This window comes from Indicator indicator, chromosome 27 (assembly GCF_027791375.1).
Source record: "Indicator indicator isolate 239-I01 chromosome 27, UM_Iind_1.1, whole genome shotgun sequence".
NCBI lineage: Eukaryota > Metazoa > Chordata > Aves > Piciformes > Indicatoridae > Indicator > Indicator indicator.
Window position 1 is genome coordinate 3,956,730 of NC_072036.1, and position 70,828 is coordinate 4,027,557.

The following is a 70,828-nucleotide window of genomic DNA, read 5'->3' on the forward strand; positions in this document are numbered from 1 at the left end:
AGGCAGGTTAACCCAGACAAGGTCAGACAGGAACATGGCCAGGTGGGTTTTGAATGTCTCCAGAGACGGAGACTCCACCACCTCTCTGGGCAGCCTGCTCCACTGCTCTGCCACCTTTAAAGTAAAGAAGTTCCTCCTGGTGTTTAGATGGAACTTCTGAGGTTCAGGTCTGTGCCTGATACCTCTTGCCCTCTCACTGAAAAAAAGACTGGTCCCATCCTTCTGACACCTTTAAGCATTCCATATGGAATAGGCAGTAGGTAGAACAGCCTATAGACTGTCTTAGTGGAAATTCTTTCATAGAGTCATAGAATTCTTAGGATTGGAAGGGACCTCAAGGATCATCCAGTTCCAAACTCCCTGCCCTGGGCAGGGACACCTCACACTACAGCAGGTTGATCAGAGCCTGGCTGCAAAAACCTCCAGGGATGAGGCTTCCACCACCTCCCTGGGCAACCTCTTCCAGTCTCTCATCACCCTCATGGGGAAGAATTTCTTCCTAACATCCAATCTGAATCTACCCATTTCTAGTTTTGCTCCATTCCCCCCAGTCCTGTCACTCCCTGACACCCTCAAAAGTCCCTCCCCAGCTTTCTTGGAGCCCCCTTCAGATATTGGAAAGCCACAAGAAGGTCACCTCAGAGCCTTCTCTTCTCCAGACTGCACAACCCCAACTCTCTCAGTTTGTCTCCAGAGCAGAGCAGCTCCAGCCCTCTGCTCATCCTCATGGCCCTTCTCTGGACACCTTCCAGCACCTCCAGATCCTTCCTGTACTAGAGGCTCCAGAACTGGATGCAGTGCTCCAGGTGTGGTCTCACAGAGCAGAGTAGGAGGGGGAGAATCACCTCCCTGGACCTGCTGGCTGTGCTTCCCTCGATGCAGCCCAGGATATGATTGGCTTTCTGGGCTGCTTTCACCCATCCTCCTCCTCATCATTTGTCTCTCCCAGCAAGCTGCAGGCTGTGGAGTTGATTTCTGGAGGATCTGGTGGCCAGAGGGGGGATTGCTCAGCCGTGCAACAGCTTCAAAGCTGCTAACGCACGGCGCGCAGCCTCTCATCTGCTATAAATCCACACAGGTCGATGACAAACCTAAAATGTGCACTATTAAAACTTCATGTTCAAGAATAATGTTCATTTAAGCATTCAAACGTTCCCCCTCCAGCCATTAAAGGCTTGAGATTTATGCAGAGCAAATGAAGAGGCTCCCTCATGCTTCTGGAGGCACGTATCCCGTTCCTGTCCTGGGGTCAGCCAGCTCTGCAAGGACAAACCAGGCCCCAACGTTCATTTTATTAGCAAATCAGCAGATGAAGCAGCAAAAGCTGCTGATAAACAGAAAATCTAGGCCTTTGGCTCAGCATTTGTCCAAGTATTAAAATCAGTTGCTTTAGATGACATCTGAAATAAACCCATTTCTCCCAATGCACTTCATACACCACTCGGTGAATAAAAGGTCAGATTAAATCTAATTATGCACCCAGACCACCCCCACCCCCCTCCTTTTTTCTGCAGCTGAATTTACAGGGCAAAGCAAAATTGCCCCCCATCACCTTTGGCTCTGTGTCTTGCCTTGAAATATGTAAGTTGAAGATTTCAGTGGTGCAGAACTGTTGGTAACTTGCAAAAGCCAGGAATGTGGCTTAATTCCACCTCCAGTCTGATTTTAATTCCCATGTAGGTTCCCTGTCCATAGAATCATAGAATTGTCAGGGTTGGAAGGGACCTCAAGGATCATCCACTTCCAAACTCCCTGCAGGGACACCTCACACTACAGCAGGTTGCTCACATCCACATCCAGCCTGGCCTTAAATCCTCCAGGGATGAGGCTTCCACCACCTCCCTGGGCAACCTCTTCCAGTGTCTCACCACCCTCATGGGGAAGAATTTCTTCCTAACATCCAATCTCAATCTCCCCATTTCTATTCTTGCTCCATTCCCCCCAGTCCTATCACTCCCTGACACCCTCAAAAGCCCCTTCCCAGCTTTCTTGGAGCCCCCTTCAGATACTGAAAGGCCACAAGAAAATCTCCTTGGAACCTTCTCCTCTCCAGACTGAGCAGCCACAACTCTCTCAGTCTGTCTCCATAGCAGAGCAGCTCCAGCCCTCTGCTCATCCTGGTGGCCCTTCTCTGGACACCTTCCAGCACCTCCAGATCCTTCCTGTACTAGAGGCTCCAGAACTGGACACAGTACTCCAGGTGGGGTCTCAGCAGAGTGGAGCAGAGGGGGAGAATCACTTCCCTTGACCTGCTGGCTATGCTTCTCTTGCTGCAGCCCAGGATGTGGTTGGCTTTCTGGGCTGCAAGTGCACACTGGTGACTGTTGTCACCACCATTATCAGCACATGAAATCTGCTGACTGCTGAAGTTTGGGGAATTCCAATAAGAAAGGAATGTCTGTACCCTTCCATCTGACACGTTTGCTGAAGCAGATGCTCAGCAAAATGCCCTCTGCAAAGCTCCCCTGGCTGTTCCAGTGCTACCTTACAGTAGCAGGAGCTCCAGCATATGAATACAGGGCCACACTCTGATAGAACCATAGAACTGATTTGGCTGGAAAAGACCTCTAAGATCATCAAGTCCAACAGTCAACCTAACCCCATGATCTCCACTAGACCATGTTCCAGATGCCATGTCTACATGAACACCTCCAGGGATGAGGATTCAACCACCTCCTTGGGCATCCTGTTTCCATGCCTGACCGCTCTTGCAGCAAAGAAATTTTTCCTAATATCCAACCTAAACCTTCCCTGGTGCAACTTGAGGCCATTTCCTCTCATCCTATCACTTGTTAATAGGGAGAAGAGACCAACACCCACCTGGCTCCAACATTTTTTTGGGGAGTTGTGGAGAGCAATGAGGTCTCCCCTCAGACTCCTCTTCTCCAGACTAAACCCCAGTTCCCTCAGTCACTCCTGATAAAACCTGTTCTGCAGGCCTCTCTGGGAGATGCCTGTGGCTCCACTTCCTCCTGGGGACACTCCTGATGCCACCCAAGTGGGGCCCCAAGACTCACCTTCCTTTAGGATGCTATGGTTGGCCCCAGGTGCAGCAATTACAGCACACACACAGACCAGAAATTTGGCAGCTGTGCAGCCAGAGAAGATGGGGAGGAAGAAAAAGAAACTGGGAAGGAAGAGAAGGAGAGCTGTAGTCAGGAATCATCTGAGGCAATGCTGTTACTATGTCATGCACAACATCCCTGATGACAGCCCAGGGCTCAGCCCAGGCCAGGGAGCTGTCAGGCAGCAATAAGGAAGTGGTTACACAGGTTGATACTATTAATAGTGGCAGTGCTCAGTAAATCTTACCTTGAGTGCTGTAAACAAGTTTTTATTCCTGGGACTCAGGACAAGTCCTTCCAAAGGCTGAATTTATCTGTCTCCCAGATCCAGAGCAGTGGCTCAGCTTCACAGGCAGAACTGAGACACTGCAGCACGGAGCACTGCACTGCTTGCACACATTTTAGCACAAGCAGGTAGGGCTCACCTGCCTCTTGCACGACGTTGGAGCCTCTTGGCTCAATTTCTCCTCCCCTTCCAACATCCTTCCTCTGCAGAGTCTTCCTCCATTCTGCAGGGCTCTCCCCTTCATGCAAACTCTTCTGCTTGATGTGAAGCAAAGAAGGATCTCTGACATTCCCCTGGGAGAGTGAGAAGTGAGTTCCTGCTTCTGTCTGAAAGATTTGGTGCAGTGGGAGGGTGGAATCCAGATCTCCATGGTCTCTGGAAAGGTCTCACAGCCTGGCACAACAGCCTTGCCTCTTCAGGTGTTTCTTCTGAATTGGATAATTAAATCTTTGACCCCAAAGGTGGCAGCTTCAGTGGGGAGACTCAAGTCTCCAATCATAAAGCTTTCTAAGCCTTTGCTCTGGGGTGCATTGAGTGTCCAGCAGATTGAGGTTCTCCTCCCCCTCTACTCTGCCCTGGTGAGACCTCACCTGGAATATTGCATCCAGTTCTGGGCTCCCCAGTTCAAGAGGGACAGGGATCTGCTGCAGAGAGTCCAAGGGAAGGCTATGAGGATGTTGAAAGGACTGGAAAACTGCCTGATGAGGAGAGGCTGAGAGCCCTGGGGCTGGTTAGTCTGGAGAACAGAAGACTAAGAGGGGATCTGATCAATGTCTATCAATATCAGAGGGCTGGGGGTCAAGGGAGTGGACAGGCTCTGCTCAGTTGCACCCTGGGATAGGACAAGGGGCAATGGATATCAACTCCAGCACAGGAGGTTCCACCTCAACATGAGGAGGAACAACTTCACTGTGAGGGTCATAGAGGCTGCCCAGAGAGGTTGTGGAGTCTCCTTCTCTGGAGATTTTCAAGCCCCATCTGGATGTGTTCCTGTGTGACCTGTGCTGGATTCTATGCTCCTGCTCTGGCAGGGGGGTTGGACTTGATGATCTCTGGAGGTTCCTTCCAATCTCTAACATCCTGTGAGCCTGCTTCTAGAAGGTGGGTTAAACAGCCCTGGTTCCTGGCAAAGGAAGGGCTTCAGACTGGGTGTCCCACAGACTGGGCAAGCAGATAGAGCTGGAACTGCCTAAATTCCTTCCCTTTGGGATCTGCCTTACCTGACTATTGGACGTAAGCAATGAGCCAGCCAGTCTGTGAACACTGAGTCTCTGTGCAGCAGAGGACTGAAGACCTTCAAGCCAGGGTGCAATGCTCCCACTCCAGGGTTTCAATAGTACCAAGAAATTTCTAGTTTCTAGTACCAAGAAATCCTGATTATGAACAGTGATTTTCTGGTATATGCAGGCATAGAAGGCTGATGAAAGCTTTCCAGAGCTATGTGTCAGGAATCTGGGGAGAATATCAGTGATTCACTCTCATATTTCTGCAGAAAAACTTGTTCAGTGCTGACCATCACTGCTGTTATAGGGGACAGAGAAATCAAATAAGAGTAGAAGGCACACACCCTCCATGCCCCACTGAAAAATACCCTTAGGACTAAGCACTGCAACTTATTTTTGTTGCTTTCTGCATTTAAACATAAAGCTCTTCCCATCCCTGCCATGCTGTGGTTGTTCCAAAGGTTGCCTTTGAGTGCCAGTTGTGGGCAAGACACTTTCCTCTTCTTCAGGGAAAAAAAAATCCCCACAACAAAACCAACAAAACTTCTCTCCCCTAAAAAGCCTGGAGAGGAATAGACACAGTCTACCTGGCAATTAAATCAAATTTCCAAGTATCAATGCTCACAAATTTGCTTCAGCATTGGACTTGTTCTTCAGTGGAGAAAAAAATGTTGACTACATTTACCTTTGATTTCCAGATATGATGTCTGGGCTGCTCCCTGAGCAGCTGTGCATGCACAAGGATACTTCATACCTCCATCTATGTACTTCTGAGTGTTTCATGGATTACTCTGCCTTCTCAGAGAGAAGTCCTCTCTTGACACCAGCTTAGCATTGCTGGTAGTGAGCTGTGGGCTCATGATGTGGGGAAAAGGCAGAGCAAATACTTCTTGGATTCGTAAAGAAAGGACTCTGGAGCAGTCAGTAAATGGGAGAAGTGAAGATGACTAATATCATACTGACTGAAGAGTCCCTTCCTAGCTCTTTATAAGGCCAAAAAGACCAGGGCTGGGCATGAGAAGTCATCCAGCCCAGAGGACCAGGATGAAAAGTCCATCTGTGCAAATGAGCTGGTCCAGCTCCCACCACAAAACAGCAGAAGCTGGAGGGCTAAGCCCTCTTAACTTTAACCAACTTTTGCTAATGTAGGACCTTAAACCACACATTTTGGGGGGGAGAGGAATCAAGAAACGAGAGTGCTACTGGCTGCATTACAATGAACCAAACGAGCAGCAAAGTGCCTGCATGTGGGTAATAAAAATAACAGCGGGTGGGAAACATCAGGAACCATTTAAATGATGCAAGAGAAACGATACACATCTGAGTGTGTTTTTCTTAGGCAAACAGATGAAAATGGGTCCTCCAGCAAAGCTGGGGTACAGCCAAGGGATTTAGATGTTGCAATGTTTTAATTTGCAGATTTCCTGTTGCCTAGCAGACCCCTCAGTCAGGAATTAGGCAGTCAAGATACAACTCCCAGAGAGAGTTAGGTGCCTTACAAGAGTATTCCTAGAAATCAGCACGCTGAGCGTGAGGTTATTTACACTGGCCTGGAGAAACCACAGAACTGAGCAGGACCACAGTCAGAGACAGCCAAAACCCCCTCTCTGCTCAGTATTGAATCTCCTCCTGAAGGTAGGCATTCAAGCCCAGTCAACTCTTTGCCACAAAAAGAGACTTTCCCCCTCTCCCCACACTGCATTCAGTATCTCCACAGCTAGGCAAGAAACCTGCTTCAAATGTCCCTTCTGCTTGATCTGGGGCCAGGATTTGGTCCTGACTGCTGCACATCACATGCAAGCACCCACATCAGATCAGGTTCACCTCCTCCCCCATTGACTATGCAAAGTGAAGTGGATTCAACAGGAGAAACTGAGCAAGGTCCACCTTAGGACACCAGGCACAGCAGCAAGCTGAATGACAGCAGAGGATGGCAGACCATGGCATGCAAAATTTCTCTCCAAGGCAGCTGGAGAGTGGCAGTTTGCAAAAATACTCCACTTCCCAGGTCAGCCTTTTGCCTGGGTGACATCTGCCCAACACATCCTGAGAAGCCACCTTTGTGACTGACTGCAAGAGCAAACAGCAGGTCTGAGCAGGGGAAGTTTAGGCTCGAGGTGAGGAGGAAGTTCTTCACAGAAAGAGTAATTGGCCATGGGATGTGGTGCCCAAGGAGGTGGTGGAGTCACCATCCCTGGAGGTGTTCAACAAAAGCTTGAATGTGGCACTTGGAGCCAGGGTTTACTTGTCAGGAGGTGTTAAGTTGCACTTGATGATCTCTGAGGTCTTTTCCAACCTGGCTGATTCTGTGATTCTGTGAGGGTACATGCAAAGGCCAACCTACAGCTGGCATGGGGGAAGCCATGCTCCACTTGAGAAGTTGTTCTGCAAGAACTTGGAGGTACCTGGGGCTCTGGAAGGACTGGCCACACCGAGACTGAAGCTGAGGTAAGCAGGACAAGAGAGATGTAGGTGGTCAGCATGGTCTTTCAGCTGGGCCTAGGAATCAGGATTTAGGTGCTGTGAGAAATCTGCCTTCCTGATCCTAACACAACAACCCCACAGCTCTCTACAGGGCTCACAATAATGTCAATCACAGAGTGGCTTTGGTTGGAAGGGACCTCAGAGCTCATCTGCTCCAGCAGCCACCTTGTTTTCTGCTGAGAGAATATTCCAGGCTGAAAGGATTGAGCTAAATCCCCAGATAAGGACTCAAACAGTGCTGTTGATGTCGATTTTTCTCTGACCACTTAATGAAAAGTGCTGCAGATAAACCTCCTGAATTTGACCTGAGGAAGAAGTCACAAACCAGATAATTTTTCTGACCACACAAGACCATCTTCTACATCTCAACAATACCCCCAGCCTACCCCTCGTTGTAATTAAGGTTCTGTGGGGTATTATTGGTGGCAAAACTCTGTGGAACAAACAGGACCTGGTTAGCAATTGGCATGGACAAAACAATAGCAAATAGACCATGAAAGCAATAATCCTGTGCTGGCAGAGATGGCCACTGGATGATCTAACTGACCTTCTGTGCTTGAACTTTGCCATCTATCTCTGGCTGCAGAAGAATGGGAAATGTGTAAGATGAAAATAGCAAATTCAGAACACGATACAATTGCTCAAGATGCAAATTATAACCAGACCCAGGGACAGATGAAGAAATGATGAATGTGCTCTGAGTGCCAGACTCCAAATAGTAGGTTACTGCAATGCCTCCTCTCCAACCCCACTTAGCCAGCAGTAAACCTCCTTTGCAGGATTTGGATCTCCTCGTCCTCAGGACACAGTAGAAATGCTCCAGTTTTGCTTGTAGGTTGATGGTGCATTAGAGACAACAACCTAGACTCCATTTGACAACTGGAAGAGTCAAAAGTAGCTCATCTCATCTGAGGCAGACGAAGGCTGGATAAAACCTGTGGAAGGTGGTACAAGTCACACATCACCTCTGAATACAGCTCTAGAGACTCCTGTTTCCCAGAACTCCTACTACAGGCCATGGTAATGGTAGAGCTGCAGCTAGCTGAAAAACCTCCTTGGATTTCTACTACAACCAGTCTCAAGCACCAGGTTGACAGCTGGACCTGATGGTCTTAGAGGTCTCTTCTAACCAACCCAATCCTCTGTTTCTAGGCAAATCTCTGGTTGGCAGAACATCTTCGTTGCTTCCATTTCTGATTTGCTGTTGCTGTGTGCAGATCCTGCAGCCAGCTCCATTAGGCTACCCCCAGCCTAAGGACAAGAACGTGCCAGGTGGTACTCAACACTCTCACTCCTTCAAGATGTAAGGATTCTCCATCCTTTCCCCCAGGATTAGGACCATCACCCCACCAGGCAAAATATAGGAAAAGAGATGTTTTTTTTTTTCCTGCTCTAGAACTGCTCTCACAGAATGGCAGAATGATAGGGGGGTGTAAGGGACCTCTGATGACCATCAAGTCCAACCACCACTCTCCTAGATCAGGTTGCACAAGATTGCAGCATCCAGGTGGGTTTGGAAAGTCTTCAGAGATGGAAACTCCACCACCTCTCTAGGCAGCTTGTTCCAGAGCTCTGTCACCCTCAAAGTGAAGAAGATCCTCCTCAGGTTTATATGAGACTTCCAATGTTCAGGTTTGTGCCTGTTACCTCTTGTTCTGTAACTGGACACCACTGATCCCATCCTCCTGACACCTTTTCCTTCCTTAGTTAGTAATGGAAAAAACAGGAATGGCCTCAGGCTGCTCCAGGGGAGCTTTAGGCTGAACATGAGGAATTTTCTTTCACTGGAAGGGATGTTAGATACTGCAACAGGTTACCCAGAGAGGTGGTGGAGTCACCACCCCTGGAGATGTTTAAAAGCTGTGTAGATGTGGTGCTTGAGGATATGGCTTAGCAGTAGAGTTGGTAGAGTAGGGTTAATGGTTGGATTCAATGATCTTGAAGCTCCTTTCCAACCTAAATGATTCTATGATTCAGGAAACATTGGATTTGTTTCCCAGTTCCTGGTAAGGAAACAACTTGAACTCATCCCTGCTTTATCCAGCTGAAGCTCAGAAGAAGAAATTTCATGAAGGAGACAGAAGGTGGTAAAGTGCTTGTGAGGGGTCACAGCTCTGCTCTCTCATCTCTGCTGCTCAGCTTGAGGTCCACAGAGCACTAGAGCTTCGACAGCATCAAGAGGTGGCTGATCAGATGATCACACCTTGATTCAAACACACTCATGGCTTCCAAAAGGGGTTGCTGACTGCTGCAGACAAGAGTGGGAGCCAGTCATGCAGCCACCAGTTTTTTACTGGTTGGCAGCACCTCCTGGCAGGCAGAAAGACATTTTTATTATCAACACTTCTAATCAAATTGTTTGATTACAAAATTAAGCTCTGCTCTGGTGAGACCTCACCTGGAGAGCCTCGTCCAGGTCTGAAGCCCTCAATATACGAAGGACAGGGACCTGATGGAGGAGGGCCATGAAAATGATCAAGGGGTTGGAGCAGCTCTGCTACAAGGACAGGCTGAGGGAGCTGGGGGTGTTCAGCCTGGAGAAGAGAAGGCTCCAGGGAGACCTAATAGCAGCCTGCCAGTACCTGAAGGGGGCTACAGGAAAGATGGAGAGAGACTGATTACAAAGGCCTGCAGTGACAAGACGAGGGACAATGGCTTCAAACTAGAGCAGAGCAGGTTTAGACTGGGTGTGAGGAACAAGTTCTGCACCATGAGGGTGGTGGAACACTGCAACAGGTTGCTCAGGGAGGTGGTTGAGGTCCCATCCCTGGAGATATTCAAGGTGAGGCTCAGCAGGGCTCTGGGCAGTCAGATCTAGCTGGGGATGTCCCTGCTGACTGCAGAGAGGGTTGGACTGGATGAGCTTTGGAGGTCCCTTCCAGCCCAGACCATTCTATGATTCTATGAGTCTACGATTTTTCAAAGTGATCAGCTCAGTTGCCAAAGATGTCCTCACTTATTGCTCACTCTTCTACCCGACAAAGAGTGGGACAGAAATTGTTCAGAGACTTTTATAACCTTACATCATTCTTGAATTAAGAAAGGGTGAGAAATGCTACCCATATTCAGAGTATTCAAAGAAGTTATCAATCTCCCTGCTCTCTGCCACATGGCTTTCAAAGCCAGATTAAGAAAGGGGAAAAAAATAACCTCAAAATAGGCAGATCAACCTCTCCCAAGATCTTAGCTACCCCAGAAATGGACCTGGAACTACATGATTGAGCCCTTATTTTGCATCCTTCCAATTTCTTCTCCTGCAAGTAGAATTAATAATAAATTTTGGTTCATTCTATTCCTCAGACCCTTTAATAAGAGTGATTCCTGTCTCCCATCTCTTAACAAAAGGTCCCCACAGCATTACCCCAACAGCTCTAATAAACAGTTATTGGTCTCCACTGAAGAATTTCTCTGCAAATCAGATTGACACAGAACAATCTCCTTGGCCAAGAAAACCAAGAATATAGCCAAAAAAAAAAGGGGGAAGGGGGAAGAAAAAAGCAAAAACCCACCCCAAAACCAACACCCCACCTTTCCCCTCAGTTTTCAGGCAAACACACAACTGTAATAATATTTGAGGATATTTTATCATCAAAATCAACTACTTCACTCTCAAACAACTCACCCTCTTGAGCCAACCATCCAAGCAGACTGCTGGGTCTGTCCAAACAATTAGTCATATTTCAGACCAATGATAACAGGCAAGGTGGTGGTTTCCATAATAAATAAAGTGATCATTTTTAGCAGAAAGCAGACTTTGTATCTGTTTCTCCAATATGTGAGGTTATTGCACGGGGATCGATGTAGTTAATACTTGGATGACAACCCATGAAGAAAAGAAATGGAGGCTGGCATAGATCCTTCCTCATCCTGAGTTTCTGCTTCTGGGACAGGAGTCAGGAAAATGAAAGGTCTCAGTAAGCTTCATTCTGTCATAAGTAATGAGCAGGAAAAGAGGAAGGTGAACCCACAAAGAAACCAGAACAAGATGGGACCTTGGGATTTTGAATTCTCTTCCAACTCATATAAACAGAGGCTATTTCCTTTGGGTTTCAAACCCTACCCCACCTCATTGCTCTGTTGCACAGAGGTCTCAGCTCTTTACCTGACTGAAATACCACAGGCTCACAGCATGTTAGGGGCTGGAAGGGACTTCCTGAGATGGAGTCTAACCCCCCTGCCAGAGCAGGACCATAGAATCCAGCACAGGTCACACAGGAACACATCCAGATGGGGTTTGGAAGTCTCCAGAGAAGGAGACTCCACAACCTCTCTGGGCAGCCTGCTCCAGTGCTCTGTGACCCTCAGAGTGAAGAAGTTCCTCCTCACATTGAGGTGGAACCTCCTGTGTTGTAGTTTATTTCCATTGCCCCTTGTCCTATCACGATATGTTCCCAGAACTGCTGGCACCAGAACTCAGCTCATCAGTGCCCAGCCCAAGAGATTGGTCTCTCTCCCACCTGCAGAGGTGGTTGAACTGCCATGAAGCACACACATTTGGAACCAGGCATATAGCACAATTTGGTCCTTCCAAGCCCTGTACCTCAGGGCACAATGTCCTGCTTCAACAGAAAAGGTTCCAACAGCACAGCATAAAGAAGCTCAACACACCAGTGCTGGCTTCCCACCACGGTCTTTCTTGGCCTGTGACACCTGGGAACAGATCCCTTTCCCCTCCAACTGCCAGCCTAGGCAGGAGCTAAGAGGGAACTCATCACTGGCTGCTGGAGCCAGTCTCAGCAAGGACCTCTTTTCTCACAAGGCCCAGCTGAAACAAAGACTTGGGACCTGCAAAACACAACCCCAGAGCTGGGTTTTTTCAAGCTGGGTTTTGTTGTTTGCACCTTTTTTTTTTCCCCCAGGCACATATTTATGTAACAGGGAGCACCTGAACTAACTGAAACCTGAGGAATGATGTGGAGAAGGGAGAGGGGAAGGAGTGGAAAAGCTTGGTCATCAGTAATTCCTTACCTATAATAATTTCTCAAGCTGGCTAAGCACCTAAGCATGTGCAAAACTGCACAGACTGAAGCCTCCCTCTGGATCCCCTCCAAGACATTAATTGGAGCATTCAGAATTTTCAGATGTGCATCTACAATTACAATTACTGAGATTATGGATGTTGTGAGATCCCATCGTTTCCAGCTCAGAACCATCGGTTGGGAGTTGTCCTTTCTTACTCCGAGGCCTCTCGCCAATGTAGAATTAGTAAGTGGGAGGAGAATTAAAGCATGTCACTGGAAACTGGACAGTCTGAGTCTCTGGAGATATACATCTGGTTTTATAGTTCATTCTTTGATATTTTTCCCCCCTTTAAAAGCCTGAACAAAAAAAAGAAATGCACAAGCAATTGAATCCCAATTAAACCCTTGGTGTCTGGAGAGCTTTTTCTCCATTCCAGGTTCAATAACCTAACTGAGGTATTTTAGTCACTTCTAAAGGGTCCAGATTTACAAAAGCATCCCCTCCACACACCCCCACAGCCACTGCTAAACCCCCTGCTTTATTAAATCACAGATGGAGATCAGTTCTGAACAAACTCCTAAGCAGCTCTGCAGTTCTGTACCTGACAGGACAGCCAGCAGAGAGAGAGCGTTTTGAAGCAAGGCTCTCCTTTGACCCCCTCAGAACAGCTCTGGCCTTGGCAGCAAGTCAAAGTGAAGTCCATTCAGGCATTGTAGCCACAAAGGCATCCTCCAGCAAGGGCAGGGACTGCTGGAAGTTACTGCACTTGTGCTTTGAGCTGTAAATAAAGCAACCTGTGGGACTGGGTGCTCAGTGGCCATGGTAGTATTAGGTTGATGGTTGGACTCAATGATCCTAGAGGTCTTTTCCAACTCAAACAGTTCTTTGATTCAACAGACACTCTCTACCCTCTTTTTGCAGAGCTTAGTTATTAACACAGCAGATTAGTTGGAGACTTTAAAAAACAGCCCTAACCAGCTTCCCAGATGCTCCAAATCTGCAAAGCAAAAGCCACCTGGTACCAAAAGGGAGGCTTTGGGTACCAAGCTTAGAGACTGGCAAAACCTTAAGCCAAGAAGTGGTTAGACTTCCAGCTCTCTGCCCAGACTATAAAGAGGATGTAATACTTCATGGGAAAAGATTGCCATGGAGGTTATTTGCAGGCTGTTTGGCAGCTCTAAAGGGAATGGACCATTAGGTATTTTTCCACCTCTGGCATCTATTATTCTGCTTTCATCTAGGAAGAGCTGTCCAGGATCCATCGGTGGCAGCGAAGGTTAGAAAGGTGGAGTTAAGCACAGACATAAAATCACAGGCTGATGGGACAGCCAACATGATTAGTTCTCCATATCTGGTAGCCAGTAATCTGATAGTCAAGCTTCTTACCTTTAGGACTGAAAATATCCATCATCAGAGAGTGGGAATTCATTTCTAGAAGAACAAACAGCAAACTTTGAAAATAATCTTCCAGGCATGTGCTGGAGGTCACCTCACCACCCTGTCCTCTCTCTTTGTGCTGATGTCTTGCATCCTGTGAAGAAGGCTAAGACAGACTCTCTGAAATGTTGTGATGGTTTTCTCTTCACCTTGTCACAGCTCTGCTGAGTGATGGAGGAGGATCTGAATGCTCCATTCTCTCCGGAGTGAGAGAATAGTGTCAACACTGCTCTAGATTTCAGATCTGGCAAAACATGCCTGAAGGTGACATGGAAGAACAGTAAGTTTTAAATGACATCTCCGTTCTCAGATGACTCCTGTGAAGGTCTGCCATGAATAAGATAAAGCTTTCTGCAAAATTAAATGTTGGGCTTGTGTCTCTGAGTATCTCAGCACACCAGTGAGTTAAATAAGGCAGGCACTTCGATGTGGAGCGATAAGCACCAACTACTTAACCAGTTTTAATGAAATTCTGGGAGTCTATTTTAGTCCCAGCACCACTGGTGCTCAAGGACTAGCAATGCTGCCCAGACAAATTTGTTTTGCTTGACATTACCAATCACATGCATTCAGTTGTGCTTTGGAAACCCTGACACAGTTGGATGTTTTGTGGAAGAAATCTTTTAGAGGAGCTTTGAAGATAACTGCTGCACTAAGGGATTGATTCTCTTAGTCTCCCAGGTCTGTTTGCTGGTAGCATGGTATGAAATAAAGAAACCTTCCTCACAAATGACAAACTAGAGTGGATGAAACCAACTGTGCAGATTACAACCTCTGAAGTTTTACTTGAAGGTCACACTAATTAGAATCACAGAATTGTCAGGGTTGGAAGGGACCTCAAGGATCATCCAGTTCCAACCCCCTGCCATGGGCATGGACACCTCACACAAGATCAGGCTGCCCAGAGCCACATCCAACCTGGCCTTAAAAACCTCCAGGAATTGGGCTTCCACCACCTCCCTGGGCAACCTGTTCCAGATATTGCCCAGGAAAATTAAACAATCATTGACGAATCCATTTTCAGTGCTGCTCCTGGTACCAAGCATCTCACACAGTTTATAGCAAGTGAGAAGATGAGAGAAAATGGCCTCAGGCTGCACCAGGGAAGGTTTGGGTTGGTCAAACACTGGAACAGGCTGCCCAGGAAGGTGGTGGAGTCCCCATCTCTGGAGGTGTTCAAGAAATGTGTGGCCATGGCACTTTGGGACATGGTTTAAAGGTGTTGGGTTGATGGTTGAACCTGATGATCTAAGAGGTTTTTCCAACCTTAATGACTCTGGGAGTAGAAAAAAACCTGCTTGCTGCTAGAGAACTCAAAATGCATTTGCAAAGGTGGCAAGGAAGTACTTCTTGCTCACAGACTGTGCACATTTGGTATGGAAATATGGAAGATGATGGCTGAAAACAAACCCCTGCCTCTCCTGACTGAAATAGGCTGCACTTGACTTGCTTCCTTGAGACTACCTTCATCCCTACCTCTACTTCCTGAGAAGGAAAGAGCAGCTCAGTCACTGTGCAATTCCCCCATTCCTTCAAAGCAGCTGGGAGGCAAGTTGTGGCAGCCTGGCAAGCTCACAGCTGCTGGACACCCAGGCCAGCACCTCCAGGCAGGTAAGCAAGGCACTCAGAGCTTATGCAGCAAGATGCTCCTGCCATACCCTTTGGTAAGTGCTGGCATCTAAGCCAATGTGCTCACAAGTAGCTTTGGGATGCCCTCTGAGCTGCAGCCTGACACCTGGAGAGGCTGTGCTGGTGGAGAGGGCACCATCTGGCAAGGCCATGGAAAGAGGTGCCAGGGTGCCATGGCACAGCCTGTGTTGGGAGCACTGCCTTTGTCTCAGTGTGGATGTGAAGAGAGGAAGGTCTTAGTAAGCTCACAAGCTTCCAGAAGACTCTCCTGGTGAGAGGGAGGAGGGGAAGGAACACAGGCCACTTGCCAGGGATCGATCTGTCCAATTTAGAGAAATTAATGTAATTGTTTGTGGCAGTAGGAGAGCTGCAGCTGCTGGCTCCAGGAAGCCTGGGCCATAAGAAAACACAGAACCAGCACTGCTAGGATCAAGCAAGCAAGATGAGCACCAGCAGCTGGCACTCAGGAAGCTTGGGGGCTTCCCTCCCTGCACAATAGGCTTGCAGAGCCACCTCTGAACAGATCCAGCCCAGCCTGGCAACTCTCCCTAAAATCCACACTGGCTGTTTACATGTCCTTGGTACGAGCCAGCACTTAGCAACTCCCCACCCTGCACTCAAATCCTCACCCTGCAAAAGCCAGAGGTCCATCCCACGAAGGGGAGCTCCAGTAGGTTCCTCAGGCTGGTGGGAGCCACTGGCTGTGTGCTCCATGCCCTGCACTCAGACACCTACTGCCCCAGCCCAGGAAGGGCACAGGCAGGCAGAGTGCAAACAACTGTGTAATTACAAAATTATCTTTGCTTGGGTTTTTGCCTTTTTTTTTGTTTTGTTTGTTTGTTTTTTTCCTAAGAAGATAAGAACAGTTGGAGAAGTAAATGCTGTGGGGCCTCAGTGAATCTACTGCCAGGATTTGCTGTTTGAGGCTTTCATCCATCCAGTTTTAATCCAAATTAGTAGGAGCTTCAGAAAGGGATTCTGGCAAAGTCTCAGCTGGAGAGATTTCCATCATTAATTCTGCCAAGCATATAAAAATACAATTACAAAAAGAGAAAGGAGGGTGGTACATAACAGCTCTTGGAGCAAGCATGTTTTGGTTTGCTTTTCTGGTAGAATAAAACAAACCAAAGGACAAATCTATATTTAATTAAGAAACAGGCTTTGTCTTCTTTGACATCTTTACATAAGGCTGAAAACGCTACTCCATGCTTATTATAAAATTAATTTCTTACTGAGGTGGAAATTTTCCTTGCTTTCAAAAGAGGCCAGGCAGCTGGGGAAGAGAGGAGAGGTCCTGCTCCCCTGGCCCCAGCAGCACAGGGCCTGAGCAGTTTGTTGGCAGGTCATTCCCCACAGCAAAGCAAAGCCTGCAGCTTGTCAGGTCTCTCTGGGGAACACCAGAAGGGGAGGCAGAAGAGCCCAGGCAGTGCTGGGGTGCTTGTGCACACTCACCCAGCATGCACAGGCAGATTCACCACTGGCCACATCAGCTGCTTCTCAGCTACAGGTCTGAGCAGAACCACCACCTTTAGGACTGAAAAGATCCATCATCAGAGAGTGGGAATTCACTTCTAGAAGAACAAACAGCAAATTTTTAATATAATCTTCCAGGCATGTGCTGGAGGTCACCTCACCACCCTGTCCTCTCTCTTTGTGCTGATGTCTTGCATCCTGTGAAGAAGGCTAAGACAGACTCTCTGAAATGTTGTGATGGTTTCCTCTTCACCTTGTCACAGGTGCTGAGGAAGCTGTGTGCCAGTAACCACTAGTGAAGAAGCACCCAGAGGTGCACACACCTCTGCCTCAGTTGCTGGTGCAAGCCATGGAGACTAGAACACAGCATGAGATCAGCAGGTCAGGACCTCACCTGGAGTACTGTGTCTGGCACTGGAGTCCTCAACACAAGAAGGACTTGCTGAAGTGGGTTGAGAGGAGGCCACAAAGATGATCAGAGGGCTGGAACACCTCCCCTTGCAAGGACAGGCTGGGAGAGTGGAGGCTGTTCAGCCTAGAGAAGGCTCCAGGGAGACCTTAGAGCAGCCTTGCAGTACCTGAAGGGGGCCTAGAAGAAAGCTGGGGAGGGAGTGTGTAGAAGGGTTTGTAGCAACAGGAAAAGAGGCAATGGCTTCAGAGGGGGTCAAATGCCTTACTGAAATCAAAGTAAACCACATCCACGCTCTGCCGTCACCCCTCCGCCACTCTGTCACAGCCACATCCAGCCTGGCTGCAAAAACCTCCAGGGATGAGGCTTCCACCACCTCCCTGGGCAACCTCTGCCAGTGTCTCACCACCCTCATGGGGAAGAATTTCTTCCTAACATCCAATCTGAATCTATCCATTTCTATATTTTGTTCCATTCCCCCCAGTCCTATCACTCCCTGACATCCTAAAAAGTCCCTCCCCAGCTTTCATGTAGCCTCCTTAAGATACTGGAAGGCCACAATAAGGTCTCCTGGGAGCCTTCTCTTCTCCTGACTGAATAAAACAAAACAGTGATAAAATAAAATTTAAGTAGTGATTAAAACAGTGGTTTGACATCTTTAGAAGGCAACACTATTTTATTTTAACCAATGTTAAGTAAAGCAGCAGAAATTTTGGATCATCATTGGCAATCACTGTGGGTTTTGTACAAAATTTTCAGCACTTGAAAACTGAATTTAAATAAATTAATGTTTTGGGAATTTTAAATGAAGATAAAATATCCTGTTCCCACCCAGCTGTACTTGAAATACTCCTTGTCAAACCTGAGATGCAGGGTCAAAGCCTCCTGTGCCTGCTGTGGAATTTGAGTGTGTGGGGTCCGTAGTGCATCTCCTGGGCACCTCACTGAGTCTGCAGGTCATAGAATCACTTTGGCTGGAAAAGACTTTTAGGATCATTCAGTCCAACCATCCTCTAACTCTACCAAGCCTGGTGCCAAACCAGGTCCCTCAGCACCACATCTCTGCCTCTTTGAAACACCTCCAAGGATGGGGCTTTAACCATGCCCCAGGGCAGCAAGTTCCAGTCTCTGAAAGCCCTTTCAGGGAAGAAGTTTCTTCTCCAATCCAAACTAAACCTCCCCTGGCACAACTGGAGGCCTAGTTGCCCAAGTTTGCAACAGTGGCAGTAAAGACAGCAAGATCTCCCTCCTAGCTATGGATTTCAGTTGCCCACCTTATGTTAAGTAACATAGACTCATGGAATTCTCAGGGTTGGAAGGGACCTCAAGGATCATCCAGTTCCAACCCTCCTGCCATGGGCAGGGACACCTCACATTAGATCAGGTTGCTCAGAGCCACATCCAGCCTGGCCTTAAAAACCTCCAGGGATACAAGAATTTGAAAAGATTTGGGTCTCTGTGTTTTAAAGAGAAGATCAAGAAGGAGCAGGACCAGCAGTGAGTGTCACAGCAGTAACAGAAAACACTTGTTAGTCTTTAGCTGGAGCAGTTGATTCCTCATGGGTTCTCTGATGTTTTATCAGTTCAACTTATATCATAATATAATAACCTTCACAGGATGTTAAGGGTTGGAAGGGATCTCCAGAGATCATTGAGTCCAACCCCCCTGCCAGAGCAGGACCACGTAACCACAGAATCTAGTGCAGGTCACACAGAAACACATCCAGAGAGGTCTTGAAAGTCTCCAGAGAAGGAGACTCCAGAACCTCTCTGGGGAACCTTCCCCATAGAAGAGATGAATGCAGCCTTTTCTTCTACACCTCTGCCTCTTTCAACAACACTGGTAGCTCCCTGTCACCTGCAAGACCTCCTCAAACCTTGTCCCTCTGTCAAGCTTGTCCAAATTGGTGACTAATTAAAAGAAGTTTTAGAGAGAGAGCAGGAAGAGCAGACAATTAAAGCAGAGCAAATCCATTTCCACTACTTTTCCACTTCCTCTTCCCAAAGATCTGTGGGAAGCCTGGCAGCCAGGAAGAGGGATTCTGTGGAAAGAGAGGGCTGTCCCTTTGTTGCCTCAACAAAACTGCCTCCACCCAGATGACCTCGCAGCCGTTCTCTGCTCCTCCCTCCACCCCACTTGCTGCAGCGCAACAAAGCGCTCCAAAAACAACGTTGGAAAATGGCACAAACCACCCCAAAGGAGAGAATGACAACAGCATGAGTTCAGCATGGGCCTGGGAACTGACCCTCCCGGCCAGGGAGGGGAAACTGGAACCTCACAGACAAGAGACTGAGTGGAACCGGATCGGAAGGACGCGCCAGAAACCGCGGCCACCCGTCGCCAAACCCTGCCCAAAGGAGACCTCGCCCAGCTCCCAGCCCTTTGCTGGAGCCAGGGCAAGGACCATGCCACAGCTCCATGGCTCAGAGCTCTATGGCTGAAAACACCTCCTCTTTGCAAGCCTGCATCTAAGGGAGGCTGGAGCATGCACGTTAGGAGAAGGCAAAGATCAGAAATATTTCCAAGTGACAGCTTTAAAGTTGGGGATCAGCAGAGCCTGAACATCTGACTTCAATTCTAAGCTGTTCTTGATGAGCGGGAGTGGATGCAGTACCCCAAACACACGGAGAGTTTCTGCTCAGAGTGGTGCTCTCCAGTAATGTTATGGATGAACTGCTAAACATAGGCCACACCACCACTGCTGAACGGACTGAAAGTTGGACCAGGCAGAGGAGAAATAAACTAAATCATTCTCTTTGAAGAGACAGAGCCAGATTTGCCACTACCTTACATCTTGTAGAACCATTTAGATCATGCCTATGTAAGGCAACCCTTACGAAAATGAACTTATAAATGCATAATAAATCCATCTAGAAACATTCCTTGCCTCTGAGGAACAGCAAGCAATTTTAATTTGCAAAGAAATAAAAGCTGAATGCCAAACTGTGAGGCTACAAGCTGAAGTCAGGAGTTACATGAAGACAGGTTTTCAGAAGCAATAATTTTTTGATGTAGTATTTGAAAGCGATCAATTCAGATTCTGCTTTTGAAAAATGTTCTCAGCTTTGATCTCGCTCCAAGTTTAGCCCAGAACAACTATTATAGGGCTGACATTAAAAGTCTCAAAACAAAGTGATTTATACTGGAAACACAGAAAATAAATCACCATTTCAGAACTTCCTAACACACCACAGATGAGATCCAGAAGGTCAGGCAAAGTTGTCACCGAGTATGTGAGCTCTCCCTGCTGCAGCCGAGGACCACAACACACAGAAGAGCAAATTCAGCTAATGAAGCCCATCAGATAAGCACAAGGACTCATGCCTTCCTAGCCATCACTGATTTTCTGGAGAGCACTTGAAGATTCTCATCTACAAAGGCTACAACACGACCACAGCAAGCTGAGAAGCCAGGCTTGTCTGGCTGGGGCAAGCAGACACACATTCACCAACGCCCTGCTGAAGAGTATTTGACCACCAAACTCAGCAGAGCTGTTAACATCTTGAATTAATGGACTTAGTGGTTTTCCAAGGAGGTATTGTCATGATGGACATGGTGTGGATTCAGCAAAGTTTGCCCTTTAAGAAACACAGCTTCAATATCAAAGATTTGATTAGACTCAATACCATTAGGGAACCACGACTGATTTTCTGCTGTTGTTCTTACCCCTCTGACTATCGGTTTCTGAACCAAAAACTGCAGACAGTTGGCTTGACCAAAAGTCAAGGTTTAGGAATGCAAAAGCAAATCCAAGGTACAGATGAGCTTCAGATGTGGACAGGCTTCACAGGGTTTAACAGAGGCTTCCCCCTTCCCCGCTGGTGTCTGTGCACACGCGCCTTCAGCCCTGGGTGTTTTTGTTTGTTTTAAACACTTCTGGCCTCAGCCACAGCAACTGGAACTCAGCCAAGCAATTAGTGCACACAACAATTTAAAACAAACAAACAAACACACAACAAAAAAACCAAACCAAAAAAAAAGCCCCCAACCCAACCCTCACAACAATCTTCTGGTTTATTGTATGCCTTTTACAAAAACAAATGAAAATGATCTCCCTAATAAGTGCTCCCTGATCCCCACCACGTGTTGCTAAACCAGCCAGACGTTCACAGTTTAAGGAGCCAAATAATACCAAACATTAAATGGTGAAAGAACAACAATAATGTTTGGTGGGTTGGTTTTTTTTTTTTGTTTGTTTGGGTTTTTTTTGAGTCAATCACCATTAGGGCTTGAAAGGACAAATATAAATTAAATAAGACTCCCCCTCCCCCCCAAAAAAACCCAAACTTGTACCATAAAATCTGCTCTAAACAAAGCTAATTGAAAAGAACTGCTCTCAACCTGGGGTTGTGTGGCCTTCATCTGGGTTCCAAATTAAAAGCAGTTATTTGTTTTCCTGAAGTGTCCAAAATGAATGTTTGTATCCAGATGTCCTTATAAAAGCAACACCATCTTCATTCTTCTTTTTCTTTATATATATATATATATTTTTTTTTTTTTTTTTTCACTTCTGATTGTCTCTCTCTTCCTTGGCAATCCTCTTTGTCACGCCGCTGAAATACTTCTCGCGGAAAGAATTGTGTCCCCTGTATGGCAAATATTGACCATCCAACGAGGAAGAATTCTGGTCCTGATCCTGCAGGGCATCAAAACACAAGCATTAGATTGTACACAGCAGCTCTTGCCATTGGTTTTCCTCCAGCCTTTTTTCAAAGAAACTACAAGCAGGAGTGCAGTTGTTGTTTCAGTTTGGTTTTTTTCACAGTTCAAACTGCAAACAGACATTGGATCGACTGAAGAACTTCAAAAGTAGAACGCTGAGGTTTCCATCAGATTAATAATTCACATCCTACTGCAAAGCCTCAGCAGTGAACAGAAAGGAAAATCGTTGTGCAATGCATTCTCATTTGACATTGATCAGACAGAAGCTGTAAGCAGACAAGGAAGATTTCTTGGGGTCTGGGGTTTTCTTGATTGTGTTTTGGGGTTTTTTTTCAATGCACTAATTGAAATTTTCATTATCCTGCTCTGTTCTGCAAACTGATGCAAGTTGTCACTACCAGACATCTGAAGTTTTAACAGCCCTGTGTCACTTCCAGCACCTGCAGGGGGCTACAGGAGAGCTGGGGAAGGGCCTTTGACAAGGGCTGGGAGTGACAAGATGAGGGGCAATGGCTTTGAGATGGAGGAGGGGAGATTTAGATTAGACATTAGGAAGAAATTCTTTCCAGTGAGGGTGGTGAGATCCTGGAACAGGTTGCCCAGGGAGGTTGTGGATGCCCCCTCCCTGGAGGGGTTCAAGGCCAGGCTAGTGGGAGGTTGGAACTAGATGATCTTCAAGATCCCTTCCATCCAAAACCATTCTGTGATTCCATGAAATATCCCAGCTAACACCACCAGAACCCAAGCTTCACATGAATGAATGGGAGCACAGGTCCTATGCCACACAGGTTAGTGTCCAGAAAAAAAACATCATCAGGAGAATTCAATCACTCAGAAGCTTCTGAAAACAGACACAAAGAGAACACAAATGACAGGTTGGACTTGATGATCCTTGAGGGCTTTTCCAACCTTATTGATTCTGCGATTCTGTGACTAAAATGGGGTCCAACAGTTAACTGAAGTGCAGTTGGAGGATATTTTGTGCGTGCAGCAATCAGGTTCTTCTGCAAGTTAAAGCTGACATCCTGCACGTAACACCTACTTGATGCCAGGTAAACACAGCCTAGGAAACTGTCACAGCCTATACACCAAGGTTTAGCTCACCATGTGGTGTGGATTTACACCCCTGAGGTACTCCTCAGCTTGTTAGCAGTAGTGTAAGATCAACAGCAAACCAAACTTCAGTCTGAGTGCTAAAGAAAACTGATGGCAACTTTTAGAAACAGTTTTACACATCACAGAATCACAGACTTGTTTTGGTTGGAAAAGATCATCCAGTCCAACCTTTCTCTAACTACCAAGTCTGGTGCTAAAGCATCCTCAGCACATCTCTGCAGCTTTGAGACACCTCCAGGGATGGGGATTCAATTACCTCCCTCGGCAGCCTGTTCCAGTCTTGGAGAACCCTTTCAGTCAAGGAGTTTCTTCTCATATTCAACCTAAATCCCCCCAGGAGCAACTCAAGACCATTTTCTTTTGTCCTATCACTTGTAACTAGGGAGAAGAGACCAACACCCAGCTCTCTGCAGCCTCCTTTCAGGGAGTTGTGGAGAGCACTGAGGTCTCCCCCCAGCCTCCTCTTCTCCAGACTAAACAACTGCAGTTCCTTCAAGCTGCTCCTCACTAGCCCTGTTCTCCAGACCCTTCACCAGCTTTGTTGCCCTTCTCTGGCTGATGCCAGTTTGCTGTGCTCAGTAGCAAGGTGGAACTAAGCTGAGCAGCCTCACACAGAACCAGTGAACTGTGCTAAGAGAACATAAACCCAAGAGCTTTTGTGTAACTGCACTAAACCTCTGCTCCACTCAATGTTTCTTCTCAAGGGATCCTCGCTGCTATACTTTTTTTTAAGCAATGCAGTGAGAGGGATTGGTCCATCACTTCCTTTCACAGTTCAGATTTATTTGTTCATATTTGACAATAAAGTTTCTGTGCAATGCTTTAGCATAGACAGCAGGCACATGGAAGGAGATTTCAGGCAGTATCTTCATACTACAAAAGCATTATGCTGCAAGGATGTGGACCACCTCCCCCTTCAGCTATCCTGGTGTCTTTCCAGGCTTTCATCTAATAAAATCAACACCTCACCTTGCTCTGGATGTCTCTATCTGCTTTCCAAAGGAGTGAAACAAAAGGATTTTCAGCAGCACGATGTTTGTCTGCAGGTCCAAGTGCCCTCTTCTGGGCACAGGGAGAATCCCTATGCAGTAGTTCTCTGCAGTCCCAAGGCAATGTCAGTGGCTTCAATTAACTTGCTAAACATGAGGTGCCCTGTGGATGTCTAACGTGGAGGGCATGCAGCCCAGCAGCACCAAAGGAGCTCTGTTTAGATACTGAACTATTGGAAAACAGCAGAAGAAAATGACCTGGGTAAACCCACTGCAGACATGGCACAGCTCTTGCCTTTCAGTCCCCTGGAGGGGAATGTCATCTCCAAGAGGATTCTAGGCTGATAACCAGCAGGGCTTCAGCATGGCCATGGAAAAAATAAATAAATCACTATAGGCAAGCAGGAAAGAAGGAGGATTTAAGATGTGCTCCTCTCACAGCCAGTCTGTACCCCTCTCTACACCTCTTTCACAGGACCAATTTGCAGGTCAGAAATCCTCTTCTGACCAAAGCACAGAATACATTTTCATGCCTCTGGGATGAGTTTAAACCATAATTCTAGGTGATTTGCTTGTTTGGAGAAATGGATGGGATGATATATGGGTCAACAGCATTTTAACATAAGAATTAATCCCCACAACCTCCAAGAGGTCACACATCTGTATGCCATTGATCTTGAGTCCTTAAGTAACAAAATGCTGATTCAGGATGAAGGGAGGAAGGAAGAAAGGAACTACCCCCCTCTGGTAGCACCCCCAAGCTGGTTAGGGCAAAGAGAGGATATGACATGTAAGAGACCAAACTTCAAGCTAAACACAGCTGTAAGAGCAGCATCTGCACTCATCAAATGGAAGCAGGTTTAGTGCTTCACTCCACAGCAGAATCCACTTTGTAGATGAAGGCTTTGTCAAGAGCTATGCAAATCATTGCTAGCTAGATGGGAAGAGATCTCCAGTCAGGCACAGATTTCTTGGAGGAGTTTACAAAAGAAAGCTCTTGGCCCACATCACAATAATTCCAGCCTAAGAGCTTCCATTCCCCTACCTCTCACCTGTAAACACAATAACTGCCCAATAAAGATGGAAATTGCTTGAAAGAAAAAACACAGATTGGGAATTGCTTCTTTTAAAAAGGGGAAATAAAATAAGGAATCCTGAACTAAGCAGTGCTGCTACTCACTGTCGACATTTACTGGTCAAAACAGTTTTATGGGCAACATGAGAAGTGATCAAAGTAAAAGGAATTCTTGGATTCCAGAGGCTAATGATTTCTGGACAAATTCCAGCTTAGAATATTTTCTATCTAAATGGAGAGTTGACTTGGTACAGTTTGAACACTAAGGACAGGCTGCATTTAAAGCTACAGAGATAAGAATTTGTCAAAAATGCTCTTCATGAAACAATTTGTGGTGGCTGTTTACACTGGGAGCAGGTAGAAGCCTGTTTAAGCACCCTCAGCAAGTCTGCCAACAACACCAAGCTGTGGTGCAGCTGACAGGCTGGAGGGAAGGGATCCATCCAGAGGGACCTTGACAGGCTGCAGAAAGTGAGCCCAAGCCAGCCTCATGAAGTTCAACAAGGCCAAGTGCAAGGTCCTGCAGCTGGGTTGGGGCAAGCCCAAACACCAACACAAATCCAGGCTGGGCAGGGACTGGCTGGAGAGCAGATCTGAAGAAAAGGACTTGGGGGTGCTGGGGGATGAGAAGCTCACCAGGAGCTGTCAATGTGCACTTGCAGCCCAGAGAGCCAAGCAGAGCCTGGGCTGCAGCAAGAGAAGTGTGGCCAGCAGGGCCAGGGAGGTGATTCTCCCCCTCTGCTCAGCTCTGGTGAGACCCCACCTGGAGTACTGCATCCAGTTCTGGAGCCTCTATTACAGGAAGGATCTGGAGGTGCTGGAAGGTGTCCAGAGAAGGGCCACCAGGATGAGCAGAGGGCTGGAGCTGCTCTGCTATGAGGACAGACTGAGAGAGTTGTGGCTGTTCAGTCTGGAGAAGAGAAGGTTCCGAGGAGACCTTCTTGTGGCCTTCCAGTATGTGAAGGGGGCTGCAAGAAAGCTGGGGAGGGACTTCTGAGGGTGTCAGGGAGTGATAGGACTGAGGGGAATGAAAAAAAAAAATAGAAATGTATGGATTCAGATTGCATATTAGAAAGAAGTTCTTCCCCATGAGGGTGGTGAGAGACTGGCACAGGTTGCCCAAGGAGGTGGTGGAAGCCTCATCCCTGGAGGCTTTTGCAGCCAGGCTGGATGTGGCTGTGAGCAACCTGCTGTAGTGTGAGGTGTCCCTGCCCATGGCAGGGGTTTGGAACTGGCTGAGCCTTGGGGACCCTTCCAACCCTGACAATTCCATGATTCAGGAGGGCAGCCAGTCAAATATCCCCAGCTAAGCTCTACCTTGAGTAGCATAAATTGGTAGAACATGCACTCTGAAGTATCTGACAGCAACGTGCTGTCTTGTGCAGGGTGGCAGTGGCAGGGTCAGTTCTGTCTCAAGTGCATTAGCTGTCCAGTGAAGAACAAATGGCTAGTTTTACTTTCTCTTTTTTTAGAAATTGATCAAATTCAGGGAATGCAATTCACAGAATCAGAGAATCAACCAGATTGGAAAAGACCTCAGAGATCATCAAATCCAACCTATTACCTAATACCTAACACCTCCTGACAACTAAACCATGGCTGCAAGTGCCACATCCAAGCTTTTGTTGAACACCTCCAGGGATGGTGACTCCACCACCTCCCTGGGCAGCACATCCCATGGCCAATTCCTCTGTGAAGAACTTTCTCCTCACCTCAAGCCTAAACTTCCCCTGGCACAGCTTGAGACTCTGTCCTCTTGTTCTGGTGCTGGTTGCCTGGGAGAAGAGACCAACCCCCACCTGGCTACAACCTCCTTTCAGGTAGTTGTAGACAGCAATGAGGTCTCCTCTGAGCCTCTTCTTCTCCAGGCTAAACACCCCCAGCTCCTTCAACCTCTCACAGTGATAGTCTCTACCCTCTTCTTAACATGACACACTGGAAGAGGACTATGGGGTTCTGCCACAGCTGCACCTAGGGAAGAGTATTTTTTGTCACTCACTTCCTCTGAAAGAATTGCAGTTTTCCAGGCATAAAGCTTCTAACTGCTTATTCACCACAAAACAGTGAGACTGCTCATGAGATCATTTCCACTGATCAGCAATGATCAGCCTGGCACTAAGGCAGCTCTTGTCAAAGTGCTTGCTACCAGATTGAGTTTTGCATCTCAACACTTGTTTGTTCTAAAGACAAAGAAAAAAAAATAAAAAGAAAAAGTGTTACAGATCTCCAATAAATAATGAAAGAGGTGGAATTACAGAATCATTTTGGTTGGAAAAGCCCTTTAAGATCACTGAGTCCAACCATTCTCTAACCACCTTCCTGGGCAGCCTGTTCCAGTCTTTGAGAACCCTTTGAGTCATGAAGATTCTTCTAACATCCAACCTAAACTTCCCCTGGTGCAACTTGAGGCCATTTCCCTCTCATCCTATCACTTGTTGCTAGGGAGAAGAGAGAGACCAACCCTCACCTGGCTTCAGCCTCCTTTCAGGGAGCTGTAGAGAGCCATGAGGTCTCCCCTCAGCCTCCTCTTCTCCAGACTAAACACATCCCCAGTTCCCTCAGCTGCTCCTCACCAGCCCTGTTCTCCAGACCCTTCACTATCTTCATTGCCCTTCTCTGGACACACTCCAGCACCTCAATGTCCTTCTTGAAGTGAGGAAGAAAGATGAAGAAGCTTAAAGATTTGAGTGGAGGGGGGTTACTAATGACCACCATGGCTGTTCAAAAAGCCCCTTAAATGTTAAAACCCAAACAACTCTCCTGCTGCTCTTGTGCACGTGCTGGAAAAGCCTTCTCATATCAAATCTGTTTCCAGTTGGCACAATTTCCTCATAAACTGCAACAGCACAGACTGGATGCTCACCAGACAGTGAGTTCCACACCACCTTTTGTGAGGGTTTTCATCCAGTATTTATGATCTTCATGCCTATGACTAGTTATGACAGAGCAAGACTTCCACTAGACACTTCTGACATTCACTCTGGTCTCCTGGTTGTTATCACACCACCAATTTCATGTTCACTAGCTGGACTGAACTCATCTCCCACTCAGAGTTTAGAGTTAACAGTGAAATGGAATTTGCTCTGAAATCTGCAAGTCATTACCAGTGGCAAGCACTGGGGAAACAAAGGACTGCATAATGACACTACATGACTTGTAAATCTTCTTAGCTGCTTGTGAGCACTACACCAAGCTGAATTAAAAGCCATTTGTGAGTGCCTGTTCCAAAGCAGTTCAGGAAAGCAGACAGGGACTGTCTGGACACAGGAATGTTTGTGCAGTCACAAAAATCCACCCTTTCATTCAAGGAAAACATAAATGGTCAAAGCTCCCACTACTGCATTTTAACACCATACCTGGCCAGGCTGAAGTATCCAATTCAAAGCTTATTTAACATATTCACAGAGCTTGGAATGGAAGAGACCCCAAGGATCATCTGGCCCAACCTTTCTAGGTGATAGTGGAGCTGAAAGGAGCTGGCACAGCAGCCTGGCAAACTGAGTCTTAACACTGACCACTGTAGGGGACTCCACTGCTTCCCTTGGGAGATGATTCCAGTGTCTGACTGTGCTCATGGGGAAACATTTTCTTCTACAGTCCAATGGGAATCTCCCCAGCAGTGACTTGTCCCCATCACCTCTTGTCTTTTCCATGGGACTCTTTGCAAAAAGGGAGTCTCCATCCTCCTGGTATCCACCCTTTATGTACTGGTGCATGGCAATAAGGTCTCCCCTAAATCTTAGGTAGTTAGATGCCAAAGAACAAGAGACTAAACCAAGCAGGCTAATGAGCTAATGAGCTAATGAGTCAGTATGTTGTTATTTGGACATGTTCAGTTTCATCAGACACAGCACATGGGTTCTGGTATCTTTAAATTATCTAAAGGCCATCTGGAGTCCTGAGTGCAAGCACCTGCACCACTTTATCTAAGCAGTAAGCCTGCCAAGGAGACTCAGGTGCTTGGAGTTAAGCATTTCCAGACAGGAGCCTGTCAAAGCATGTCCTGAAGAACAGGTGGTGCCCAAAGCCAGGGTAACAAATGATGCAAGGCTATTCACAGAAGGGCAGGTGTGGTGTTTTTTAAGTCAGCACATGTTACCCTACAGCACTGGCAGTAATAAAACTCCTGTAAAAAAACCTCCATGAATACCCTGAGACACACATGTCAAAAACCTTCACAATGTAGCCTCTTGGTTCACTGCTGGTGAAGTTGGCAGCTCTGGCTATTGGCCTTTAAAAAAAACAAAAACAAATTCAGCTGTTGCTTGAGAATCTGAGTCACCTTCAGCAGTATGAATGCAGGACTGAACCCCTGCTGTGACATTAGAGCAAGCACCACACAGGCACAGCAGCCTGACTGCATCTCCTGTCACCTAAAATAGCTCTTTCCAACTGACAAGGAACATAGTAAAACCACTTGCTCACTGTTTACTTGTGTTTTCAGTAAGAATTTGCTCCACATTTGTTTAGCATCTAACACCACTAGGCAGGAACAGCAGCAAGAACAGAAGGGAGACCTGAATGCAACCTTCCCTGCTCTCACTGCCTCGTGTCCCAAAACAACAACAACAAAGCAGCCAATGTGCTTTGCTGTCCTCATGGCAGAGCTACAATATTATTTCAAAAGGATCACAGGATGTTAGGGGTTAGAAGGGGTCTCTGGAGACCTTTGAGTGCAACCCTCCTGCCAGAGCAGGACCATAGAATTCAGCACAGGTCACATAGGAATGCATCCAGATGGGTCTTGAAAGTCCCCAGAGAAGGAGACTAAAAGCTAAAAGAATACCTCTCTGGAAATGAACTGACAGAACTGAATTTGGTTTATCTGTACTGCAAGACTCACAAAGGCCTTTGGTATTGACTTGGGCACTAAATGGCACTTTGGGATCCATGGGGACTTAGGCACTGCTGTGGAAGGGATTCACAGCATTCAGTTCTCCAAGGAAAGCACAGTCAGCTGCCACAGGTAACCAGAAGTTCAAAGATCTCTTTCACACTATTGAGCAGCTTGCTCAGGATTAAGAGTTTATCAAAAACTAAGGAGAAAAAGGAAAAGACCAAAAGCAAAGCAGTCCCTTAAATCACTGCCCAATTTGTTTTAAAGAAATGTGTGGCAATTTTACAAAAGCTCCAACTCTCAACATAAAAATCTGAAGTGTGGCAGAAACAAGCATCCAGCTGGCAGAAGCCGGGATCAAGCTGGCAGAAGCCGGGATCCAGCTGGCAGAAGCAAGGATCCAGCTGGCAGAAGCAAGGATCCAGCTGGCAGAAGCAGGGATCCAGCTGGCAGAAGCCGGGATCCAGCTGGCAGAAGCCGGGATCCAGCTGGCAGAAGCAGGGATCCAGCTGGCAGAAGCAGGGATCCAGCTGGCAGAAGCAAGGATCCAGCTGGCAGAAGCAGGGATCCAGCTGGCAGAAGCCGGGATCCAGCTGGCAGAAGCAGGGATCAAGCTGGCAGAAGCAGGGATCAAGCTGGCAGAAGCAAGGATCCAGCTGGCAGAAGCAGGGATCCAGCTGGCAGAAGCAAGGATCCAGCTGGCAGAAGCCGGGATCCAGCTGGCAGAAGCCGGGATCCAGCTGGCAGAAGCCGGGATCAAGCTGGCAGAAGCAGGGATCAAGCTGGCAGAAGCAGGGATCCAGCTGGCAGAAGCAAGGATCCAGCTGGCAGAAGCCAGGATCCAGCTGGCAGAAGCCAGGATCCAGCTGGCAGAAGCCGGGATCAAGCTGGCAGAAGCCGGGATCCAGCTGGCAGAAGCAGGGATCCAGCTGGCAGAAGCCAGGATCCAGCTGGCAGAAGCCAGGATCCAGCTGGCAGAAGCAAGGATCCAGCTGGCAGAAGCCGGGATCCAGCTGGCAGAAGCCGGGATCCAGCTGGCAGAAGCAGGGATCAAGCTGGCAGAAGCAGGGATCCAGCTGGCAGAAGCAAGGATCAAGCTGGCAGAATCCGGGATCCAGCTGGCAGAAGCCGGGATCCAGCTGGCAGAAGCCAGGATCCAGCTGGCAGAAGCCGGGATCCAGCTGGCAGAAGCAGGGATCAAGCTGGCAGAAGCCGGGATCAAGCTGGCAGAAACAGGGATCAAGCTGGCAGAAGCAGGGATCAAGCTGGCAGAAGCAGGGATCAAGCTGGCAGAAACCGGGATCAAGCTGGCAGAAGCCGGGATCAAAAGCTGAGCAGCACAAACTGTTCATGAATGCAATAGCTACCATTGTACACCAGATAATGGAGAACTGAAGCTTACCTTGAATTCCTTCACCTTCTCCATGGTTATCAGGCGCCTTGATGTGTGGCTGGAAAGCATCTGCTCACAGTTGCTGATAAGTTTCAGGCAGGGGTGGCAGGGAATGATGTCTTCTGTGTATCTGGAAGAAATAAACATTCATAGAGCTGTAAGCTCATGAAGTGAAAGACTTGCACCTGAAACAAAATTCATCCAGGTGCTTCACAAAATGGCTTACACCAAGAATCACAGAATCATAGAACTGTTAAGGTTGGAAGGGACCTCAAGGCTCACCCAGTTCCAACCCCCCTGCCATGGGCAGGGACACCTCACACTACAGCAGGTTGCTCACAGCCACATCCAGCCTGGCTGCAAAAACCTCCAGGGATGAGGCTTCCACCACCCCCCTGGGCAACCTGTGCCAGTCTCTCACCACCTAACATGTTCTTCCTAACATCCAATCTGAATCTACCCATTTCTAGCTTTGTTCCTTTTCCCCTAGTCCTATCCCTACCTGACACCCTAAAAAGTCCCTCACCAGCTGAAGCTGCTCTGCACTTAAATCTGATTAAAGGCACTCAAGTTATTGGTGCTCTGGAGTTTTTACATCACCACATATTCCAAATCGTCTTGTGACATAAAACGTGTAGGATGAAAATGCCACAGTAAAGAGACAACCCCACATGTTTTCTACATGCATTCATATGATGTTGATGTGTGCACACAGCCCTGCCTGCCTGCCTGCCTTAATAGTTTCAAGCAGAAAACATCTCAGTCAATCAGGTGTAGCATAGAATGATCTGGGCTGGAAGGGACCTCAGAAGCTCATCCAGTCCAACCCCCTCTGCAGTCAGCAGGGGCATCCCCAACTAGACCAGGTTGCCCAGAGCCCTGTCCAGCCTCACTTTCACTATCTGCAGGGATGGAGCCCCAACCACCTCCTTGAACAACCTGTTCCAAGTATTCCACCACCCTCACAATAAAGAACCTGTTCCTAACATCCAATCTAAACCTGCTCTGCTCTAGTTTGAAGCCATTGCCCCTCGTCCTGTCACTTAACTAAGTACTGCCTCTTTACATTGCTCCAAAACTTCACAGAATGCCAAGTTGGAAGGGACCCCAGAGATCATCTGGTCCAAGCTTTCTAGGTGATGTTGAAATTAACTGGCCCAGCAGCCTGGCAAGATGAGGTTTAAAACTGACCAGTGTAGAGGAATCCACTGCTTCCCTTGGGAGATGATTCCAGTGTCTGACTGTGCTCATGGGGAAACATTTTCTACTGCAGTCCAACGGGAATCTCCCCAGCAGTGACTTGTCCCCATACCCTTGTCTTTTCCATGAAACTCCTTGTGAAAAGGGAGTTTTCATCCTTCTGGTAGCCACCCTTTATGGACTGCTCCATGGCAATAAGATCTCCCCTCAGCTCTCTCTTCTCCAGGCTGAACACCCCCAGCTCTCTCAGCATTGCCTAACAAAGCTCCTTGGAGCTCAGATGTTCCTGGTGGCATCCCTTCCATCTGCTTCTCTTCTCTTGCTCCTCCCAGATCACAAACTCACCTTTCAGTCACTTCTCATGCCAAACAAGTCACTAATTCTGACAGATGAAATAAGAACATGCTTTTGGCAAAGGGGAATCAAATTAATTTTCAACTGTTTGGTTCATTTTGTTTTGTTTTCATTTACACAAGATTTTTGATCCATCCAGTACCAAACTGCCTCTTTCTCTTACAAGGGTAGGCACTCAGCCACACCATCCTCAAAGTTTCTCTTCATAACCATATAAAAGCCTAGCTGCAAAGGAATTAAAAGAATTCAGACTCAACAATGATTTCAATGTCAGATTGAAAGAGTAAACTTTGGAGTGAGATGCTATCTTGCAGGGGGAGAGATCATTATCACTGTTGGAAGTCCTGTCTGTTAGCATTAATGCAAATATTTCTGCATTCTTTCAGGTAAAGCTCAAGTCAGAGATACAGCAGCAGTGGTTTCCACAGACATCCACTTCAGGCTTCTTTTGTCTTAAGGTAATACACAAGGATCTCAAATAACACACCAGCCTGATGGCAGGTGTTGCCAAGGGGTATTTAGTGACACAGCACAGAATCACAGGCTTGTTTTGCTTGCAAAAGACCTTGAAGATCATTGAGTCCAACCATTCTCTAGCTCTACCAAGGCTGCTGCTAAACCATGGCCCTCAGCACCACATCTCTGCCTCTGAAACACCTCCAGGGACTGGGATTCAACCACCTCTTCCTTGGGCAGCCTGTTCCAGTCTTTCAGAGCCCTTTAAAGGGAAGAAATTTCTTCTAACATGCAGCCTAAAGCTCCCCTGGTGCAGCTTGAGGCCACTTCCTCTCACCCTGTCACTTGTTACTAGGGAGAAGAGACCAACCCCCACCTGGCTCCAAGCTTTCAGGTAGATGTAGAGAGCAATAAGGTCTCCCCTCAGCCTCCTTTTCTCCAGAATAAACAACCCAGTCCCCTCAGCTTCTCCTCACCAGACCTGCTCTGCAGACCGTTCACCACTTCCATTGCCCTTCTCTGGACCTGCTCCAGCACCTCAATGTCTCCTTTGGGTGGTGCCCACTGATAGGACAAGGAACAGGTACAAGACAGAACCCAGGAGGTTCCACCTCAACATGAGGAGACTCCTTTATAGTGAGGATGCTGGGGCCCTGGGGCAGGCTGCCCAGAGAGGTTGTGGAGTTTCCTTCTCTGGAGGCTTTCAAACCCACCTGGATACATTCCTGTGTGACCTGCTCTAGGTGATCCTGCTCTGGCAATGGGGTTGGACTCGACAATCTTGGGAGGTCCCTTCCAATCCCTAATTTTGTGATTCTGTGACCAGTGTAGCTTGAGGGTACAGAGAAACACTGCAGAAGTTACCTTCAGAGCACATCCACAGCTGGAAGGTACTTGACAACAGCTACTGTACATCAACTTCCCTCTGTACTGTGGAACAGTTTTGGAGAAAACCAAAACCCAAAGCAAAATAAAGCCACCAAAAAAAGCCAAACAGAGCCAGGCAGAGCCACCAAAAAGAGCCAGGCAGAGCCACCAAAAAGAGCCAGGCAGAGCCACCAAAAAAAGCCAGGCAGAGCCACCAAAAAAAGCCAGGCAGAGCCACCAAAAAAAGCCAGGCAGAACCACCAAAAAAAGCCAGACAGAGCCACCAAAAAAAGCCAGACAGAGCCACCAAAAAAAGCCAGACAGAGCCACCAAAAAAAAGCCAGACAGAGCCACCAAAAAAAGCCAGACAGAGCCACCAAAAAAAGCCAGACAGAGCCACCAAAAAAAGCCAAACAGAGCCACCAAAAAGCCCATCTCAAAACCTTACCTAAGAGATGCTGAAGTAAGGTATGCAAACAGATGTCTTTCCTATCAAACCCAGGTCTAATTCCAGGCTGCACTACTGAGCAGAGAGCATCCTGCAGTCTCTGCTGGCCTCTCTGGTCCTTAAGAGGACTGCTCCCCTACACTTCTTGCCTCTCACTGCCATCTCTTGGTCACTTGATTTTTGATTCCTCAGGAAAAAAGCTACCTCAGTAGTGCCAAAGAGCCAAACAGGACCTTGCCATGCCTCTCTATCAGCTGCTCTGGCAGAAACACATTAATAAGAGGCTTGCTGCTACTACCTTACAAATCTGTCTTGCACTTTGGAAGTCTCATTTTTTAGGCTTAAACCTCAACCCTTTTACAAGGCCAGGTGAAGGCTTTTTCTTTTTGGAATTACCTCCATCCATAAACTTTATCTGAAAACTCCATTTTTCCTCACACGAGGTCTTAAATTATGAAGCCTGAGCATTACTCTTAAGTGCCTTACTCTTAGGGCAGTTGCAGCTCTTCCCATTAAGAAAAAGCACATCAGAAAGTGCCATCCTGACACACTTCCCACCAGGAAATCAAGGATACATACTCAGGCCTGTAGATTGGAAGCCAGTAAACCAATCTTCCTCCCATCACCAGGTATTCTGCTGCAAACTTCAACAGGTCAAAAAAGATGTCACTTAGATGATAACTGGATGAAACAAAGATGTGATTTTCTGTGCTAAACAAACAAACAAACAAATTTACAAGTGTATAGATAAACAGAAAGGAACAGGGTGACCAAGCACGGGGGAAAGCTGCAGTTGTAACCAAATAAAAAAGCCCACACCACAAAATGGCACCATCTGAGGCTTGCTAAATTACCCAGGACAATTCAGAAGGACATCAGAGGTGACTCTGTCACTCTGCTTTGCTCAGAACTCACCTGGAGTGCTGTGCCCAGCTATGGGACCCCTGTCTCAAGAGAGATATGGACCTGATGGAGCTAAACCAGAGAAAGGCCACCAAGATGATCAGAAATCTGGAGCACTTCTCCTGTAAGGACAGGCTGAGAGAGTTGGGGCTGTTCAGCCTGGAGAAAGAAGACTCCAGGGAGACCTTAGAGCTGTATTTCAGTATCTGAAGGGGACCAACAGGAAGGCTGGAGAAGGACTTGTTAGAAGAGCTTGGAGTGATAGGAAGAGGGGCAATGGTTTGAAACTGGAGCAGGGCAGATTTAGGTTGGACATCAAGAGGAAGATCTTCCCAATGAAGGTAGTGAAATACTGGGAGAGGCTGCCCAGGGATGTGGTTGAGGCCTCATCCCTGGAGACACTCAAGATGTGACTTGATGCAGCCCTGGGCAGCCTGATCTAGTTGCAGATGTCCCTGCTGACTGCAGGGGGGGTTGGACAAGATGACCTTTGAGGGTCTCTCCATACCCAATGCAATCTGTGAAATCTTGTAATCTGAAGAATCTGCCTTCCCAAATTCCCCTGCTGGCTCTTTAGGCTGCCACCTTTAGCACTCGTGGAAGTCAAAGAATCACAAGCATGCTGGGAATGGTTCTTTTGCACAGCATCTTCCTTAAGAGCGACTTAAAAGGGAGAAGAAAAGGAAGACTGAGGAGTGGAGCAGCCAAGTGTTATCACTGGAGAAAAAGGAGCAGTGGGAATCCACGAGATGGTTAAGGTAAAATAGAGGCATTCCACTTTAGACTCATTTTGCAGCTTGCAGGGACTGAAGTGAACTTTCTGAGAATAGCAAACACAAGGTAGTGGTGGCTCATAGAGACAAAAAACAGGATTTGAAATCTGAACACGTGCAAATGAGCAAGGAGAAGAAAACCAAAAGGATTTCAGGAAGGGACATACTAGTTTTGCAAACAAAAAGGGCTTTTCTTCTTTAATTGTTATTCCTATCTTCTTTTTTTTATTATTAACTGCTGACAGCCAACCAAGAAATAATAAAGATTATCACAGAATCATAGAATGATCTGGGCTAGAAGAAACCTCCTCCAGCAGGGACATCCCCAACTAGATCAGGTTGCCCAGGGCCTTGTTGAGCCTCACCTTGAAGATCTCCAGGGAAGGAGGCTCAACCACCTCCCTGGGCAACCTGTTCCAGTGTTCCACCACCCTCAGAGTAAAGAACTTGCTCCTAACATCCAATCTAAATCTGCTTTTCTCCAGCTTAAAGCCATTGTCCCTCATCCTGTCACTGCAGGCCTTTGCAAACAGTCTCTCCCCATCCTTCTTGTAGCCTCCTTCAGGTACAGGCAGGCTGCTGTTAGGTCTCCCTGGAGTGTCCTCCTCTCCAGGCTGAACACCCCCAGCTCCCTCAGCCTGTCCTCATTGCAGAGCTGCTCCAACCCCCTGAGCATTTTCGTGGCCCTCCTCTGGACCCTCTCCATCAGCTCCATGTCCTTCCTAAATTAAGGGCTCCAGACCTGCACACAGCACTCCAGGTAAGGTCTCAGCAGAGCAAAGTGGCAGAATCACCTCTCTGGATCTGCTGCTTTGGATGCAGCCCAGGATGTGATTTGCCTTCTGTGCTGCTATCTACCCCCTCAGCCCCTAGTCTGCATTGACAGTGAGGATTGCTATGACTGGGTTTCCATGAAGACAGGGGCACTCTACAAGAGAGAAGGCAGCTCACCCACCTTCTTTCAGCTGACTTCACTGCTTCCTTTTGTGAGCCTGTTCTGCGAGTGGCTTCTCTGATGCCATACGGTGCTGCACAAAGCAAAGGCAAAAGGCACAGGTGAGAACCTTGTCTGCTGCCCCAACAGCACACCATTACTTCATGCATTCACAACAGTGCACAAACTGTGGCTTGAAGTGAACATAATGAAAAGCTTTTACACCACCAAAGCTGGAAGAGGTAAGTTCTTCGAGATCTGTAAGAAGTTGCTTGCTCCAAAATGTTCCTCTAGAAGTGTTTCAAAGAAAGGCCTTCAGCTGTCAGAGGGTTCTAGCAGCCTAGGTGTTTGCTACACAAAGGACCATGCTGTTCTGTTTGCACAAGAAAAGGCACTGGAATGGGTTGCCCAGAGAAGAGGTGAGGGCTCTGACCCTGGAAGTGTTCAAAGCTAGGTTGGATGGGACCTTGAGCAGCCTGTTCTAGTAGGAGGTGTCCCCTCCATGGCAGTGGACTTAGAATTAGATGACCTTTAAGGTCCCTTCCAATCCAAACCATTTGGGGTGGGTTGAAAATTCCCCCTCCAACATTAAATTTCCAGCCCAGCCCAGCTGGAAGCAAACGAAGCTGTGTTTACAAACAAAACTACAACCTACAATGAAATGCAATGAATATGTACAAAATACACAGCACAAGAAACCCCCTAGCCAAAAAATCAGGGGAGCTAATAGCTTTCCCTTCCCTGCTCCCCTCCTTACCCCCATGGACACAAAGAGACAAGAGAAAAGAGCAAAAAGCCAAAACAACACAGCCAAGGTGAACAAAGCCAAGCAGAAGCAAGTTAGTGTCTCCCAGAGCAAGGAAACCAAAAAGAGAAAAAAAGTTTACATACCTAAGTTTTCTGTCTGTTATCTGTCCAATGGCATTGTTTAGAACTTATCATTAGTTTCCTTTTTACACCCAAGAATGTTTTATTTACATTCTGCCTCTTCCTGTTCAAGATCTGGGGAACATTTTAAAGGAACTGCCTAAAACTACACCATTCTATGAGACCATTCTAAGATGTGTGACAAACCAACCTTCCTTCTCTTGTCTGACACACCAACATCTCCCCTAGAGCACTTAGCCAACCTTCTTCAAAAGGAAATTGAATGCATTGCACATGTGGAACTCTCACACAGACAGAAGAGACAGAGATTCACAGACTGAATTGGGTTGGCAGGGACCCTCAAAGGTTATCTTGTCCAACCCCCCTGCAGTCAGCAGGGACATCTCCAGCTAGATCAGGCTGCCCAGGGCCACATCGAGTCTGATCTGGAATTGTCTCCAAGGATGGGGCCACAACCACATCCCTGAGCAAACTGTTTCAGTATTTCACCTCCCTCATTGTGAAGAACTTCCTCCTGATGTCCAACCTCAATCTGCCCTGCTCCAGTTTCAAACCATTGCCCCTCATCCTGTCACCATAAGCCCTTCTGAACAGTCCCTTCCCAGCCCTCCTGTACATCCTCTACAGATACTGAAATGTAGCTATGAGGTCACCCTGGAGTCTTCTCTTCTCCAGGCTGAGCAGCCCCAATTCTTTCAGCTTGTCCTCACAGGAGAGGTGCTCCAGCCCTCTGTTTCAGTTTCCAGTCTTCATCTGGTGGTCCTCCTCTGAACCTGCTGCACCAGGCCCATGTCCTTCTTCAGCTGGGGGCCCCAGAGCTGTACACAGCACTCCAGGTGAGGTCTCCCCAGAGCAGAGAGGCAGAATCACCTCTCTCGACCTGCAGGCTTGTTCTCAGACATTTTCACACGTTTCTAACAGCCTAACATACTTCATGCCCAACACATGTGCTTTTGTGTGACTTGTTTCAGCATCAGGGCAGCACTGATATCACCATTTTGTCAATGCAGGAGTTGTGACACAATTTGCAAACTCAGTTCTCAGTCATTTTCCTGTCATACTTTGTTTTATTGCCAGGCAGGCCAAATAAAAACAAGCAGGCAACCCACAAATAAAAGTCACACTCCCTATTCCTAATTCATCCCAATGTCTCACTGCAAAAGCCAGCACTAGAGATCAGAAATTCCTGTAGCAAGGTCTTTAACTTATTCCCTTGGCTTCTACTCCCTCTAGTGCATGAGAGGTGGTGTTAAGCACACAAGTTTCTACAAAGGTAGAGGATCCTCTCAAACCCCTGCTGCTTCTAGTAAAGTGCATCAGAAATGAGTTCAAATCTCTTTTTGGAGGCATTCCAATAAGCACTTCTCCAGAAGTCCATCAGAGGTGCCTGGCCAAGTCCAGTGTTTTGCAGATCAAGTCCTAACAGCAGCATGAAGCATTCTGCTAGGAAGTCTCTGTGCATCAATCAAGTGATGCTTTCACTGAATGAGGCTTCTCTGAGGGAGGATTTTCAACCATATTTCTTTCTAGTGGAAGAAAGTATTGCCACCAGCTTTGTTACACAGTTATAATACCATAGAATCATTGAATTGTTTTGGTTGGAAAAGACCTCTAAGATCATCCAAGTCCAACCACCAACCTAAGATCACCATGGCCATTAAACCTTGTCCCAACAGTGCCATGGCCACACATTTCTTGAACACCTCCAGGGATGGTGACTGCAGCACCTCCCTGGGCAGCCTGTTCCAGTGCCTGACCACTCTTGCAGCAATCTTTCCCAATATCCAACCTAAGCCTTCCCTGGTACAATTTGAAGCCATTTCCTCTTGTTCTATGACCTGATACTAGGGAGAAGAGACCAAGCCCCACCTCACCCTTTCAGGGAGCTGTAGAGAGCAATGAGGTCTCCCCTCAGCCTCCTTTTCTCCAGACTAGACAATCCCAGTTCCCTTGGCTGCTCCTCCCCAGCCCTGTTCTCCAGAGCCTTTCATCAGCTTTGCTGCCCTTCTCTGGACCTGTTCCAGCCACTCAATGTCCTTCTTGGAGAGAGGAGCCCAAAACTGAACTCAGTACTCAAGGTGTGGCCTCCCCAGTGCTGAGCGTGGGGGACAATCACTTCTCTACTCGTGCTGGCTACACTATTACTGATCCAAGCTAGGATGCTGGTGGCCTTCTTGACCACCTGGGCACACCCTGGCTTATCTTCAACTGGCTGGCAACCAGCACCCCCGTGTCCTTTTCTGCTGGGCAGTTTCCAGCTACTCTGCCCCAAGGCTGGAGCATTCATGGTCCTGTTGTGACCCAACGACTGCCCTGAAACTAAACACAGAGACGTCAAATGCTGACACAATTTCCACAGCACTGCCTTCAGCTGTCACTTTCTGCAGTATGGAAGCTCTGCAGATGTGAGCTCTCATCAAGAGATGATATCAAAGTTCCCAGGCATTAACCTTTTTGGTCACTGATATTAGGCAACCAAAAGCATTGATGAACTTACGATCTGTGATGATGGCATCAAACAGCATCCCTTTCCTCCAGACTGGCCTTGAAGAATCAGACACCAGTGCATCAAGGTAGTATTTCTCTAACCCATACTGCCTGAGATTAGCTCTGATGTTTTCATCTGGCCCTCTCCATTTCTGGTTCTTTCTGCTTGCCTTGCCTGGGAGGAGGAGCATGGAATGGGGAAAGGAAAAAAAAAAAAATAAAAGCAGCACAGTCAGCAACTGTTGTAAAAAAGCTTCCATATACACTGTCACCTAAAGAAAAACAACTCCATGTCACACACAAAAGCTGAGTTTACCTCCTGCCTTCTACTCTCTGTCACAAGAACCTGCAATAAAGCTTCAGAAGTATCAAGGAATAATAAAAGTACACGAGAAAAGTTCTGCTGCACCATCTACATGGAGGGGGGTGTCACAGAACACATTCCAAAAACTCACAGAAAACCTGGTTGGAAGGGACCCCAGAGATCATCTGGTCCAACCTTTCTAGGTGATAGTGGAGCTGAAAGGAGCTGGCCCAGCAGCCTGGCAGGATGAGTCTTAACACTGACCACTGTAGGGGAATCCACTGCTTCCCTTGGGAGATGATTCCAGTGTCTGTCTGTGCTCATGGGGAAACATTTTCTTCTGCAGTCCAATGGGAATCTCCCCAGCAGTACCTTGTCCCCATCACCCCTTGTCTTTTCCATGGGACTCCTTGTAAAAAGGGAGTCTCCATCCTCCTGGTAGCCACCCTTTATGTACTGGTGCATGGCAATAAGGTCTCCCCTCAACCTTCTCTCTCAGCCTTTCCTCCTATGGCAGGGCTGCCAGGCCTCTGATCATTCTTGTGGCCCTTCTCTGGACACTTTCCAACCTGTCTGAATGTTTTTTGTATAGCAAGAATCAAAAATTAATGTAATTTATGGTTTATGAGAAGTTCTCACTTTCCTCAGGTGTAATCCTGTTCAGTAAGTCAGATATAATTTGCACTGTGGTTGATCAGAGAAGTAAGACTTGGATTAGACTTCCTGGGATAGGTTACAAGGAGCTTCCTACATCACAGGCTAGGAAAGCACACAGCTGTTGTAGTTCTAATTTGGAACTTTCTTTTGGTTTTGATTATTTCCTTTATTATTTTGAGGAAGGAAATAATTAGTAAGAGAATACCCTAGCTAGGATAAATATAAATTGGTGAACAAAAATAAACATGATCAAAAGGAATCCTGTGAGGAGTAGTATTGCTTTAAAATCCACTGAGTGCCACCTACTACCATGGGTATTCTTAAAGTCCAGAGAATAACATTTCAGTGGCTTAGAAACCATAACATACCTAATCCATGGATTGTGTTGTAATCTATATCAGCACCACACACATATGCTCCAAAGTGTGCTGAGGAGATCAGAAGGCCACCTATAAAGGGGAGAAAAGGGGGAAAAATGTAAACTGCTGTCATAAATGCTAGATGTTAGGGTCTGTGTTAGGATTTTTTGCTCAAGAACTTGAGGAGTTTGCATCAGTAGCATATTAAACCAAAGAAATGGAGAGGGGGAAGGGGGGCGGAAAAGAAGCGAGGAGGAAGGGGGGAGAACAGAAGAGAGGAGGAAGGGGGGAGAACAGAAGAGAGGAGGAAGGGGGGAGAACAGAAGAGAGGAGGAAGGGGGGAGGAACAGAAGAGAGGAGGAAGGGGGGAGGAACAGAAGCGAGGAGGAAGGGGGGAGGAACAGAAGCGAGGAGGAAGGGGGGAGAAAAGAAGAGAGGAGGAAGGGGGGAGGAAAAGAAGCGAGGAGGAAGGGGGGAGGAAAAGAAGCGAGGAGGAAGGGGGGAGGAAAAGAAGCGAGGAGGAAGGGGGGAGGAAAAGAAGAGAGGAGGAAGGGGGGAGGAAAAGAAGAGAGGAGGAAGGGGGGAGGAACAGAAGCGAGGAGGAAGGGGGGAGGAACAGAAGCGAGGAGGAAGGGGGGAGGAACAGAAGAGAGGAGGAAGGGGGGAGAAAAGAAGAGAGGAGGAAGGGGGGAGGAACAGAAGAGAGGAGGAAGGGGGGAGGAACAGAAGAGAGGAGGAAGGGGGGAGAACAGAAGAGAGGAGGAAGGGGGAGAACAGAAGAGAGGAGGAAGGGGGGAGAACAGAAGAGAGGAGGAAGGGGGGAGAACAGAAGAGAGGAGGAAGGGGGGAGAACAGAAGAGAGGAGGAAGGGGGAGAACAGAAGAGAGGAGGAAGGGGGGAGAACAGAAGAGAGGAGGAAGGGGGGAGAACAGAAGAGAGGAGGAAGGGGGGAGAACAGAAGAGAGGAGGAAGGGGGAGAACAGAAGAGAGGAGGAAGGGGGAGAACAGAAGAGAGGAGGAAGGGGGAGAACAGAAGAGAGGAGGAAGGGGGAGAACAGAAGAGAGGAGGAAGGGGGAGAACAGAAGAGAGGAGGAAGGGGGAGAACAGAAGAGAGGAGGAAGGGGGAGAACAGAAGAGAGGAGGAAGTGGGAGAACAGAAGAGAGGAGGAAGGGGGAGAACAGAAGAGAGGAGGAAGGGGGAGAACAGAAGAGAGGAGGAAGGGGGGAGAACAGAAGAGGGGAGGAAGGGGGAGAACAGAAGAGAGGAGGAAGGGGGAGAAAAGAAGAGAGGAGGAAGGGGGAGAAAAGCAGAGAGAAGGAAGGGGGAGAAAAGAAGAGAGAAGGAAGGGGGAGAAAAGAAGAGAGAAGGAAGGGGAAAAAAGAAGAGAGAAGGAAGGGGGAAAAAAAGAAGAGAGAAGGAAGGGGAAAAAAGAGAAGAAATAAGGAAAGGAAAAAAAGAGGAGACAAGGAAGAAAAGGAAAGGAAGGAAAAAGGAAATAAAAAAAAGGAGAAAAAAAAAAGAAAGAAAATAAAAAAGAAGGATTAAAAACTCCCAGGCAGTTGGAATCACTACACAATTGTAACCAGGGATAGTAACATCAAGTCCCTTCTCTCCTTATCTTGCTGTTCCCTGTTGCTCCTTATCCCTGGAGATTGTTTGGAGGAGTCAGTTTGTGGTTCTCAGTATTTCAAAGCAGTAAGATCCTTTAATCATCACTGGAATCAAAACTTTTAAATCTGGCTTTGCAAGGAGCAGAATTTCATAGTGTGGGCAAACAACTGGGAAAAGCGTCACCAAAAAAAGGCAATTCTGCTGTGTCTGTTCTCAGCCTGCTTAACTGTGTCTAGAATCATGGAATGGTCCATGCCAGAAGGGATCTCCAGAGCTCATCCAGTCCAGCCTCCCTCAGTCAGCAGTGACATCCCCACCTAGATCAGGTTGTCCAGGGCCTCGTTGAGCATCACCTTGAAGATCTCCAGGGAAGGAGCCTGGGCACCTCCCTGGGCAACCTGTTCCAGTGTTCCACCACTCTCATAGTAAAGAACTTGTTCCTAACATCCAACATCTCCACTCAAAGCTGTTGAATACCACAGCCACTTCCTGAGCACGAAGCAATGGTCAGGAACCTTGTACAGGTAAATATCTTCAACAAACAGCAACATCCAAAGCTTCTGGAACTGTTTTTCAGTGTGAATGCTACATACCAATGTATTTTTTTTCTGTATGCTGCCTATTTTGTTAGTTCATTTACTATTAACATACTCGTCCTGCAACAAAACTGATTCTTTTTAATCACTACTATTGTGATCTGCTGTCATAACTTTAAAGCAAACTACCAGGAAAGCATTTGGGATTTCCCCTTCAAACTGGCAAAGGACATCTGCTCAGCAGCTTCCAACTGAAAGAAAAGCAGGAGAGCAGCAGGTTACCAAAGAGCTGTGCTGTTGAGCAGGTGATAAGGAGAGATGGAGCCAGCAGAATGGTTTCAAACAGAACCAGGGAGGCTGTGAACCTCACACTACAGATGCCAACAGCTTATGGCTGACACAAAAAGTCCTGCTGTAATAAAAGGGGGAGGTGGCTGCAGGAGCAAGAGTTGCCCAGCACAGGGGACAGCAATAGGTTGTGTGGGTGACACCAGTTCTCCCAGTCACCAGCAGCAAGCAGAGGAGCATCTCAGGTGGCTGCACTGCCCCACATCTCCCACTGGGCCCCAACAAGTCCCTACCACTGTGTGCCCAGGCTGAAGATCCCATCTCAGAGCACCAGCAGTCTCCTAGATCATGTACTAATGAGATCAACCAAAACTGAAGGTAAAAGAAAAAACAAACAAAAAAACCTAACACAAAAATACATTCCTCTGCTTTTTCTGGTGAAATGGATGAGGGAAAAGCAAGGTTACTCACCCCAGAGGAGTCACCCTTCTTGCCTTCAATCCCTCAGAACAGATGGGCAGTACCTCCAGAGGGCCAAGACAAATTTAGCTAGCCCTGACCCCAAGTGTGGCATACCACCCAGTCCTATAAAAAAAGTGAGAACAAAGTCCTTTGCCCACCTAAGAATGCTTTTAACATGAACTTAGAGCTTTTAATACATCTCAGCTGGTTCCAGTTCAACTGTGTTCACACAGGTGCATGCAGATTTAGGTGCTCTACCACAGCCATTCCTTTGAACTACTGCATCAGAGGCATGCAAAAGGTTAATCAGAGAATCAGTGTCCCCTGATGTCTATTAGCAGAGTGCTGATGGCACAGAACTTCATGCTTCTCTACCCTACACTATTTCCCTCATCTCTTCAGCAGAGATGAGGGTCTGCCCATAACAGTGTCCTCCAGGATCTCCAAGACAAAATTCCTGTCACTTGCAATTATGCAGTATCAGGAACTGGCAAAGGGAAAGCAGTGCCAAACACCTTCCAAAGGCACAAACAAGCAGCTTGCTGGGATAGGCTGAACACATTGTCCAGGAAGTATCAAGTGTTCAGGTAAAAGGCTTGACTGATTCTTACAGGAACCTCCAGGCTTCCTTCTGCCTAACACTGAGGAAATAATATCTAAACAGTTAATGGAAGCTCACCTCAAACCCAATCCTGGCCATTCCAATTCTGCTTTACAACAACAAAAAAAAGGACACTCAAGTCTTCTAAACCAGCCTGCTCAAAAGCACTGTTTAGTCCAAGGACAGGCTGAGGCCCCATCCCTGGAGATACTCAAGATCAGACTTGATGTAGCCCTGGGCAGCCTGATCTAGTTGGAGGTGACCCTGCTGACTGCAGGGGGAGTGGACAAGATGAATTTTGAGGATCCCTTCCAACCCAATGCAGTCTGTGAATTCCCAGTGTCCACTCTTACAGGAAATGTGCAAGACTTGTGACACGATCCCTTCAGGCAGAACAGGTTTTTTTTTTTTTTCCAACAAGGAAGCTCCATTTTGCAAGGCTGTCCTAATTTGGCAGTGTCTTTCCCTGTGCAGTGTCAAAAGCAGGAAGAAACCAAGGCAGGTATTAAAGCTGCCCCAATAAATAAATCTGAATTTTAATTGTATGTCTCTGACATATGCTCTCCTTGACCAAAAGGTGAGCAAAATCCAAGCCAGGACACAACCTTTGTTATGCTTTTGAAGAAACCACAATAGGTAGCTTAACACAACAGACTCCTGGGTGCTCAAACAGCACAAGCTGACACAACAGACTTTCTAGTTCACCTACTACAGCCAAGTTTTCCTTAAGTAAAAGTACTTCTAGGTTACACACAGCAATAGGTGGAATAAAAGCTCCCCCTCCTGGCTTAACTAAGAGACAAAGACACAGTGGTGTGAATATTACCCTGAGGGCCAGATGTGATGGTACAAGGAACTGATCACTGTTGAATGCTAGAACCCAACTACTGCTGTGCCCTGAAGTGCTCCTCAGCACTCCTCCAAAAACACTGCTGCTTGGAAAAAACTCTGAAAGTGGCTGCAAGGAAGGCTCTAGCCAAATTCTTGGTCAGCTTCAGCTCTTAAGCAGTCCATGACACACATGAACTGCTGTTTGAATCATGCCATGTAACATAAGGCTTGTCAGAAGTGTAAAATACATTGTTTACATCTTCTGAAGTTAGTCTTCTTCCCCCCCAAATCCTTTTCAAGTGCACAAAATCTTCATTATGAGGGTGGCAGAACCCTGGAGCAGGCTGCCCAGAGAGGATGTGGAGTGTCCATCTCTGGAGGCATTCCAAACCCACCTGGCTGTGTTCCTGTTTAATTTACTCTGGGTAACCCTGCCGTAGCAGGAGGGGTTGGACTAGATGATCTTCAGAGGTCACTTCCAGTCCCCCCAATTCTGTCATTCTGTGTGATTCGGTGAAAAATACTCACTCTACATAATCACCATTTTGCTTTTGGTATCATCCCAAAAATCAGTTGAGCACCAGAAGCCACTGTGCAGGTACAAATGTAGTGTGAGCACTAACACAAGCTTCCTGTTTACCCCACCAGGAGGAAAAAACATATATATATACACCTGTTCCAACAAATGGATCATATACAACATCATTGGGCTTTACTCTCCCATGGTTGGCCATAATGAAAGACAGGCAGGCATCCATGCTTGTATTTCCAATGAAGTGTCTCTTTTTCACACTGTAGGACTCAATAAGTTCTCTTTGGCCATCTGCAATCTGTTGAAACATGTAAAAAAAAAAAAAAAATCACTGAGAGGTCTTAGACAGGAGATAGCAGCAGGCAAGCTAACAGACACCATCCAACAAAGAGGTAACTTCATTTCATAACATTTTCTTAGGATCACAGAATGGCAGGGGTTGGAAGTGACCTCTGGAGATCACTGAGTCCAACCCCCCTGCCAAAGCAGGATCACCTAGGGCAGGGCACACAGGAACACATCCAGATGAGTCTTGAAAGTCTCCAGACCAGGAGACTCCACAACTTCTCTTGGCAGCCTGCTCCAGGGCTCCAGCACCCCCAAAGTGAAGAATTTTCTCCTCATGTTGAGATGGAACTTCCTATGTTCCAGCTTATACCTGTTGTTGTCTTATCACTGGGCACCACCCAAAAGAGCCTGGCACCTTCATCTTGACACCCACCCCTCAGCTATTGATAGACATTGATGAGATCCCTCTCAGCCTTCTCTTCTCCAGACTAAACAGCCCCAGGGCTCTCAGTCTCTCTTCACAGGAGAGATGTTCAAGTCCCTTCATCCTTGTAACCTCTGCTAGACTCTCTCCAGTAGATCCCTGTCCCTCTTGAATCAAGGAGCCCAAAACTGGACACAGTTTCAACCTCACTTTGCTTTCTGCCATCTAAAATATGACAGGCTTCTTTTCAAGCAACAGATATCTTTGTTCAACACTGAGAAACTCTTCAAGACAGAGAGCAAAAACGTACAACCAGTGCAAAGGGGAAACTCTTATGAAGTTGTAACAATCAGAGCAAAAAAAGAAAAAAACAAAAACCGTCCAATTCCTGGGAATTCAGACTTAAAATAACTTCCAAATTCTGAGAAGTAGAAATGGAAGCTAACAGGAGTGAACCCAGGCACATGCACATGACTGAGGTCACACAGAAATTCCATCCTCACTGGCTTTTCTCTCACACTCAGAATGTAAATTTAGGACAGTGCTGACAGATCAGAATTTACTGGGGAAAAAAAAAAAAAAACAAACAAAGCCCAAATGCTAACATTTTTACATCAGACTTCCAAAATATGTCAAAGAGAACCAAAGCAGCCTGGAAGAAAACGTGCAAAAGCTCTTCCAATGCTATCCCCCAGCTCTAGCCAACACCAGCCTTACTGGGTAAACAAAACATACTCAGCCTACTGGGCTCAGGTTGGTTTACTCATTTTTAAACACTGCAGGAATCCAGCACAGATGGAACAACAGCTGCAAGAGAATTGCAGAATGGTTTGGGTTGAAAGGGACCTCCAAAGGTCATCCATTCCAACCCCCCTGCAGTCAGCAGGGACCTCCTCCACTAGATCAGGTTGCTCAGAGCTTTGTTGAGCCTGACCTTGAAATATCTCCAGAGATGAGGCCTCAAACACCTCCCTGAGTAACCTGTTCCAGTCTTCCACCACCCTCATGGTGCAGAACTCGTTCCTAGAATCCAATCTAAATCTGCTCTTTTCTCATTTCAAACCATTGCTCCTCATCCTATCACTGCAGGCCTTTGCAAACAGTCCCCCTGCAGCCTTCTTGTAGCCCCCTTCAGGTGCTGGCAGGCTGCTATTAGGTCTCCCTGGAGCCTTCTCTTCTCCATGCTGAACACCCCCAGCTCCCTCAGCCTGGCCTCATAGCAGAGGTGCTGCACTCCCCTGATCATTTTTGCGGCCCTGCTCTGAACCCACTCCTTTGGGTCCAGTATTGCAGTACTGCCACAACCCAGGGAGCTTTCACCTAAACCACAGGCATGGAGAACACTCACACATCACTTGGATCTCTTACCTCCTCTGTGCACAAGCCCCTGACCATAGCTACACAGCCTCAGCAGTGATTGTCCCTCCACCCAGCTGCCCATGACCCAGGACATTACAAGCACAAAGTGTCTGGTGTCATTCTGGAAGAAGCCCTTTGAGGAGCTATTTTTTTTTTCCTCACAAAAAATAAATGAAGAAGAGGAAATCAGGATAGCCTCAAGAGATGCTAATAATGCAGCATGTTTGGAGTGCTTGAATTCCAAATGCCAATTTCAGCTTGTTTTTGAACGTGGCTCTGCTGTGGAGCACTGCACTGCCAGTGGCCCCCCAGATAAGCACTGCCTGGGGGCTGAACCCACTGACACCCAAAGCCTCAGGGATCAGCCCTGTGCTTTTCTGGAGATGTACTGGAGATGTCAGGACCACTCCAGGATGCTACAGCGGGGCTGATGCAGCTCAGTGTGGCCAAAAGCCACCTGCAGTTCCTGTAAATCTTCACATGCTGCTGGTGCTTTGAGCTCCACCCGGGCCCACAAGAGATTAATGCAGCACCAGAGTCTCACTGCTGTGTTGAATTCATATGCACAGAATGGTTTGGGGTGGAAGTGACCTTAAAGATCATTCAGTTCCAACCCCCCTGCCACAGCCAGGAACACTTTGCACTAAGCCAGGTTGCTCAAGGCCTCATCCAACCTGGCCTACAACATCCCCAGGGAGAGGGCATCCAAAACCTCCCCGGGCAACCTGTTCCAGTGTCTCACCAGCCTCACTGTCAAGAATTTTTTCTTAACAGCCAGTCTAAATCTCTCCTCTTCCAGCTTCAATCCATTTCCCCTTGTCCTATCACTACAAGCCCTTGTAAGAAGTTCCTTCCCTCAGTGAAAATTCCTTCACTGGAAGCCAAGAGAGAATGTGTTCCAGATAAAACTTCATTGTTTTCCCCACCTCTAAGTTTCTCAATTCAGTTGCTTCTTCCAAGTCACAAGAAGTGACTTTCCAAGTGACTTTCTTCTTCCAAGACTTGCATCAGTGACAGATTCAACCATCACTGTATTGTCTGCTTCCATTAAAAGTCAACACAATTCTCTACACTGAAATTGAAGAACAATTTCCTAAATGTAAAAGCTGACAAGAACTGAAGCAAGCATACTCACGCACCCATCTACCAAAATACAGCTGAAAAGGCTCTTCTGGAACTTTATTAGGGTCCATTCCATAATCTTCCAAAATCCAGAAGATGTGCTCTGGATTCTTTAAATTTACTTTTCCTTTGAATGGCAGAAATTCAAGGGCCTATATAATAAACAGTGAGGAAAAAAAAAAACGACAGGGTCAAAGTTTTGAAATATGCACCCCATCGAAAAAAACAAAATGAAAAGAAGAAAACTGAAAAAAAAACAAAACAACACAAAAAAACCCAAACCAACCAAACAAAAAAACCCCAAATCCAAACCTAAAATACCTAAACCCCACAATTCCACTTGTGAGGAATGGCAAATTAGCACTGAAAGTACACTCTCAGTTTTCTCTGGATTTTCACAGACTCATAGAATGGTTTAGGTTGGAAAGGACATTAAAAAAATCATCCAGTTCCAATCCCCTGCCATGGGCAGGGACACCTCCCACTAGGTTGCTCAAGGCCCCATCCAGCCTGGTCTTCAACACTTCCAGGGAAAGGGCATCCAGGACCTGCCTAGGCAAGCTGTTCCAGTGTCTCACCACACTCACTGCAAAGAACTTCTTCCTAATCTCCAGTCTAAATCTCCCCTCCTCAAGCTTCAATCCATTCCTTCTCATCCTATCACTGCAAGCCCTTCTAAAAAGTCTCTCCCCTGCTCTCCTGTAGCCCCTTCAAGTACTGCTCTAAGGTCTCCCTGGAGCCTTCTCATCTCCAGAATGAATAACCCCAACTCTCTCAGCCTGTCCCCATGGGACGGGAGAGCTGCTCCAGCCCTCTGATCATCTTTGAGGTCTCCTCTAGAACCCATGGTCTGTTAAACAAAAAAAGAAAAAAAAAAAAAAGTCAAGGTTATGAATTTTGAGGGAATATTCCTTCAGACACAAAGATTTCATGCAGAGTTGAGAAGATGCAGGGCAGGAACTGCCTTCAGGAAACCCACACTGAAATACACTGATAGCACAGAATAATGTGAACAGATTAAATACATGTCAAAGGTTTCTTGAACACCTACTTACATCTATCTTTTGTATTTTCTGTGCCTGGGTCAGTGTTTTATTAAAGGAATGGATACGAACTTTGTAAGTGGAGTCCGACTGTAGATATGGAAGCTGCAAAACAGGCAAAGAGACTTCCCTCAGCACAGCTGCAGTGCTACTTGAGTGTGAGACAGGAACCAGGTTAGGCAGATTCTTTACATGCATACCATCCTCTCCATTGGATAGCTCTTCAAAGCTGCATAGAGCTCCCCTGCAGATCTTCCATGACCCCACAGTTCAAATATAGACCTGAAATTACAAAGTGTGTGAGAGGGCAATCACCCCAAATTTAATACAGGCAGTGAACCATTCTACAGCTGTGCTGCTCATCCACACCTCCAAGGTACCCCTCAAGCCTCGTGACCCAGAGGTGTCATGTTAGGCAGACACCTCAGAAAAAGACCAAAGGCCACTGGAAGAACCACTCTGGCTCTTGAATTTTCTAGAAGAACCTCTGCTGCAGCTGAGCTGAGGCTCAGACATCAGAACTAGGAGTTCTACCACTACCTTTCTGTTCCAAACTTGATTTCCAGTTTTTATGCATCACTGGTGTTACCTTTTAATTCCATATGATTTCAAAGCAAGCTACGAACTAAATATTATTCAAATGATGTTACAACTCCTGGCTCTGCACCATTTCAAGCCCCTGCATTGATCACACACTAAGTAGAGAACATGGGCACACTACAGGCTCCAGTAACACCTCCTCACAAGAGGCTGTTTAAGACTCCAAGATAAAATCATTATTTTATATACACAATACAGAACAATTTTCCACCACCTACACTAACATTTACATTGTACAGTTAAAGAATGATTGGCCTCAATGCTCTTAAAGGTCTTTTAAACAGTTGGCCTCAATGCTCTTAAAGGTCTTTTAAACAGTTGGCCTCAATGCTCTTAAAGGTCTTTTAAACAGTTGGCCTCAATGCTCTTAAAGGTCTTTTAAACAGTTGGCCTCAATGCTCTTAAAGGTCTTTTAAACAGTTGGCCTCAATGCTCTTAAAGGTCTTTTAAGAATGGTTGGTCTTAAAGGTCTTTTAAAGAATAGTTGGACTCAATGATCTTAAAGGTCTTTTCCAACCAAAATGATGCTAAGATTCTCTTCTGTAACTCTCTAAGATCTTTCACCTCTTACTTTGCACACACTGTCCTCTTCATTAGTCCCCTTGCCATCTCTTCTGAAGGAATATTGAGAATCCAGAAGGGAGACTGAAATAAAGAGAACATAAAGTGATGCAAATACCTAGCTGGAGGATGTCACACAAATTACACAGCTACATAATTCTGTTCTATAAAAAACAAACCATGCCTGCTGAAGATGGAAAACAAACAGAAGTCTGTTAACTGCCCAGAGAACATTTAATTTGAGGCATACTTAGCTTGAATGTCTGCAACAATTCACCAGGCATTTCATTTTCCCAGCATGTTTTTGACTTAGTAAAATATTATTATTTATGCTTCTCTAGATTATTAACCTTCTAAAGAGTCAAATCTCCTTGTTACATGCAAGTAGTAACTTAAACCCAGAAACTTTCTCTGACTGCACACCCAATACAACACTGAAGCCAGGCTCAGACAGCTTCCTGGCTTCACTCTTCCAGATGGGCTGCCTCTGATTTAAGAGGCAAGCACCAAATTCCAGCTGCTGGTTTGGCTGTTCTGAAAAAGGAGGAGATTCTCCCAGCAGATGGCACTGCTTCTTTTCACACTGTTGAAGATATCCTGAGGTGTGTTTTGTGCATCTTTTACTCCCTTCTGAATCTGGACTGAAATTGAGAATTGCTCAGGTTTGGAAGATCTCTCATTTTCCTAAGAAAAAAATCAGAATTTACCAGCTCCTCACATTTAATAATCATAAACACACTATAAAGGACACTCTTGCATACCATATTCCAGGAAAATATTTTGGTCCTCACTTACATTGACACGAATTTCCTGCTCACTGCTGAACTGTCCACCATAAAGTGAGAGCAGAGATGTTACTTCCTAAGTGAAAATACAAAGGTCAGGCTTTAAGAGCAGTAACTTCTATTTAAAAGACAGAAAAAAGGAAAAAAAAACCAACAACAACCAAACAACAGCATATCATAAATTCTAATGCAGGTGGTGACCTCTGGGGTTTATAAGCAAAACATTAGAGAGCAGCAGAAGGCAGAATGGTCTTTGTGATTGACTTTCCATGGGGACTGACAGTGAAGCACTCTTAAGAGTGGTTGTAAGGATAGGGCAGAGGTTCACAATTAAACTCAGCTTGTATGCACTGCTCATGAACTGAAGAATTAGACCCTCCTGCTATAAAGCAGCTTTCTTGGAGTTCAGGTGCAAAAGAAGGAGGTATGGTAAGGTTAAGGCAAGTTGTAGTCTACAACACAGTAAGATGACACAGTAAAATTCTTTACAGTGAGGGTGACAGAGCACTGGAACAGGCTGCCCAGGGGGGTTGTGGAGTCTCCTTCTCTGGTCCAAACCCACCTGGATGCATTCCTGTGTGGACCATCCTAAGTGATGGAGGAGGGTTGGACCTGATGATCTCTTGAAGTTCCTTCCAACCTCTGATATACTGTGAGACCGTGAAGATCCAGCTAGGCAAATCTCAGTAATCAAATCCCACCTCTTGGCATTTTCTCCTTCATCAAAGTTTTTACTGTTCAGGCTTACACCCTCACAACAATATTCATCTTACAATACTCATACATTCATCAAATGGGTTGGGTTGGAAGGGACTTTGAAGATCATTTAGTTCCAATCCCCCTGCCATGGTTGCTCAAGGCCTCATCTAACCTGGCCTTGAACATCCCCAAGAAGGGGGCATCCACATCCTCAACCTGTTCCAGTGTCTCACCACCCCTACTATCAAGAATTTCTTCCTAATATCCAGTCTAAACCTGCCTTATCCTATTTATTCCTGATTTTTTTTTTTCCCCTCACTGATTCATACAAAAATGATGTCTCATCAGTAACACTCTGCCCCAAGGCTGGGCACAGTACTGAGCATCAATTCCTTTTCTACCTCTCTGCTTTACAGGTATCTCAACAGCTTTCTTCACTCGGTGCCTTTTACAGAGCAAACTAAATCAAAGACTACAAACTGAATGTGCAAACCAGCACATCTTCAAGAAACAAGCTTGTAAGCAATACTCAATAGCAGCCACCCACTAAAAGACAAAGCTAAATGAGAGGTAAACACTGGGGGTGTTTCTCATGCTGCCCCTTTGCTAGAAACAACACACTGCAGCCTCTGAGCTCCACTGGCAAAAGAACAGGGAAGCAAATTTTTACACTGGCTTAGATTTGAACTAAATGGGTAAATAAAATGATTACCATGAAGTATCCCAAAACTCAGAGGAAAACAAAACCCCACCAGCTAACCCATGGCTTTAGTGGCACCTGACCCCATTCGTTTCCAGCTTGTCATCTGCATAGAAAAGGACATATGAAATGCTGGGGATAAAAAACAGGGGGTTTGTTCCTGGAGGAGAAAAAATTATGCATAATTATTTCATTGTACAGTCCTGGGAGAGCAAAAGCACCTGAGATTTTACAGATGAGTCAGTGGCATCCCCACACACTGCCTGGAACACTACCTACAGGAAAGTGACAAGAATGAGAAGCAGACAAACATGGTCTGTGAGGAAAGGCCTGGAGAGAAATGTGGCCACAACTTGTACACAGGTTAAAGAAAGGAAGGTCATCACCTTCTGATGTTTACTACAGAGGAGATGAGAGCACCAGGTGCAGGTCACAGCAGTGCTCTGGATGATGAGAGGTTGGGAAGATCCTTCTAAAGGGAGTGATGCATTGGAACAGGTCTGCCTGAAGATGTTGATAGGGAACCACTTGACATGCATCTCTGTCCATTAGAGACATCCTGCACTGGAAAACTGGATGCCTGGTGGTACCCCTCAGTATCTGAGCTAACCCAGGACTGACCATGGAGCAGGGTTTCTCATCAACTAACAAAGATGAATCACAGAATTTTTTCTACACACTTTAATGTGGGCTTCAACAAACACCTTCAGCTGTTGTGATCCCACACCAGAGAACCACAGAATGGTGGGGGCTGGAAGGGACCTCTAGAGATCACCTAGTCCAACCTCCCTGCCAGAGCAGGGTCACCCACAGCAGGTTGCAAAGGAACGTATCCAGGCCAGTTCTGAATGACACCAGAGATGGAGACTCCACCACCTGTCTGGGCAGCCTGGTCCAGAGCTCCACCACCCTCAAAGGGAAGAAGTTCCTCCTCATGGAACTTCCTATGTTCAAGTTGATGTCCATTTCCTCTTGTCCTGACACTGGGCACTACTGAAGAAGGTTGTTCCCATCCTCCTGAAACCCACCCTTTAGGTATTTATAAGCAGTGATAAGACCCCCCCAGTCCTCTCTTCTCCAGGCTAACCAGGCCCAAGTCCCACAGCCTTTCTTTGTAAAACAGATGTTGCCCACCTCTAATCATCTTTGCTGTACCCTCTCAAGCAGTTCCCTGTGCTTCTTGAACTGGGGAACCCAGGATACAAACAGCTCTCTCATCTCCCATAAGCAGGTGCAGCAGAGATGGAGATCAGGCAGCTGACAGGGCTGAAAAATCTGTCCTTGATTTTCTGCAAAGTTTCAGAAAAATCAGGTCCCTAATGCTGCTCATCACAAAGCCAAAGACCTGGCTAAGTAGTACAAGACAAGGGAACTGGAACCAGGAATGTCCCCAGAGAATCATAGAATCAGTCAGGGTTGGAAGGGATCACAAGGATCATCCAGTTCCAACCCCCCTGCCATGGGCAGGGACACCTCACACTACATCAAGCTGGCCAGAGCCTCATCCAGCCTGGCCTTAAACACGTCCAGGGATGGGGCCTCAACCACCTCCCTGGACAACCCATTCCAGGCTCTCACCACTCTCATGGGGAAGAACTTCCTCACATCCAGCCTGAATCTCCCCACTTCCAGCTTTATTCCATTCCCCCCAGTCCTATCACTCCCTGACACCCTCAAAACTCCCTCCCCAGCTTTCTTGGAGCCCTCTTCAGATACTGGAAGGCCACAAGAAGGTCTCCTCGGAACCTTCTCTTCTCCAGACTGAACAGCCCCAACTCTCTCAGTCTGTCCTCATAGGAGAGCAGCTCCAGCCCTCTGCTCATCCTCATGGCCCTCTCTGGACACCTTCCAGCATGTCCAGATCCCTCTTGTAACAGAGGCTCCAGAACTGGATACAATACTCCAGGTGGGGTCTCAGCAGAGCTGAGCAGAGGGGGAGAATCACCTCCCTTGCCCTGCTGGCCACACTTCTCCTGATGCAGCCCAGGCTCTGCTTGGCTCTCTGGGCTGCAAGTGCACATTGACAGCTCCTGTTGAGCTTCTCATCCCCCAGCACCCCCAAGTCCCTCTCCTCAGGGCTGCCAGTCCCTGCCCAGCCTGGATTTGTGCTTGGGATTGCCTTGACCCAGCTGCAGGGCCCTGCACTTGGTCTTGTTGAACCTGAAGGAACATGATTTAACAAGCAGCCTTGGTAGAGTTAGAGAACTGACACGATGGTCCTTTCTGACCAGAACAATTCTGTGCTTCTATTATTTATGTACCCACAGCACACCGTCTAGTTTAAAAAGCCATCGAAACAAGCCCTTAAAAACATTTTGCCAACCCATTTCCCCACCCTCTTATCTGGAGCCGCAGGTATTTGCTGGCAACCTCCCCAGCCCCAAAGGCTCGTGAAATTGACGAGGTACAGCCCAGCCTTAGAGGCACCAGGCAGCGGCTCCCCATTGAGCCGGGCGACAGCAGGAGGGAACCGGCGGCCGCTGCAACGCCGAGGAGCTGAGAGGCAGCCCCGCATCTGGGGGTCCCTTGCCGCAGGACACGAGCAGCTTCCAAGTGACACCGGCTGCCCTTCGCAGCCAGGCCGCCTGCCGCGCACAGCCGAGGACCGCGCCGCCCGGAGCGGCGCCTCGCCCGGCTCGCCGCTGCCCGGCCAGCCCCGACCCCGACCCCGGCCCCGCGGGGCGCTCACCGGCAGGCGGAACTCGAGGTGCTCCTGGGCCAGCAGCAGCAGGTAGCGGGGCAGCAGCGAAGCCGCCCGCGCCATGTCCGGCCATCTGCCGCCTCTCGCACGCCTCCCCGGGCCGCATGCGCCGCCGGGCGGGCCCAGCGCCGCGGCGGGAGCGGGGGAGGAGCCCGGCGGGGAGGGGGTGCGGCCTGAAAGGGCCCTGCTGGGTGCCGGGACGGGTATGGCTCCTCGGTACTTCAGGGTACGGTCGCTGGCAGTGGCTCTGCCGGCCGAGGGGGAGCGGAGCTGAGGAGGGCTCTGGTCGGGGGGCACCCGCGGGCCAGCTTTGCAGCCTGCTCCAGCGCTCACCTTTTCTTTTTTACCCCCCTCCCAACAACTTTCCCTCACTGGCGTCCGTGGAGCAGCTCATTGAGCACCATTAACAATTAAAGAGACCAAAGGAGTCACGTTCGTTTTTCCGTGGGAAGGAGGTCAAGGCCGGCGAGGGAGCAGATGGGGTGAGAAGCAGACTCCCAGGAGAGGGGCAGAAATGGGGCTGTCCAGCAAAGGGGGGAACTAAAGGAGGGGCTTTTGTTGCCACCTTATATTTTGCTTGATTTTGCCATCTAGAGCTGACAGCTGTAATCCCCCACTCACTACTCTCGCTGTTACGCTGAGGTGAGAGGTTCAGTTTATCCAGATTTGGGTAAGCCTTTTATTAGGACCAGGCCAGCTCAGCCCTGGCCTCATGCTCTGTATTTGCTGTGCTGATTTTTGGACAAGTTTTTTTTGTTTGATTTTTTTTGTTTGTTTCGTTGGTTGGTTGGTTGTTTTTTTTTTTTTCCTAGATGGCTAAGGTAATGCTTGTGACCTGTGAACACTGCCTGGGCCACCTCCATAACCACCTCCATAATCTCATCCTGCAGCTTCTCCAGTTCTCTCTTCCTCTGCTGCAACCAAAACTGAGGTTTGCAATGAAGCCTTAGTGCTGCTGGCTGACAGGAAGACAACCTAAACGTGAGCTGGCAGCTAAATGTGAAGTTTTCTAGCAAGAGGAAGCAAAGGAGGTAGATGTGGATCAGGGTTGTGCACCTCAGCAGCTGAGACCCAGCAATAAACACATTGCTGAGCTGCTGACAGAGCCCCTGAGTCTGAGAGTGCTTACAAAAACTTGGGATTGCTGGGAGAGAATCGGGAAGGAGTCTGCTTTTGGTTTTCCATTCATTCTCACTTTAGATTTCTTAGCTGTGTACCTTCCACTTTAGAAACCCCTTAGAAGGAGTTACTGCTATTATTGCTTAAGCTTAATCTCTTTGAGACTGGCTTTCCCTTACTTTACCTGCAGAGCATTGCTGGTTGTTCTTTGAAGGTGAACACCTCATTTTCCAGTGATACTATTTTCTACAGAAGAATTGAACTTGCAGCCCTATTTCTTCCTGGTTTGCTTCAATGATCCATACACAATCAGGGGCAGTCTCATGCTGCTCAGCATAGTTTGGAAGTGGTGTGTATATGTTAGTGAGACTTGGAGAGTATTTGATCCTGATGTAACAGAAAAGTGCTTTTCAGATGATGTGTCTGTAAACTTCCCTTACATTCCTGTGCTGCCACTGAGGAGAATCAAGCCATTTGTTAAAGAGTGGTTTTGGGGAGTCAGGACAGAATTACATAACTATTTTAGGGAGGGGAAAGGAAGAACACTTACACTTTTTAGCCTTTGGGGGAATTTTAAGTACACAAAACATAATTCCACAAGTTGAAATTTATCCAGGGAGCTAGAATTAACCACCCTCCTCTCACAGCCAATATAACAGGATCATATGACAATCAGTAGTTTCAATTTTTAAGTGAGAGGCTGTGACTGAAAAGCCATTATTTAATGTGTGCTGCTGCAGAGGTTTCTCAATTGTCCTTCACAGCCATTTTGTTGTCATCTTCTGCTCCTTTATACCCAAAAGAAGCAGAGATGCTTGACTGTGACTTGCATGTTTTGCTGGGTCATTCAGGGAGCTCTCTCACTGCTCACAGGGCTCATATGCAACAGCATCAACATATCTACCTGGGTAAATGAAAAAAATAAACCAACCAAACCACCACAGTAATGCTTTTAAAATATAGAAATACCTAATTTATGATTCAGTTATTAAATTGTTCAGAATTTGGATTTCTGTCCACTCTCCTGTAGAAAATCCTGCACTCATCCTCTGGTTTATCTCTCTTTTATCTGCTACCAGCTCTGCTAAGGTGCTCTTGGGGAAGCTCTTAATTTGTGTAGTTCAACAGGTGGAGGATGGGATCCAGCGAAGCCATAATTACAGGTGGATCTCTCTAGGTATAGAAGAGTCTGTCCCTAATTCATCAAAATAATTACACATTGCCCAGAGAGCCCATTACCTAATTACAGGTAATATGTGCCTGGAGCAGCTGGGCAGCTTTTAGCTCGCCAGTGCTGCCTGCCCCTGGGTTGTAGCTGGCAGAGTGGCTGTGCAGCAGAGCCTTTTAAGGCAGAACTATCCCTCCTGGGTTTGGCTTCACGGCTAAACCTCCCAGTCAGGCAACACCATGCTGGCTGGCTGCATTGCTGCTTCTCTTTTCAGTGCCTGCTGAGGAAAAGCCTCCTGCTCCCACCACAGATCAACATTGCAGCTCCAGGTAATGCTTTCTGTGCATAGTAGCTCCCGCAGTCTGTGGGAAGCTTGTCAGCAGAGCGAGGCTTTGTCCACCTTTAATCAGCGTGCGGGCAGAAGAGCTGCCCACCCCTGCGTAGGGGTTGGTGGCTGCCTCTTGGGGAATGATTTGCTTTCTGGCCTGTCAGTAAGCCTGTGCTGGGCAGCTCAGCCAGGGCTGCTTGGGAAGGCTGCGGGGCTGCTGGTGCAAGGACCAAGTGCTTTACAAGGTGTCCCTGCGCGAAGAGTGAGTGCTGTGCATGGGCCTGTTACACAGAGCCTGCCTGGGGGGTATGGTAAGAGTGGGACTGGGGGTATGGTAACAGCAGGACTGGTGGCAAACTGTCTAACCTTGTAAGCACAGCTCCCTCCCCTGAGTTACAAAGTGCCTTCTGAATTTTAGCTTTTACCTTTTTCATTGATGTAGAATTACAGGCAGTGGACTGAATCTTCACATTTTTAATGCCTTTTTCAGCAGCCTTGCCACAATTATCAGGCTGATTTGTTGTTCTTCCTTCACAGCTGCCCCAGTGCACCTAGGAACTGCAGCTACAACCAGGTAGTGATTCGTTTCCTGCTCGAGCACCATCGAAGGCTGTCAAGCGATGGAGGAAGACAAAGGGCAGAGCGCTAAAGCTAGCAGCGCTGTGGGTGACCTGAGGAAAAGCTGGCAGAGCTGGGCAGAGGATCACATTGAGTACCAGAGGAAGAACCCTTTCAGCAGCAATGACAGGCTGGCAGCAAAACCTGGGCACGCTCACAGAGGAGATCCCACCTACGGGAGACCTCTGGAAGGGTCTCGGACAGAGCAGAGAGGGAAAGATGCTCACTCACATGTGGGAAAGGAGGTTGAAGAGCTGTGCTTGATCATTAGAAGGACTGGACAGGTGGGAGAAGATGGCCATGTGAGTGTGACATTTGGGCAGCTGTTTGAAACATATGTGACCATTTCCAATAAAGTGGTGGGAATCTTGTTAAGAGCCAGGAAACATGGGCTGGTTCATTTTGAAGGGGAAATGCTTTGGCAAGGCAAAGATGATGATGTGGTCATCACTTTACTACAATAAGGATTTGTCCTCTACGGAATTCTGCTGCATGCTGCATTTGGGGAAAAAAAAAAAAAAAACAAACTTATCTAGATGCCATCTTGAAAGAGGTTTTCATTACAGGATTTCAACACTTCTTACCTGGGATATGAGCAAGAGAGAAAATGAGTGAGAAGGAAAAAAAAAGGAGTATTTTTTTGTAAAGCTGGTTGATTTGGGCAGAAATCACAAATCATGAACCAATCCACCCTGCTGCTATTGGATGGTCCTTTATTAGCATCCACCACCAAGTATTCCACAGTTCTTCAGCTCACTCCACAGGCTTCCTGCTGTAGGTTACTGAGTGTCAATGACTAACTTGCTACAGGACAACACTGATCATTGCAGCTTGTGAAACACTTGGTGAGGGGGGAAAAAAAATCTTTGCTTTATAAACCACGACAATGAAAACTTTGCTGGGAATTCATACACTTCTTCAAAAACAAACCAAACCAAACAAACAAAAAAAAAAAGCCCTGGTATATAGCAAAAGCTTAGATGACTTTTCATGTAGTGAAAGTGAATAAATGGAAGTGATTTTCATGAAGCATATGAAAATCCCCAAATTTGTAGAAATAGGACAGCAAGGATGTTTGTTGGTCCTAAACTGGTTGTATATTGTGTGTATTTTGGAGAGGTGTAGTAGTCCTGGTATTCAATAGTCTCTTCTTAGCATCAAATCTTCTCCAAACCTTCTATCTCTCTTTGTTTTGTCCTGTCTCACACCTTTTTCACCTGTTCTCATGCTGTGTCATATCCTAGAAGAGCACAAAACTCTGCAGTCTTTTTGGTGAATTCAGCTCTGCAAGTGGGGTGCCACAAGGTGAAGATGTGAAAGACAACAGAAACCGTACAGTGGGGCACTGTGCAGTCATGAGAGGGGAACAAAAAGAAGCAAGCTTCTTTCTCTTTGTTCACCAAAATGTAGCAAGGTTGTTAGTAAGAGGAGAGAGGAGCTCCTGGAGTGCTAAATGCAGAAATGAAAGTCTGCTGGTGCAGTCCCAGACCTCATTTACCTGAGGCAGGGCTGTGCTTTCACAGCATTACTTGTGAGCTCCTAAACCAGGAGTAAAAATAATCAGCTCGTTAAAATAGAGATCAAAAGATGACCAACAATGATTTCCTTCAGGGTTCTTGCAGGGGAAGAATGGTTACAAGAAAAAAAAAACACAACCAGAAAAAACACTGCTTATATGCAACAGCTGGAGCAATGCTCTTAAAGTTAACCAGGACCTGTATTTACAACACTTCCCACCAAGAAAACTCTGTAATTAGAGCTATAAAATTCTGTTTTTCACTAGTGTAAATAAAAACTTAGCTGTGATGTTAACTACACTACTTGAGGGGGTCTTTAAAGTGAAATCCTCTCTTGCCTCAGAAGGATACTGAGATTTATCAGGTTCATAATTTATATTAAAAGTGCTAAATTATTTTATGCTGTAGATAAACCAGAACTGTTTGGGCAGAAAGCCTACAAGAATGTTCTTTTGTTTTGACATTTCTATCTAATGTGCATCACAATGAGCCTGATGACTGAGCAAATAAAAATACAGATTTTGGGTAGCCCTCTGCCTCCTTTTCTGAGTGAAAAGACAATGGAATTAGAAAAGAAGGGAAGAAATGAATGTACTGAAAGAGGGATGGCTAGGGGACAGGGGGAGGATGGAAGAGGAAATAAAGGGTAGGATTTAGTCACCACAGAATGTCAGCAGGTAGGAAGCTGGGGAGCATGCACTGCCCCAGGCACTGCTGGGGTGTGTTCCCTTGGGTTTCAAACCCATTCCTGCTGTGTCTAGGTCTTGCAGCTGAAAACAAGACCTGTGATTTATGATCTTGCTTTGGTTTTGGAACAGCACCCCTCAGTGGATTTCAGCTCCTGTACAGAAATGTTGATTTCAAAAGCAAGCAAGCTTTGGCTAATACAGCAGTGGAATGGGAATTGCTCTGACAGCCTGGCAATCCAAGGTGTCTGAACCAGCAGCATGAGTTCAGAGCTTGCAGCAAGCAGTCAGTACCTGGCAGTCCAAGTGGTGTCAGCTAACAGAATGGTCATATAAGGAAAAATAATGCAAGACATGGGAGAAACTGAGACATTTGAGGTAGGCTGTAGCCTGAGCACCCTTAGCTGCATTTCACTTCATGTAAACTCACCCAGTTAGTTATTGAGGCTGATAAGCAAATGCCTTGGAATGGGCTTCCACTACAGTGCACCTTCAGTCCTGAATTCAGTTTTGGGGCTCCACTACAAGACATTGAGGTGCTGGGAGCTGGTCTAGAGCAGGGCAACCAAATAACTTTCAGCTCTTTAAATCTCTCCCAAACTTCACTTCTTCATGGCAAGCTCCACGGTGGCCTTTCCTCTTCTTCCACCTGAAGCCTGTGAATTCTGCATCTCTTTTGGAGTGCAGGGGTTATCTGTGCTTTGTCTAAGACTGAAAGCACTTTCAGCACTCCAATAAATGTTGCACATCAGTTTGAGACAACAGCAAGTTGGGTTTTAAGCAGCATTTTGTTGTTCCCACTCCTGTCAGATTTCAAATACAAGTTTCACTGCTTTGCTTCCATCTTTCTGCTTTTCAGAAAGCTTCAGAATAAGCTTGAGGAGCTGTTACCAATTTAATCACAGTGGAAATGCTGTCAGTACTCAACCCAAAACTTATAGATTATCATTCTACATTTCACAGCATTGTCTGTGCCTGGTCCATCCTTTCAGAGGGGCAGTTACAACTTGAGCACAGAAGTGTTACTCTCTGGGTTCGCATCAGGTTGGGAGTTTATGTAAAACAACTGAGCAAAAGAGGACAAATAAAGCTTTGTCATTCCCAAACATGCAGCCAAAAAAGCAGCTTTTCTCAGGACTAATACTGGATCAAAGCACAACAGAGCCAGGAGCAGTGGCTAAACAACTCTCCTTTGCTTCTCCAGGCTCTTGGAGAGAAAGGGCTGCAGAGTTCACTCTTGAGAGTATTTTAGTGATCTTTGCTCACTGCAAAGCTCTGCAGAGGATTTTGGAAGTTTTAAAATGATGGCTGCAATGCTGCTGTAGAAGAGGGAGGCACAATGGGGTCTGCACACTGCTTCTGCCCAGGGCCAGCCAGCAATTCTGAAACAAAGCATTAGGCTTTTCAGAAAACACTTCTTTACCTAATTAAAAAAATTATCTGCTGAGCCTAAGAATGCTTGTCAGTACAGGAGGAGAATGGAACATGGTTCTGTGCTGAGACACTAATGAAGTACTGAGCATTCAGCTCAGTCATGAATGGGGCTGTGGAATGCTGGGTTGTTTGGGCAGGTTTGAGGCCTCTCTGCTGTTGTCAGACAAACTGCAGTTCCCTGTCTTGTTCATAAGACTTTGGAAGCTAGGTGATACTCTCTTTGCCTTTCCAGCCTTGCTGTCATTAGTGGGTCCATCACAGCTAACCTTTGTGGTTCTGTGTACACCTGACAAGGCACTAGGCCTGGCTGGAACGGAGGCAATGTTCTTCAGAGCAGCCCAGAAGGTGCCATGCCCTGGGGGTCTGTGCCTGGAGCAGCACTGGTAACACACCAGAGCTGTGGTGTTGGCTGAGCAGTGCTGGCACAGCATCAAGGCCACCTCATCCTGCTCTGCTCCTCCACTGGGCAAGAAGCTGGGAGAGGGTACAACCCTCACACCAGGCACACACTGCCCAGCAGGGATACTCCATGCCATATAGTGTCATGCTCAACCATGAAAGGTGGGGAGATGGGGATTTCTGGGGGGGATGGGGACAGCCATTGCTACTGGCCTGCTTGTGGGAGGCCATACCTTGGGTTTTTCCTTCCTCTCTCCTTCATTTATCAAACTGCCTTTATCTCAACCCACAAATTTTCTGACTTTTCCTGTTCTCTCTCCCATCCTGCTGTGGTCAGGGGTGAAGAGTGAGCAAAAGGCTATCCAGAGTCAATCCCCACAGCCAACTATTCCATTGCACTGGAAAGTCATTCCAAGATTAGCATTTATTCTATTGCTTATTCAATCATTTTTGACAACAGTTCCTGTTGGCTCTTTAAATACTACATGTCTCACTTAAATACAGTTACATAAATTAATTACAGATCAAAACACAAACACAGGATTAACTCCTGAAATATCTTAATGTTCAGGTATTTCACAAAGCCAGGAGCCAGCTCAAACCTTCTCATCCATTGCACAGCAGCAGTCAAAGTTCAGTGGCTTTAATTCAAACTCCTCCGACAGATTAAAACCCTACAGGGCTGCGAACAACATGGAAGGGGACACCGGGAACAAGGTCTTAGAGACAGGAGAGTTGTGAACTCTTCAGGATAGGAAATGTTGTTCTTCATAGCACTGTGAACGTATGGATAGTTTGCTGTAAGAATACTACAGTGCATTGGACCACTAAGGCAATAGGTGCTGGGGCAGTGGAAAGCACTGGGAAGAGTAAGTTCAGGGAAGCTTGCAGGTGCATCACACCACCACCACCTCAACTGCATCTAAAGGCATTGGCCGAGGACACTTGGATAGTTTGGCATCCAGAGACAGAAGAAGGAAAGTCCAGTCTCTGTTTTCTGCAGTTTTATTTCCAGCCTGCCTTAATATGGTACTGAAAACCAAAGCATTGCCCAGCAGAGCTGTACAGCAAAGGCCAATGTGCAACCAGCTCCTTAAGCAACCCGACATGTTCCAGTTTTGGGTTGAGTCCCTGCTATCCCAAATTCCAATCACACTGCTGTTACACAGGCCTGCCACGTTCTCTCTGCACTGAAGACCTATTTCTCCTCTGACTTCATTCCAAAATCAAATTTAGCCAAGCCATTTGTAAGCTCCAAGGGACTTCCAGTCCCAACAGTATCAGCACCATCTGAAAAATTTGGTTGTTTTTTTTTCTACCATCACACAGAAAGAGTAGAAATTAATCAACTAACTAAATATTAATTCCTCTGAGCTCTTCTTTTTTTTTTTTTTGGCAAAGACAGTAATTAATTGACAACATTGTGCACATAAGAGGGAAACAAAATCTTCAAGTCCAACATCCAGCCCCTTACACACTGTGTTGGATGTTCTATAGCATTACACCTTGGGTACCTGTTGTATGAACATTTACTTACCTCTCTGGTGTGCAACTGAGAGAGGTAATAAAGTGGCTTAGCACCAGCAAGATAGTAGGGTACCTTCAGCAATGTACCTGCTAACTACCAGGTGTAAGGATCACACAAATACAGGTGGGAATGTCAGTGTTTTACATCCCAGAAGAGTGCACCTCTCAAACCAAAGCTGGATTCCACCACGAGCATTTCCTGTGGTACCAGGTGCATGCAGACAGTAGTAACTTAGGGACTTAGTAGCAAGGCAACCTGCTGTTACACCCTGCCTTCTACTATTAGGATATGTCTGTGCATGAACTCTATGGATAGATACAGAAATACAAAATCAGAGTTAAAATACATCACCTTCTTGTCAGAGAAGTAGAGAGACTGAAGTACCCCAATGAGAGCGTCAGGCTGGCAGCCACAAAACCTCTGTGCATTTCCTCATAAGGAACTAAAGCTTTTTTTATCCTGGTGTATTATTGGTAACATCAAACTGTGCAACCTTAAATCAGAGTTCAAAGAACCAGCTGGCTGGTGACAAAGGGCTCAGAGTGCTTTCAGCTGGCAGCATTTGGAGTTTGCAGTCGCTCAAGGAGTTGTTCAGCCTGTGGAAGACAAAGCAGTGCATTAACTACCCCCTGGACCTTCAGCTCACTGAAAATTCCATCAGAGTTGAGTATGTCCTTCTAAACTGATGCATAAATACTTATCAAGTGTCCTCAGAGGTGCACCACACTAGCCCAAGCTAGACATTAGACTCAGAAGTCCTGTGCTGTTTGTTGCTAATGTTCCTGGCACTCCTTTCCCCATAATAACCCTGAACGTGAAGGTTTTTTCCCCTTGTAGTTTTCCAAATAGCTAATGCAAAATATACATAATTAATAATTAGTGACAAAAACAATTACTCAAACAATTTTTGGACACATTTAAAGTGTTAGAAAGGCATCACATGTTCAGCCTGTGATTGAAAACCTCCCCAAAATCCCACCTGCACTGTGCTTACCGTGATAAACCAGTAGGAATTGATCCTGTAGTAAAGTCTGGACAAGAATCCCAGCTGGCTGGCTGGGGCCAGGACATGGAGATGCAAGTGGGCTATTGAGCAGAAGGGAGGCCAGTGAAAACCCATCCTTCAGAAAAGGAAAACAAGGGAAAAATGCTGGTGATGTTAATTGAGTAGAACACCACAAGCTATTTAATATGATCAGCTAACTGAACCACTTCTGGCACTCCTTGGCCACAAAGGCAGGAACAAAACCACTGGCCTTCAGCAACACAAATAATTCCCTTTCATTATGCTCTCAGGGAACCTCTTCCAAAGCCCATTATCTTCCCCCTTCACATCTCTGTATTTAAGACACACTTTGTCAAAAAGGAAGGTTTAAAAAAGAAAATGTCTCCTAGCTGGTCTTCAGTTGAAAAGCCAACTCTCAGTAGATGAATGCAGTTCCTGCCTGATTCAGTGATGAAGGCCCAGCTCCCTGTACACTATTTAAACAATGCTATAAGTTGCTTTGGCTGTCTAAGGCACTGGGCTTAAACTAAAAGGTGCAGCACTGTGATCAGATGGAGGCAGGTACGACTGAAACACAAAGCAGTGCCCTGCGTGGAGAGCAGAAGTCTACCTCTCCTCTGGAATCGAGGGTACAGAGAGCATTTTCAGCATTGAAAATTGAAGAGCAGCCTTTTAGGTAAGTTCTCTGAAGGGCCTTCCTGTCCCCTGATGTGGTCAAGAAAGAACCTCCAGAGCTGGAATGCAACCTGCACTGGAAATCCATCAGAAAAAGGGAGTTCATATTCAATGCCAGCACATCCCACTTGGGAAATCCTGCAGCAAGTGAACTCAGACCCAATTTCTTCAGTAAATCCCACTGCAGTTGGTGCCACCAGCTCTACAGTAGCCTTCTGAAAAGTCAAAATCACACTCAATACACACAGAGAAGGTTTCAGTTCCATACCTTACATCACTCAAGTCACTAACATTATTCCTCTGGAGGACAGCTTTTCCAACTTCCATCATTCTCTTCACTGTGAAAGACAAATTTCCTTTACTCTTTAAGCAGTGTTTTCCACGTCAAATGTCTTCAAGTGATTTAAGAAAGGTGCTCTTCAGAATACTAACTTCAACAAAACTGAGCAGACTACGATCACAAACATGGATTTTTCAACACATAAATAATGTTATGACTCTTAATCAACCAAGATTATCAAGACAGTGTTGTGCAATGACTGACATCAGAACTTCCACACTAACGATGACTTAAGTGTGGTATTATTAAAAGAACTTTGGCCAAAGCTCTCACCACACCCTTAGGGAAAAAAAAAACAACAAACCCAGCCAATACTGATAGGTCAGAATCATGACATTTACACTCAGTCCAGTGTTCTCTCTCTACACAAGTACAGGACTTTGATCTCCAGGTCCTGTCCTGCCTGGTACAAGTTAGGAAGTTTCAGAGATGGTACACAAATTGAAACTAAATAGAATGTGTCACAACAAAGTTGAACTGCTGCATCACCAAGGAGAAACTCTAACAGACTCATAGAATTGTTTGGGTTGGAAAGGACCCTAAAGATCATGTAGTTCCAACCCCCTGCCAGGGACACCTCCCACCAGACCAGATTGCTCAAGGCCTCATCCAGCCTGGCCTTGCACACCTCCAGGGAGGGGGCATCCACAACCTCCCTGGGCAACCTGTGCCAGTGTCTCACCACCCTCACTTGAAAGAATTTCTTCCTAACATCCAGTCTAAATTTCCCCTCTTCCAGCTCAAAGCCATTGCCCCTCATTCTACTACTACAAGACCTTGTCAAAAGTCCCTCCCCAGCTCTCCTGCAGCCCCCTTCAGGTACTGGAAGGCTGCTCTAAGGTCTCCATGGAACCTTCTCTTCTCCAGGCTGAACAGCCCCAACTCTCCCAGCCTGTCCCCCACAGGAGACATGCTCTGATCATCTTCATGGCCTCCTCTGGACCAGCTCCAGCAGCTCCATGTCCTTCTTATGCTGGAGGTACCAGACTGGATGCAATACTCCAGGTAACAAAAAAACCTCATGGCAAATCACTAAGGAATTGTCATTGTCTTGAAGCCAAACACACAGAGAAGTTATTTCTGGACAAAACTACCTCACCCTTCTCTTTAGAAGGGAAACTGTGATGCAAGATTTGTAACATGCAAGTGTAACTCTTTGCTTGCATTACTTGGAAGCTTCCCTAAGGTGGAATCTCTGCATGGCTGTGGTTTTTTCTGTTACTCCACACACTTAGCTGAGTGTTTCTTGTGCAACAAATTTCAGGACAATATTTTCTTAAGAACAAACAAACAAACAAGCAAAACCCTACACCCATCAAAATTAATCATAGCTTCAAAGAGGGGCAACTGGTGAAGGGTCTGGAGAACAGGGCTAGTGAGGAGTAGCTGGGAACTAGTGAGGGAACTGGAGTTTAGCCTGGAGAAAAGGAGGTTGAACTGAGACCTCATTGCTCTCTATACCTCCCTGACAGGAGGTTGCAGTCAGGTGGTAAGAACTGTTAGGATGAGAGGAAATGGCTTCAAGCTGCACCAGGGGAGGTTTATGTTAGACATTAGAAGCAACTTCTTCACTGAAAGGGTTCTCAAACACTGGCACAGGCTACCCAGGGTGCTGGTTGAATCCCCATCCCTGGAGGTGTTTCAAAGAGGCAGAGATGTGGTGCTGAGGGCCATGGTTCAGCACCAGCCTTGGCAGAGTTAGAGAATGGTTGGACTCAATGACCTCAAGGTCTTTCCCAACTAAAACAATTCTATGATTCGACATTTTAGAAACTTATCTTTTCCAAAACGACTGAAATTTCTTGGTACACCATTTCTCCCACTTCCTTTTGTCCTGAAAGATACCGTAGCACTTCAAACACATTTTTTAAATCAAACTTTTATAACTTCCCATCCTTTCAACATGCATGCAGATCTCAGAAAACACAACGAAGCAGCAGATAAAACTCTTCCCAAAACAAAGCTGCAGTGCCAACAACGGCCTCTCTACTCCATGCAAACAAAAGAGATTTCTCACCCTATTGCCACGTTTTTCTAGAACTGCACAAAACCCCTGTGCTGCTCTACAACAGCAGAGGGAGGCTCCCAGGAAAGGGAAGCCCCTGCCTGTACTGACTCCCACGTTTACAGCCTCAACCGAACAGCGTTCAGAGGTGCAATTGAGTTCACAACGCAGTACATAAGGCTCTGCAAAATGGATTTCCTTCAAGCTAAAGGCAGACTTGCAGCCTCACCTAGTGGTATGTGCTCCGTCTTCAGCGTTTTGCAGTTTCCCAGGTGCTCCACCGGCACCACCAGGTAGTGGTGGGGGGCACCAGGTTTGATATCCTTAAAGCACACGAGGTCTTCATACTAAAAAAAGAGAAAAAAGGATGCAAACAAATTGATCAGGGCGAGGATATCGGCAAAGAGGGGATAACGAAGTGTGTTCTCCATCTCGGTGTGATACTTAAGGTCGTACTGGAGTAGCAAACTAGCAAAATTCGAGGGTTTTGGAGGCAGCCTACAGAACGATTTGTAAGCACTGCTTGTGCCCTACAGAACGACTGTAAGCACTGCTTGTGTCCTCAGTTGACCTTCTGCAGAACGGGCTCCTCGGTGCTGGCTTTAGGGTTTTGCTCTTGCGCCCACGTTCAAGGCCAGCAGGGTAGCTTCCTTCCGATCGATGCTTGACGTCCATCCCCAGCAGAGCTGAAGGCCCTAACGGCTCCCCCAGCCCCGCCAGGCCTTGGGAAGCGACACTCCCCCGGAGGCGGCAGCCCAAGAGGGAGGCACCAGGTCATCGACCGACACCCGGCGGCAGGGCTCCAGCGCCCATCCCCACATAGAGCCCCTACGGCCCCCCTCCGGCTCTCCCGGGGCCCTGCCTTCCCTGCAGACCTCGGCACCGGGACCCGCACAGGAGCTCTCACACCAGCCTGGCGGCATGCGGAGTTTGCCTCTTCATTAAAACCCAGCAACAAGCACCCTGCCAGGCCAGCAACCGCCGCGGAGCTGGCCCGACCCGCACCTCCGGCAGAGCGGCGAAGGGCGGCGGAAGGACCCCTCACTCACCTCGCTGGGGAACAGCTTCGTGCCCGGCTCCTCCCGGCGAGCGATCCTGCAGAACACGCACTTGCGGTCGTAGCTGCCGCCGTTCCCGGCTTCCTTCCCTTCGGCCGCTGCGGCGCCCGCAGCCTCCTCCCCCGCCATGG

The 70,828-nt window shown here is 47.0% G+C and overlaps 2 protein-coding genes across 2 annotated transcripts; both read right to left on the reverse strand.

Annotated features, from left to right (window-relative positions):
• Positions 1 to 21,473: 21,473 nt before the first annotated feature.
• TRMT11 (tRNA methyltransferase 11 homolog) lies at positions 21,474 to 56,879 on the reverse strand. The gene is made up of 13 exons (XM_054393133.1): positions 56,805 to 56,879; positions 52,727 to 52,792; positions 51,942 to 52,015; positions 50,971 to 51,052; positions 50,783 to 50,875; positions 49,745 to 49,879; positions 46,676 to 46,832; positions 41,681 to 41,761; positions 40,362 to 40,526; positions 36,984 to 37,070; positions 34,946 to 35,075; positions 31,051 to 31,171; positions 21,474 to 21,605 (listed from the first exon to the last, which is right to left on the reverse strand). The coding sequence occupies exons 1-13, from the start codon at positions 56,877 to 56,879 to the stop codon at positions 21,474 to 21,476; spliced, it is 1,398 nt and encodes a 465-aa protein (XP_054249108.1).
• A 9,280-nt stretch (positions 56,880 to 66,159) lies between these two features.
• Positions 66,160 to 70,826, reverse strand: HINT3 (histidine triad nucleotide binding protein 3). Its single transcript, XM_054393112.1, has 5 exons — positions 70,689 to 70,826; positions 69,869 to 69,986; positions 67,563 to 67,632; positions 66,608 to 66,734; positions 66,160 to 66,209 (listed from the first exon to the last, which is right to left on the reverse strand). The coding sequence occupies exons 1-5, from the start codon at positions 70,824 to 70,826 to the stop codon at positions 66,162 to 66,164; spliced, it is 501 nt and encodes a 166-aa protein (XP_054249087.1). The 3' UTR covers positions 66,160 to 66,161.
• Between the last annotated feature and the right edge of the window lie 2 nt (positions 70,827 to 70,828).

Excerpts from the sequence above, each read along its gene's own strand:
- TRMT11 (XM_054393133.1), bottom strand. The coding sequence starts at position 56,879 with ATGGCGCGGGCGGCTTCGCTGCTGCCCCGCTACCTGCTGCTGCTGGCC. Across the intron at positions 35,076-36,983 it reads AAGAAGGTGGGTGAGCTGCC|CAGAAAATCACATCTTTGTT; the intron begins TTCTCTCTTGTA and ends GTTTGTTTAGCA. Across the intron at positions 21,606-31,050 it reads AGAAGGTGAAGGAATTCAAG|GATCAGGACCAGAATTCTTC; the intron begins GTAAGCTTCAGT and ends GATGCCCTGCAG.
- HINT3 (XM_054393112.1), bottom strand. The coding sequence starts at position 70,826 with ATGGCGGGGGAGGAGGCTGCGGGCGCCGCAGCGGCCGAAGGGAAGGAA. Across the intron at positions 67,633-69,868 it reads GACGGAGCACATACCACTAG|TGAAGAGAATGATGGAAGTT; the intron begins GTGAGGCTGCAA and ends TGTCTTTCACAG. Across the intron at positions 66,735-67,562 it reads AGTGACTTGAGTGATGTAAG|GATGGGTTTTCACTGGCCTC; the intron begins GTATGGAACTGA and ends CCTTTTCTGAAG.